The 60,948-nt window shown below is 50.2% G+C and overlaps 4 protein-coding genes across 18 annotated transcripts in view; all 4 read left to right on the top strand.

Annotated features, from left to right (window-relative positions):
- Positions 1-238: 238 nt before the first annotated feature.
- C2cd2l (C2 calcium-dependent domain containing 2-like) lies at positions 239-11,284 on the top strand. Of its 2 annotated transcripts, none has more exons than NM_027909.2 (14): positions 239-986; positions 2,843-2,938; positions 3,402-3,521; positions 3,703-3,813; positions 3,894-4,010; positions 4,104-4,215; positions 4,307-4,415; positions 5,093-5,157; positions 5,247-5,374; positions 5,467-5,641; positions 6,265-6,366; positions 6,510-6,643; positions 6,730-7,015; positions 9,254-11,284. In NM_027909.2, the coding sequence occupies exons 1-14, from the start codon at positions 633-635 to the stop codon at positions 9,463-9,465; spliced, it is 2,121 nt and encodes a 706-aa protein (NP_082185.2). In that variant the 5' UTR covers positions 239-632; the 3' UTR covers positions 9,466-11,284. The 2 variants fall into 2 exon arrangements, with proteins under 2 accessions (NP_082185.2, NP_001346188.1); NM_001359259.1 differs by having other exon boundaries at positions 6,507-6,643.
- Positions 11,285-14,804: 3,520 nt separating this feature from the next.
- On the top strand, positions 14,805-28,083 carry Hinfp (histone H4 transcription factor). Of its 10 annotated transcripts, XM_030243935.1 has the most exons (11): positions 14,858-15,386; positions 15,575-15,739; positions 17,934-18,111; positions 20,729-20,958; positions 21,197-21,308; positions 21,496-21,648; positions 22,110-22,187; positions 22,277-22,397; positions 22,484-22,622; positions 22,704-22,828; positions 23,941-28,083. In XM_030243935.1, the coding sequence occupies exons 3-11, from the start codon at positions 17,943-17,945 to the stop codon at positions 24,323-24,325; spliced, it is 1,512 nt and encodes a 503-aa protein (XP_030099795.1). In that variant the 5' UTR covers positions 14,858-15,386; positions 15,575-15,739; positions 17,934-17,942; the 3' UTR covers positions 24,326-28,083. The 10 variants fall into 10 exon arrangements, with proteins under 10 accessions (XP_011240679.1, XP_030099794.1, XP_011240681.1 ...); XM_011242377.3 differs by having other exon boundaries at positions 14,805-15,739; positions 21,170-21,308; XM_030243934.1 differs by having other exon boundaries at positions 14,805-15,739; positions 17,749-18,111; positions 21,170-21,308.
- Positions 28,084-31,864: 3,781 nt separating this feature from the next.
- Abcg4 (ATP binding cassette subfamily G member 4) lies at positions 31,865-47,333 on the top strand. 3 transcript variants are annotated; one of them, XM_011242421.3, is made up of 15 exons: positions 31,865-32,515; positions 33,056-33,305; positions 38,600-38,717; positions 38,830-38,962; positions 39,074-39,124; positions 39,294-39,439; positions 40,863-40,986; positions 41,104-41,218; positions 41,407-41,549; positions 42,391-42,489; positions 42,695-42,863; positions 42,963-43,063; positions 45,113-45,271; positions 45,387-45,505; positions 45,664-47,330. In XM_011242421.3, the coding sequence occupies exons 2-15, from the start codon at positions 33,068-33,070 to the stop codon at positions 45,887-45,889; spliced, it is 1,941 nt and encodes a 646-aa protein (XP_011240723.1). In that variant the 5' UTR covers positions 31,865-32,515; positions 33,056-33,067; the 3' UTR covers positions 45,890-47,330. The 3 variants fall into 3 exon arrangements, with proteins under 3 accessions (XP_011240723.1, NP_620405.3, XP_030099989.1); NM_138955.3 differs by having other exon boundaries at positions 32,277-32,507; positions 45,664-47,331; XM_030244129.1 differs by lacking the exon at positions 39,294-39,439 and having other exon boundaries at positions 32,431-32,515; positions 39,483-40,986; positions 45,664-47,333.
- Positions 47,334-51,921: 4,588 nt separating this feature from the next.
- Nlrx1 (NLR family member X1) overlaps positions 51,922-60,948 on the top strand; it is a 15,887-nt gene continuing 6,860 nt past the window's right edge. Inside the window, exons 1-6 of one of the 3 annotated variants that reach the window (NM_001163742.1) lie at positions 51,922-52,020; positions 54,656-54,777; positions 55,288-55,357; positions 55,730-55,818; positions 56,273-56,892; positions 57,468-58,289. In NM_001163742.1, the coding sequence (NP_001157214.1) occupies positions 54,708-54,777; positions 55,288-55,357; positions 55,730-55,818; positions 56,273-56,892; positions 57,468-58,289 (1,671 nt within the window). In that variant the 5' untranslated portion in view covers positions 51,922-52,020; positions 54,656-54,707. The other 2 variants (NM_178420.3, NM_001163743.1) reach the window with 2 other exon arrangements.

Below are 60,948 nucleotides of genomic sequence, written 5' to 3'. Positions count from 1 at the left end.
AACCAGGCGTCATCTCAGATAAGTGAAGTTCCCTTGCCTGGTACTGAAGGGGTGCACAGGGATTTCAGGACGGGGCGGAACAGCTAAAGACTCCGCCTATTCTCATCCCGGAATCCTCTACGTGTGCAACTCAACCCTCCCCCACTCCACCCTCCTCTAGCTCTGAGCGGCGGGTTAGCTCAGCCCCGCCCGGTGAGGGCGCGGCTCCTTTAAGGGCGGGTGGGGGCGGGGCGCCGGCGGTGTTGTCAGTGTCAGTTCTGCGCACGCAGCCCTCCCGGAGCCGGTGCCGGCCCGCGAGCCCCGGTATCTCTGCAGGCTGGTCCCTGCCCGGGTCCGGCGGGGCCCCACGCCGTGGGAGGAATCGGGTGATAGCTGGAACCTAGCTGGGGTCACACCGCCGGTGTTAGGGATCCAGATCTCTGGCTACGGAGACAGAGCTCGAGCGTCGCGACCCCGGAGGACCTCTTCTCCATCCGTGGCACCCACTGGTCCTGGAATCTCGGCGGCGCCGGAGAGCCCCGGAGCCCGCGCGCTCAGCCCCGGGGGAGCTCGCCCACGCCCCACGGTCCATCCGGGCCATGCTCCCCCGGGGCAGCGGCTGAACCCGAGCCGGGACCCGAGCCCGCGGGAGCATGGATCCGGACTGGGGGCAGCGGGATGTGGGCTGGGCGGCCCTGCTGGTTCTCTTCGCCGCCTCGCTGATCACGGTATTGGGCTGGATGCTGCAGTATGCCCGGGGTTTGTGGCTGTCGCGAGCCGATGGGGGCCGAGACTCCCGACCTGCCTCAGCTGCTGAGCCCGGGGGTTCACTGCGCGAGCTGGGTGTGTGGCGTTCGCTGCTGCGTTTGCGGGCGACCCGGACCAGCACCCCCGAGGAAGCCGGCGTACGGGGCCTCCTGGCTTCGCTCTTTGCCTTCAAGTCTTTCCGGGAGAACTGGCAACGGGCTTGGGTGCGAGCCTTGAATGAGCAGGCCTGCAGGGACGGGGTGAGTTGCACTGAGCCCCTGTGTCGTCCCTTCAGCTTTGCCTTCTAGGGAAGAGCTTGCTCATGTTAGGAGGGCTGGATTAGAGCTGGGGATCAACTGGAGAACCCTCCAGCTTTCTCTTTCAGATCAGAGAAGAGCGTGCAGGTTAGACTGGGGCTTGTAAAGAAGTCCAGTTATATACCAAATTTTCTATTTTTGTGAGCAAGGTACTCTGGTTCTAAACCCAGCACAAGTTACTGTTCTCATAGCAACGCTAATCCGTGTGCCTTAGGGCACTTCCGCCTAGACTGGCCTGGTTGGGCCAAGGGAGACAGGTGCACCTGCAGAAGGAATTTGCCTGGTCCTCATGCCACCACACCCAGTTAAGATTTCAGGCTCCCAAACCCTGGTGGTCAGGTAGAGCCCCCACGGTAACTGAATCATCTCTCCATATTTTAGTAATTTCACTACTACAGTCCTCCAGGCTGGCCTGCAGTGTAGTGTTAAAGGAAAGTAGTTTAGTTAAAGGGCATATTGATAACCTGCGTCCTTTCTAATGCATGAACTTGGGCTGCCCCTTCAGGGTCGCTCATAAACCAGAGCAGCCAGCCACCTCCACCCGTTGCACCCTGGGCATCTGGCCTCCCAGGAAGTGGGCAGGAATCAGAGTCATGAGACTGAGGTTGGGTGGAAGGCAGAGGTCTCCCATTTCTGGACCATTTCCCTTCCTGGCCATCAGACTATCAGCTCCTTGTGGAAACAGGTCTTTCTCTGTTTCCAGCCATAAGAGCTTGGAGGCTTTGCCCTATTAATCCAGATGCCTAGAGACTGAAGTGGCCCCCAAGAAGTTCTCCTGTTTCCTCTTGTCAGCTGGCCAGCTGAAAGCCAGATGACATCTGTCAGTTTATACATTGACCCTACCCCTCCAACCTGGCTCTTCCTGTACCTTGTCCCTGGGACAGCTGACTCAGCTGGACATTGGCCTCTCCTGCAGGGGGAGGAGAGAGGGGAACTAAGCACTCATCTCCCCAACTGGCATGACTTTTGAAGAAGAAAGCTGCCACCGCAGGGAAGTTTGCTAGGGAAAGTGAATGAGCTCTGTGCATTTTGTTTTCTCTATCTCAAGCCTGCAGGACATACCCAGCCCAGGCTGTGCCCCCTTCCTCAGGTAGTTCTTCTACCCTGCTTTCCACTGCTGTAGAAGAATTAGGGAGTGGCTCTTTCGAGAGCTAAGCTAATCGGCTTTCCGCTCCCTAATACTCCTGCTGTCCACCCTAAGGAATTATCTAGGCTTGGGACCCCTGAGCCCTCCCTCTGAGCTTGCTTCTCTTCCTAGCACTTCTGATGGGGTTTCCTGGAGACATGATAAGTTAGTCTTTATTTCTAAGAACTTAAGCAGCGTGATAGGATACCATTGACCATTCACATCCTGTTTGTTTGGGGAAAGGCTTAGCCTTATTTCTTCATCTTATTTTATAGCACATGACACAACCATTTCACTTCAGCCTTGCCCAGCAGTGACCATGTCACTCTCTTGTTGTCATTGTCACTTACCTCTATTTGTGATTACAGTGAATGATGAGGTGGAGGGGTGAAGAGGGAAACAGGGAGTACAGAGAGGTTCCAGGGATTTGAAGAATTACCCAAGGTTCAAAGGCAAGCTGGCCTCTAAGGTAGCCTCTGGAAGCTGCAGATCCCTGGAGACAGTGGGGCTGCAGGGGAAACCTTCTGCCCTAAGCTGTTGAGCCAAGAAGGGGCCAGAGGCCAGCCTGGAGCCGAGGCCTCTGCAGTGCTAGAATCAAGCCAGCAATTGGGCAGACCAGCCCTGCAGGGGACAGCTCCAGAGACTTGATCTTGTGCCCACATTACTTCCTCAGAGCTCCATCCAAATCGCCTTTGAAGAGATACCCCAACTCCCACCAAGAGCCAGCATCAGTCATGTGACCTGCGTTGACCAATCAGAGCGCACCATGGTAAGGGTCTGGTGGGCACTACAAGATGGGGCAGACCCCAAGGTTCCCTTTAGTATGAGGGGTCTTAATTTGGAGTTTCTGTGTGTCTTAAGGACCTAAGGATTTGTTTCAGGAGGTCTGAGAACCTCACTGACGTGATAGGCAAAGTAAGTGTGTGTGTATGTGGGGGTCTGTTTCTAGGGAGAGAAGAGTTTTTGTCTTTGTTTTGAGACAGGATTTTACTGTGTAGGTCTGCCTGTCCTGGAACTCACTCTGTAGACCAGGAAATCTGCCTGCCTCTGCCTCCAGAGTACTGGGATTAAAGGCGTGCGCCACCACCACCTGGCTGAGATTTTTGCTTTTGTCTAATTCATTGAGAAGCTTAGGGCCCCCAAAAGGACATCATCCCAAGGATGATAGAAGTGGGGAAGGGCAGAGCCAGGTGGGTGTCCTCCGCAGTGCCTGACACTGTTCCCTGTTTCAGGTGCTGCATTGCCAGCTCTCTGCTGAGGAGGTGCGCTTCCCCATCTCTGTGACCCAGCAGTCCCCCGCTGCCGTCTCCATGGAGACCTACCACGTCACTCTGACACTGCCACCAACACAGGTGGAGGGAAATGGGGGAAACTGAGTTGGGCAGAGGGCAGTTGAGTTGGCCCAGCATTTTCTCCCTGCTTCCTCTCTACCGTTGGATTCGGGAAGGAAGGGTCCGAGTAGTTAGCAGGGTGGGGGGATGGGGTCCTGAAGAATGGGGTAGATCACAGTAATCCTTCCGTTCTTGTCTCTAGTTGGAAGTCAGCCTGGAGGAAATCCCTGATGAGGGGCTCCTGGTGTCCTGGGCCTTCACTGACCGCCCAGAACTCAGCCTAAAGGTGCTTCCCAAGTTGCAGACTAGGGAGGTAAGAAGGGGGCAGCAGAGGAGAGACTGAACTGGCGCAATGGAGCAGGGCGGAGGCTCCACCTCTTCTCCTCTCTGCAGAGAGATGAGGAACAACCAGAGCTCTCAACAGTTGAGGAACTGATCAAGGACGCTATAGTCAGCACTCAGCCCGCCATGATGGTCAACCTCAGGGCCTGCTCTGCCCCAGGAGGCCTGGTGAGTGGACACCCAAAGGGAAGGTTTGCGTGTATCCCACCTCCAGGTTACTATATCGGGATTATTTCTCTTTTTACTCCCTTTTGCTCTTAGGTACCCAGTGAGAAGCCACCCACGATGTCCCAGGCCCAGCCATCCATCCCCAGACCTACCCGATTATTCTTACGGCAGCTTCGAGCATCTCACCTGGGAAGTGAGCTAGGAGGTGAGAATTCCGCTGCCCAGGACATAGCTTCTCTATTCCGCGGACTTGGTTTCTTCCGTCTGAGCATCCTCTAAGCTCTGCTTCCTGACAGGTACTGAGGAACTGTGCTGTGCCGCTGAGCTTGACAACCCCATGCAACAAAAGTGGACCAAACCCATGAGGGCGGGCCCCGAGGTGGAATGGACCGAGGACCTAGCTCTGTAAGTCACACTCTGCTCCTCCCCTCTGTCCCCATGGGCAGTCAGGATGAAGAAACTTTTCCAGGCTAGCCCTGGCATGAGGAAGCCAGCCTTGTTTTCAGTAGCCTGTAGTGTGGACCTCCACTGTATGCCAGGCCCTGGGGACACAGACTAGGAGTAGATACAGCCCTACCTCTGGGTGGATCACAGACCCGAAGCAGAGACACATAGGGAAGAAAGGACAAAGTTGCCAGTTGAGATTGGTGCACAGCATGCCGTGGAGGCGCTTCAGTAGGGGAGATGACGAATTCTCAAAACGGACTAAAGAACTGATGAAATGTCATGGAAGAAGTCTATTTAAACCACGCCTTCAAGCAAGGGTAGCACCGCAACAGAATGTGAAAGTCTTCTTGACAGTGGGAACTGCCTGAGAAAAAACAAAACCAAAAACTAAAACAGGACGGAAGGCAGCTCCAGCCCGAGATAGACGTCAGGTGGAAGCGGGTTGGGGATGTGCACACCTGGCTGCAGAAAGTAATTTCCACTCATGGCTGCGTCCATAGTTCCCGGAAGGTGGACATTTTGGAGCTCTGGCGCTATCTTACTAACCCACATCTCTGTCTCTAGCCTTTGACTGGCTCAGGGGCTCCGTTCACTATGCTCCTTACCTGACCTATCCATCCTCTTTCGGCCTTCAGGGATCTGGGTCCCCAGAGCCGGGAGCTGACCCTCAAAGTGCTCCGGAGCAGCAGCTGTGGAGATGGTGAGCGGGGGACAGAAGGGACACTTTGGAGTGGGTGCTGAGCAGGTCATGCTTCTGGACCCGGCTCACCGCGTCACTCTTGTCTCTAGCTGAACTCCTTGGCCAAGCCACACTGCCTGTGGGCTCACCCTCTAGACCGATGTCACGAAGACAGGTGTGCCCACTGACTCCAGGGCCCGGGAAATCCCTGAGCCCGGCAGCCACCGTGACAGCGGAGGTGAGAAGGTGGCCACTGTGGGGAAAGGGATAGGCCTAGATGGGACAGTCTCTGAGATCCTGACCCCTCGTTCTCTCCTCACACTCTGGCAGCTACATTATGAGCAGGGTTCCCCTCGGAATCTGGGCACGCCCACCTCCTCCACCCCTCGCCCCAGCATCACACCCACCAAGAAGATTGAGTTGGACCGGACCATCATGCCCGACGGCACAGTCGTCACCACTGTCACTACCGTCCAGTCCCGCCCCCGTGTAGATGGCAAACTAGGTAAAAAGGAGAGTCTCACAGTAGCACCCATTGCCTTAAGAGGGAAGGAAAGCCTAGATGCCTAGATGCCCGCACATCTTCTTCCTAATGTCCTGTTTTGATCCGTCTGCATCTTCTTCATCCTTGTTGCTCCTTTCCAGCCGTCCTCTCACCCTTCGGCCCTTTGGAATCTTCTCTCCTCCCCTCTTGCTCTACATTGTTTTCTCTCTTTCCATGGATCTCTTTCCTTCTTTGACCCTAGCCCCAATTGGCTAATTGTCCCACATCGCAGTGGTCCCTGGCCTCTTCTGGCAAACCCAGTGTCTTTTGTGGCATTTTTCTACTCCCAGTGGCCTTACATCACTGGTCCATCTCTAGGGATCCCAGGGCCATTTATCTATCTCCAGGGTCCCCCTAAACATTCTCCATCCATGCTTGGTATCTCCCTATACCCTCAAGTGGGCCCCATGGCACTTTCCCGCACTGTCATCGGTTCCTGTCGAATCTTCTCATTCAGCCTCTTCTTAATCACCCTGTGATTAATCCCCCTTAATCATCTTTGCCCTCTGAGTCAACCAAAGGCTGCATCTCCATAAAGATAGGGGTGGGGCCTCCCAGCTCACTGACCCTCCCCCACCCCGCAGACTCCCCCTCCCGCTCCCCGTCCAAGGTGGAGGTGACTGAGAAGATGACAACCGTGCTGAGTGAGAGCAGCGGCCCCAGCAATGCCTCCCACAGCAGCAGCCGTGAGTAGGGAAGGGAAATGAGCAAGCCTCGGTGGCTGTAGTCCCTGTAGTCAAGAACTACTCTGGGTGGTGCAAGAGGGGTTTGAGCCCGAGAAGGAGCCAGGTGGAAAGTGGAGCCACCGATCTTCTATATCCCCCAGCAGGGGAGAGCCACCTTTCCAATGGCTTGGATCCAGTAGCAGAGACAGCCATTCGCCAGCTGACTGAGCCCAGTGGGCGGGCAGCCAAGAAGACACCCACCAAGAGGAGCACGCTCATCATCTCTGGTGTTTCCAAGGTAACAGAGCTCTGGGGAGAGAGCTAAAATGGGGAGCAAGCCCTCATAGGTCATTCTTGCCCATTAAAACCTGTCCCTTCTGGCAGGTGCCCATCGCCCAGGACGAGTTGGCTCTCTCCTTGGGTTACGCGGCATCTCTGGAAGCCTCGATGCAAGATGATGCAGGAACCAGTGGTGGTCCTTCGTCACCTCCCTCAGACCCCTCAGCCACATCCCCAGGACCTGTTGATGCCCTCTCCAGTCCCACAAGTGTCCAGGAGGCAGATGAGACAACACGTTCAGACATCTCTGAGAGGCCGTCTGTGGATGATGTTGAGTCAGAAACAGGGTCCACTGGTGCCCTGGAGACCAGAAGCCTCAAGGATCACAAAGGTGGGGAGCAATGGACAAGTCACCCCCATGACTGCTTTGTGAGGGGGCAGGGCTGAGACAGAATCTGGCCTGGAATGCATTGTATAGCCCAGGCTAGCTTCACATTTCCAGTAATTCTTTTGCCTTGGTTTCCCAAGTGCTAAATTCTAGGAATGGGCCTCCACACGCAGCTGTTGATTGCTTTTTTGAACTGTATTGTAACCTCAGACCTACTAGACAACTTGGAGATGTGGTAGGCTTAGCTAACTTGCTTTCAAAAGTCAAGCAAACGCCAGTAGATGGGGAAATCTGGTGCCTCGGTTCCTAGCTTGGATGTGACAGGCTGGAGTGACAGCAAGAGGATTCACCATATTTCCCTTCCTTCCTGAGGGTTTGTTTTCGTTCACTGTTTTTGGTGTTTGAAGACAATATCTTATGTAGTCCAGGCTGGCTCAAACTTGCTTTACATCCAGAGTTGGCTATAAATGTCTGATTGTCAAGCCTGTGCCTCCCAGTTGTGAGGATTAGAGATACGTAACAACATGCTCCGCCGTTTAAAACATTTATTACATTTATTTGTGTGTGTGTGTGTGTGTGTGTGTGTGCGCGCGCACACATGTGTAACAGAAGACAATTTGTAGGAGTTGGTTTTTCCTTCCACCATGTGGGTCCCAGGGACTGAACTGAAGTTGTCATGTTTGGGGCAGCAAACACGTTTACCTGTTGAGACATCTTTCTAAATTGTGCATGAGTGTTTGCCTACATGGGCATCACATGGGTGCCTGTTGCCCAAGGAAGTGGAAAGAGATTGATGGAGCCCTTTTTAACTAGAATTATAGACATCTACAAACCACCGTGTGGATGCTGGGAATCAAACCCTGATCCTGTGGACGAGCAGCAAGTGCTCCTAACCACTGAGCTACCTGCCCAGCCTCCTGCTGAGATAATGCTAACTCTTGGCTTAGGTTTTGGTTTAGTTTGGGGACAGGGTTTCACACTATATCCAAAGTTGGCTTAGAACTCACTGGCCGCCTCTTCTTCTTCTTCTTCTTCTTCTTCTTCTTCTTCTTCTTCTTCTTCTTCTTCTTCTTCTTCTCCTCCTCCTCCTCCTCCTCCTCCTCCTCCTCCTCCTCCTCCTTTTTTTTCTTTTTTCCTCTTCTACTCTGTGCCCCCAGTTGCATGGATAATGAGAAATTCTACTCCATGCCAATCTTAACATTGTTCCCCTGAGCTGGGCATGGTGGTGCACACCTTTCATCCCAGCACTCAAGAAGGCAGAGACAGGTAGATCTGTGAGTTCAAAGCCAGCCTGGTGAAAGCCAGTTTCAAAAAAGAAAAGAAAAGATTATTCTTTTGAGCTGGGCAGCAATACCTGAATCCCCAGCACTTAGGAGGCTGAGGCAGGGTTTTGAGTTGAAGGCCAGTTTACAGGTCACATTTTGAGACTCTCACGGAAGGAGGGACAGGAGGAAGCATGTCATTCCCTCTCTGGCTGTGACTCAGGTTGCAAACAGCTTTCCTAACTTCAAAGGACAAAGAGTTTGCTGTCTTACATCTCACCCGTTGACCAATGACCCTGTCGGCTGGGATCTATTTATGATTTAAAAGCTGGTGCTGCAATCTCAAGACTTGAGAGACTGTGGCAAGAGGTAGGCTGTGAGTTTAAGATCAGCTTGGGTTATGTAATGAGTTCAAAGCCAGCCCAGGCTACGAATCCAGATTCTGCCTCAAACAAAACTAACAGAAAAGAATCTTGACCTGTGGCTCGCATCGCTTGAGAGAATGGAGTCTGTGAGTCCGAAGCCTGCTGCGTGAGAACCTTCTTCTCTCTGTGCCCCATAGTCACGTCTTTGAGGTTTCTAGACTCCCCACTGCTCACACCCTGGAATGTAGTGTGTTAATCCACCTTTCCTTTTATGATTTATAGGCTTTAAGGAACACCCTCTGTGCAGTCTTTGTCTTTTCAGTGAAAGGAGGCTCAGTCCGCTGAGAGTCCTCCCAGAGCGGCAGTCCCTACCCTTGTTATTCCTCCAGGGGATGTGGTCAGAGGCGCACAGATCCCTCCCCCTAGGACTGTGTTCCTTCCTCAGGATGGGTGAAGCTCGCGTGCGCTTCCACCGCCTTTCCTGAGAAAGGCAGGCATTAGGGAAGAGACAGAGTACAGTCGTCATCTTCTGTATTAACTTCCTAAGTCTTTTCTCCACCCTCATCCCAGACCTGTGCCCCTCCGTCCACCTCAGTTTCCCTTCTTCCCTACAGTGAGTTTCCTGCGCAGTGGCACAAAGCTCATCTTCCGCCGGAGGCCCCGACAGAAGGAAGCTGGTCTGAGCCAGTCACACGATGACCTGTCCAACACGACGGCCACACCTAGCGTCCGGAAGAAGGCTGGCAGCTTTTCCCGTCGCCTTATCAAGCGTTTTTCCTTCAAATCCAAACCCAAGGCCAATGGCAACCCTAGCCCCCAGCTCTGAAAGCCCCCGAGCTAGGAGAGATCAAGAGTTCTCTTAGTCTGTCCCCCACATCCCCTTCTGTACCCCTTCCTGGATCCCCACTGCTGGGGCCAGGAAAGCCCTCGGGTTATAGGGAGCCCCAGCACACTGGGCTGTGGGGTGAGCGGGAAGGGTGTCTGACATGGGAGGCATCTGGGAGGCAACAGTTGTTGCGTGAGCGTAGAGGAGAGTTTGGCAGCTGAGAGTCAGGGGCAAGCTCTGTCTTGGGCGTGTGGACACTCATCAGAAGCCTCTGCTGGTACTGCCGCCAGAGGGGAGCCCAGAGTACTCTCTCATCAGCAGGTCCTTCTCCCTTATTTATTCTCGTTTCTATTTATATGTGTGGTCTAGAACCCTTGGCAAACAGATGATAGAGGGCATCTCTCCCAGGTGACCCTTTTCTGTCCCAGGAGGGTAAGGCAATTCCCAGGACGGGTTTCTACCCCTCCCTTGGGAGTCCTCTCTTAGACCAGCACCAATGTCTGCCTTCAGAAGACATTGGCAGATCACAGGAAGCCGGGCTAGGGCCCGGGATGGGGGGCAGGCACTCCCCACCTCCCTACCTCCCACATCGCTCCTTGTCTCTCCTTCCCCTTTATTACCATTTTGTACTTGATGCCTTCTCCATGAGCAGTGGCTCAGTTGGAAGGAGGGAGCCAGGAAGCTGGGAGGAAGCCTTCCCTAGAGAGCCAGCTTTAGGAGTTTTAAAGACAGTACGATCATAGAGCAAGGTTGCACCTCTGTATGTTGGGAGATGATGATGTCCATTGCTGTGTGATGGCCTGGAATTTAATTTATTTAATTAAAATCAAATTGGAGTTTATAAACGGGAGTGGCTGGTTATCCTTTGAAAAGCAAACAGGCCTAAAGGCTGTGGTGTTGATAGAGTGGGCAGGCGGGCTCACTGACTATGACCTAGGCAGTCAGGTGGCACAGGTGCCCTTGAACACAGATACAAGTAGAGAGGTTTGAGTGATGATACTCTGAAAAGTCAAGTTGCTGCAAAGAAGCCACCCCTCCCCCACAGGCTGTTCTTTCTGGGCTGTAACACGATTTAGAGTGTGGACTCTGAGGCTGCACTGTTCTGACCTGAGACCCAGCTCCACTGACCTTTGTGACCTTTGTTACCTTTGTGACCGTGGACAAATATGGGGCCTCAGTTGTTTTGGTTTGTTTTTGATCCAGAGCCTCACCTATGTTGTCCTAGCTGGCTTAGAACTCCTTAAGTAGACCAGGTTGGCCTTGAACTCAGAGATAGCCTGGTTTCTTCCTCCTGAGTGCTAGGACACCACACCTGGTTGTGTACTCAGTTTTTTTCTTCTGTCAAATGGGGGCTAGGGACTGGGGATGTAGCTCAAAGGTAGAGTTCTGCCTTAGCATACCCAAAGCCCTGGGGTTTGTCTCTAGCAATATTTCATAGAGAGGATGAAGCCAGGTGTGGTGGCTAACACAAACCTTTAATTTCAGTACCTGGGAACTCTGTGAGTTTCAGGCTAGTCAGGACTATATAGTGAGACCCTGTCCAAAACAAACAAACAAACAAAAGCACTATTCCTAACATAGGTGAGTTTTAGATACCTACAGATATGTCTCTGTTTCCTGTCCTTTGGGATATTACACAGGATTGAACCAGGTAAGCTGCTATAGGAGGTTAGGCAAAATGCAGGACCAATAGGCAGGAAACTAAGTGTGCCACCAATATCTCTATCTGGCCCAAGCTGCTACTCTTTCTGGACTCCAGTTTCTTCACCTCTAAAATAAATGAAAGTGGCCTGGGATAATCAGGTCATTTCTGAACTCCAGCCTTGATGTATATCTTACCCGGGCTTGGCTTGTGAATAGACAGCACGGTTTTTTGGTTTGGTTTGGTTTTTTTACTGTTGTTTTTTTCTGATATAAGGTCTTTCTATGTGGCCCAGGCTGCCCTTAAACTTTCCCAGTGCTGAGATTACAGGTGTGTGACGTCACACTTGGCTATAACTTGTCTTAGTTTTTTATTTATTTATTTTTTTAATGTGTGTGATGATTGAGATAGAAATCAGGGCCTCATACATGTAAACTCTTCCACTGAGATGCATCCCAGACCCTCTTTTCCCCTTTTATAGATAGGATCTCACTAAATTACCCAGATAGGCCTTGACATTCTTTATAGCTCAGACTGACCTTGAATGTATAACCCTGCTGTGTCAACCTGTCGAGTGCTAGGATTAAAGATGAGTTCTAACATCCTGGTGGTGGTAGCTGTGGCTGTGGCACACACCTTTAATCCCAGCTCTTGGGAGGCAGGGGCATGCAGATCTCTGAGTTTGAGGACAGCCTGGGAAACACAGAGAAGACCTGTCTCAAAACAACAGCAAACAGAAGCAACAACAACAAAATATTAAAGTGTTCTATTTTGTCTGACCTAATCTATACCCTTTAATAAACATCAATGGTGCTTTGTAGGGGGCAGCTTTTTAGAAAGTAGTCCCAGAATATGTCTGGATAACCCAGCCTGAATTGTGGTTCTTAAGATGAAAGTGAACCCTAGTAGGCAACAAAACACTACCTCGAAGTCTGGACTTTAAAAACTGAGCCGGGCATGATGGTGCATGCCTTGAATCCCAGCACTCGGGAGGCAGAGGCAGGCGGATTTCTGAGTTCAAGGCCAGCCTGGTCTACAGAGTGAGTTCCAGGACAGCCAGGGCTACACAGAGAAACCCTGTCTCGAAAAAAAAAAAAAAACCTTAAATAAATAAATAAATAAATAAAAACTGGGTGCTGGTGGTGCAGGCCTTTAATCCCAGCACCCTAGAAACGAGGGGTGAGGCAGAAGAGAACATTCAGCCACAAACAACACTTGCTCCTTTTGCAGAGGACCTTGGCTCAGTTACCAGCACTTTACCTGGCAGCCATAACCATCTGTCCAACTGTAGTTCTTGGGGTTCTGGTGCCCGCTTCTGGCACCAGGCCATGCATGATGCACATACATTTAGTCAAAGTATTTATAAAGGTTTGCTTTTAATTCTTGAGATGGTTCCGAGGAAGTGGCTTAAACACTGCTTTTAAGCACCAAGTCCTCTTGACGAGGACCCTGGTTCAATTCCTGGCACCCACATGGCAGCTCACAACTATCTGTAATTCCAATTACAGGGAGGATCTGATGCCCTCTTTTGGCCTCTGCAGTCACAGCACACACATGCTGTACCCACATCCATGCAGCAAATACTTGTAGACATTAAAGAAGTAAATCGTAGCTAGTTGTAGTGGTGCATGCCTTTAATCCCAGCACTCGGAAGGCAGAGGCAGGCAGAGCTCTGTGAGTTCAAGGCCAGCCAGGCCTACACAGGATTATAGAAGTGAGGTATCATGACCACAGCTACATTCTCTTTCTCGAGACATTGCCTGTAGGATCTTTCTGCCTCCACAGCTGCAGCAGATTTGGGTTTACAGGCCTGTGAACACCTGGCTCAACTTGACCTATTTTTATGTTGTCTCTAAACTTTTATTTACATAGGACACAGACAAAATGATTTTTGAGGAAGTGTCTCTAGCCCAGGCTGTCTTGTCACCTACTATATAGTACCAGCTCCCGGAAACTGCCCTCAGGTTTTATGATCCTCCTTCCTGCCTCCCCTTCCCCTGCCCCTCCCCTGGGAGTACAAGTGTGTATGTGTCACCACACCAAGCTCATTGTGGTGGTTGGCTGTATTTTGTTTTCGGAGGGGAGGTCTCTCTCCCTGTCTAACCTTGGGTGGTCCAGGACTCACTATGTAAACCAGATTGGCCTTAAACTCAGAGGTCCACCTGCCGCTTCCTCTGGAGTGCTAGGAGTGAAATTATGTGCCGCCGCACATGGCATTTTTTTTTTTTTCGAGACAGGGTTTCTCTGTGTAGCCCTGGCTGTCCTGGAACTCACTTTATAGACCAGGCTGGCCTCGAACTCAGAAATCCGACTGCCTCTGCCCCTCGAGTGCTGGGATTAAAGGCATGCACTACCACGCCTGGCTTGAGCATGGCAATTTTAAATTCTGAATTTCCTTCACTGGATTGTGTGACTGTGACTGGTTTATAAAAACGAAGAAATAGGCGCAACTGGTCTTTCTCACTGGGTAGTGTAGACTGCACAGTAGTAAGCACAAATACAATATATCATAATAAGAAGAGTCAATTCTCAGGCAAAGGACCGTCTCCATTGAAAACACAAGAATGGCTAGTTACGTAATGGGAAGTGGGAAGGGGAGACTTTCAGGGGAAAACAAGTGGACACATGGGAAGTAAAAGGAGGCACAGTGTGGTGGGGAAACTGAAATTTGTGTCTGAGGTGCAGGAAATGAGGTCCAAGACGCAAGATAGGATTTGAGGTAGGCAGCACCCAGATGCTGGCGTTTGGAAATTCTCCATTTGGTTTGGGGCCATTGTACTGAAGGCAACAGAACGCCTTTGAATATTTTACACAGAATTCTGACTTGATCGAGTCTGGTTTTGTTAAAGATCACTTTGCTGGGCTCTGTGAAGGATGTCTTGTAGAGAAATTAAGCACTGGGGCATGTTAAATGAGTGTGGAGTTCTGGAATGGGTGTCATTCGTCGAACAGAATGGAAGTGAAGATAGAGGAATATGGATGATCACGTGTTAAAGAAAGTAGACTTCGGCCGGGCGTGGTGGTGCACGCCTTTAATCCCAGCACTTGGGAGGCAGAGGCAGGCAGATTTCTGAGTTCCAGGACAGCCAGGGCTACACAGAGAAACCCTGTCTCGAAAAAACCAAAAAAAAAAAAAAAAAAAGAAAAAAGAAAAAAAAAAAAAGTAGACTCCGGGGCTGGTGTGTGTGTGTCTGTTGGTAGAGCATTTGTCTAGCAAGCAGAAACCCTTGAATGAATCCCCCAGTATCCCTTAAACTTGGTGAGGTGGCGCACTTAGGCAGGTGGGTCTCTGTGAGTCCAAGGTCAACCTGGGGTACGGTACATAAAACAGAGAAGACTTAAGAAAATCAAAGATGAAGGTGGTGCCCCAGTGTAGGCGAACTACCTAGACAACTAACCGAACTACAAACACCGTGAGGAAGATGACAGACAAGGCCGGCCAAACTAGGCGCATGCCCAGTGGGTGGTCGGCGCGAGTTTGCGCAGTAGTGGGAATTCAAGCCTCAAAGCTTCCCGCCTGCGCACAGTCGGGAGCAGGCCCAACCCACTTTTGAAGGTGACGCGAACTTCAGCCACATCCGGTCGTCCCTCACTCTCCCCCTTGGGACTCGGAGCCCTCTCCGGGACGATTCCCGCCTCTTCCGTGTTTTGGTGCGCACGGGCTCTGACAGACGCAGCGGCCATTGGCTGTCGGTCGACTCGAGAGCGGCGATTGGCTGTCGCTGGTCGTCGCTCAAACGCCTCGGGGTAGATGGTGTGAGGTGGGTGGGGCGCTGGGCAAACCAGCGGCGCTGGCAGGTGAGTGGAGGCTTGCGGCTCCCGTACCTTGGCGGCTAAAGCGGCTCTCTCCGGAGCCTGCGGAAGGCCGGGCTTCCTGGAGCCGCTCGGTGTGGCGTCCGTGCCGGCCCTTAGCCTCCGCGCCCTCGGGCTAGGGGGTCTCTGCGGCTGGACTCCCTCGGCACCACGCTTGACGCCGGGGATCCCGGGAAGCTCTCCCGGATGGGCTACTTCCTCTGAGTTCTAGCTACCTATCCTCCGGCCTCAGCGCCCAGGCGAGGCTGCCCACCGGCCTTTTCGTGTCCCGATCTCCCTGGTCCTGCGCCTTGGATTGGTTGCGGGGTTCAGCCGTCAGATCCTGGTCTGTGAGTCCTTGTTTAGGACCTGGGCCTTTCTTCTGGATTGTGGCTCAGAGTTCATTGGTGCCTGGCGATAGAGTATATACTCTCCTGATAATTGTTGATGGGATGGTTTTGTACTTTGACTAGTGATGAAATGTCAGGTAAGGATCCTGGGGGGGTTGGATGCTTCTCCATCCCCTAATTAACACTCAGAAACAAGGCTAGATGTAGCAAACCCTTAGTGAGCCTCAGTAGTGCATTAGGCCCATATGGCTTAAGTAATTTAAGATCACAAAACTAAGGAGTTTCGTTTTATTTTCCTTCTCCATCCTTCTGACTTCCTCTTCAGACAGATACACCCTTAGACATAATGTGATGTCCGTGGTGGCTTTCTTTTTTGTGAGACCATCTTAACTTTGTGGCTCTGGCTGTCCTGAAATTCTCAAGAGATCCTGTCTCAAAGACTGGCAACGCCACCCTGTTCCCCACCACTTGATTAGTGGTGTGAGCATATGTGAGTGAATGGTGGTGGTGGGGTTCCTGGGGTCATATTCAGGTTGTCAGGCTAGTGTGACAAGAGCTGCTTTCCCCCACTGAGCCATCTCACTTCTGCAGAATTGTCCCTTTAATGTCCCTCCTAGAAATTTTGCATCAACCTTTCACTTTGTTCTCGTTCTTTTAAACTACATACTTATTATATACTTTTGTTTTGTTTTGTTTTTAGAGACAGGGTTTGTCTGTGTAGCCCTGGCTGTCCTGGAACTCACTTTGTAGACCAGGCTAGCCTTAAACTCAGAAATCCGCCTGCCTCTGCCTCCCGAGTGCTGGGATTAAAGGCGTGCACCACCACGCCCAGCTTATTATATTCTTAAAAATGTTTAGTAAAGTATAGACACTGGAGTGTAAACAGGGCTCCTTCAGTCAAATGGAATCTACATTTTAACGTTAAAGGAGTAGTGGGATCTAGTATTGTGTGGGCAAAGCAAAGACAAATTATGGTATTGAATGCCTGACGGAAAATTTAACGTAATCCAGTAAGGAGTAGAATGCTTCAGGGTCATGTAGGCTATATGAAATAAGAATATGAACTTTGGGCTCAGCTTCAGCTTATCTATAAATGAGGTTTAAATGATGCCTGCCTCATAGTGTTACTAATAACATGATGCAAATAAAATGCTTAATATGAGGCTAGAGGTGGCTCAGTAAAGTACTTGCTTCACAAACCTCGGGAGGCCCTTGGTTTGATCTGCAGAGCCCACATTAAAAAAGCAAAGAGTCCAATGGCTGGGAGTGGTGGCACAGGCATTTAATCCTAGCATTTGAAAAGCAGAGATGGATGGGTCAAGGCCAGCGTGGTCTACATAGCTTGCTTCAAGGCAGCCAGAGAGACCCCATCTTGTAAAAAGGCCCATGAATGTTTGTGATCCTGTTGGGAAGTAGAGACAGGAGTCTCCTCGGAGCTCACTGGTCAGCCTACTCAGTGAGCTCCAGGGCAAGGAGAGACTCTATCAAAAGCAAACAAAGCCCTCAGATGGTTGATTCTTGAGGAACCATGGGTCCCTTCCAGTTGACTTCCAAACACACACACACACACACACACACACACACACACACACACACACACACAGAGTGTTTACCATGGCTGAGTGTGGTGGCTCAAACTTGTAATTTCAGCTACTTGGGAGTCTGAGGCAGGAGGATTGCAGCACAGTAGACAGACCTCAGAGTAAGTTTAAGGCCCACCTGGGTCAATTAGGGAAACCCTGTCCCAAATACTATTTATAAGGTCCTAGATTCCGTCCTCAGTACCAAAAATAACCAAAACAAGAACAAAATAGTATTTTTGTGAGGGCTTTTTAAAAAACTTGATCATTTTTTTTTCTTTCCCATGCAATGGTGTTTTTCACGAACAAAAGTCTGTGTGAGAATATTGGATCCTCTGGAGTTGGAATTACAGACAGTTGTAAGCTACTATATGGGAGCTGGGAACTGAACCCACATTCTCTGGAAGAGCAGCCAGAGCTCTTAACCACTGAGTCATATCTCCAGCCCCTTGAGATTTATTTTTACTTTAATGTGTATGGGTGTTTTACCTGTATGGAGGTCACATAACATGCCTGCAGTGCTCTCAGGGCAGAAAAATGTGTTTCATCTCCTGGAGCTGGTGTTATAGATGGTTGTAGCAGCCATATGGTTGTTGGCAGTCTAACCTAGATCCCTTAGAAGAGTTGTCTGGGCTCCTAACCAGAGCCTTCTCTCCATCTCCATTCAACAAAATAGTGCTATATATACAGTAAGTGTGATATTCCAAACAAAAAGTTTTGTTATCCCCAATTTGGCCAAGACCTCACATGCGGTAGGCGGTAGGCAGTGGGATCTGGGATTTAACTTTGGTGCCTTTCTTTGAAACTGAGCATTGTTCTGTCTCCCATGGGAATATGCTCAGAAGCTATATGAGAAAATGTCTGTTAACATCCTTAGCTTAGTGCTTGGCCCACGCTCAGTATTATTCTCTCTTTCCAGGAAGCCAGACAGCCTGTAGAGCTTGAGAAACTGCTGGTCCATCCCTACTGAAAAACAAAACAAACCCAAAAACTCGAGATACCGAAAAATACCTGCTGGCTCTCAGTGGGCTGCTCGCCTGCGTCTGCCTCCAGCAGCCCTGGAATACAGTCTTACAACTCTGGATTTCTTCCTCTTCCTCTAAGGTAAAGGCCATGTCGCCTCCTGGAAAAGTTCCCCGGAAGGAGAACCTGGGGCTCCAGTGTGAGTGGGGGTCCTGCTCCTTTGTGTGCTCGGCCATGGAGGAGTTCTTCGACCATGTCACTCAGCACCTGCAGCAGCACATGCATGGCTCTAAGGAAGAAGAGGAAGAGGACCCACTTGGTAAGGGGCAGGAAGGAGCTTAAGGGAGGTGTGACTCCGACCGACCGCTAGAGAAAGGACAGTTGAGGGAACAGTCGTGAGTCATCCCCGTCCCCAACCCCCATTTTTCTTTTTCAAGACAGGGTTTCTCTGTGTAGCCTTGGTTGTCCTGGAACTCATTTTGTAGACCAGGCTGGCCTCAAACTCTGAGGTGCACTTGCCTCTGTCTCCTGAGCTCAGGGATTAAAGGAGTGCATACCATACCTGGCTTTTTTTTTTTTTTTTTAAGTTTATTTTATTTATTTTTTACTTCATGTGCATTGGCGTTTGCCTGCGTTTGTGTCTGTATGAGGGTGTGGGATCCCCCGGAGCTGGGGTTACAGAGAGTAGTGAGCTGCCATATGAGTGCTAGGAATGGAACCTAGGTCCTCTGGAAGAGCAGCCATCTTAACCTCTAAGCCATCTCTCTAGCCCTCTGAGGCTTATTTTCTTAATTATACTTTCTTCGTTCATAAAAATATTAGGAAGTCATCTCTAGAGAAGTCAGTCAGCAAGGGTGTAAAGAATGATTACGAGCAGAAGGAGCGTGTGACTTTTGTGTGTATATGTGTCTGCACATGCATGCCATGGATGGAGTGTGGACATCACAGGACCCCTGATGGGAGTAGGCTCCGAGTCATCGGGCTTGATACAAGCTCCTTTACCTGCTAAATCGTCTTGCTGGACCTCTTCCCTTAAACATTCTTTATGGAAGTGGGAACACATATTTATATATGTATGTGTGTGGTGTGTGAGCTTGCCATGGAATATGTTTGGGGTCAGAGGACAACTGTGGAGCCCACCCTTTTCTGCCACTGTGTGGGTTCTGGGGTTTACTAGGCTTGGGAATAAGTACCTTTCCCTGCTGAGCTGTCTCTCTCCCACCCACCCACCCTTTTTTATTTTTTATTTTATTTTATTTTATTGAGACAGGACTTACTTTGAATCCTTTAGTGGCTTAGATTTCATTCTGTAGAGCATGCTTGCCTTGAATTCACAGAGATCTGAGTGAATTACAGGTGTCCGCCGGCCTGTGCCTCCCAGGTACTGGGACTAAAGGTTCATGTCACCATGCCCAGCCTCCCTTTTCCCTTTTTATTAACTTACTTACATTTTTTGTTTAGATTTATTTATTTTGTTTTATTTATCTTATCTTCATGTGTGTGCACCATGAGTGCCCAGTGTCTACAGAGGCCAGGAAAGGATGTTGGAGTCCCTTGAACTGGATGGTTGTAAACCATCATGTGGGAACCCAACCCAGGTCGTCTGCAAGAGCAACAAGTAGTCTTAACTGCTGAGCAATCTCCTGTCCCTTTTTACTTCTGAGACAGATCTTATTAATCCAGGTTAGCCTCATACCCCCTGAAGTTCTCCTGCTGTGGCCTCACAAATGCTGGAATTACTACCATGAGCCACCATACAGAGTTTGGAGCACATTTATATCATAACTACTCACCATAGCTGAGAAGAAAGCTGAACAGTTGTATTCAGGACACTCAGAAATGCGCCTCTTTCTGTTTACTCGTTTTCCCGTTCTTTGATAGTCTCCTGATTGACCTTAAACTTATTATGTAGCTAAGGTTGAACTTCAAGTCTGAGTCTGCTGAGGATGCTGGGATTATAGTTACACGCCACACCTGTTTGCAAAATCAAATAATACACAAAAATGAAATGAAAGGATTTTTTTCCCTGAATTTTCAGTCTTTTAAAATAAGCAATCCTGGGGGGAGGGGCAGAAAAAAAGAGCAAAACAGAAAGAAGCAATCGTGTTAAAAGTTGACGCTGTGGTGCTTAGAGGTGCAGGAGAGATAGGAAGTGGGATGATGGGCCTGTCTTTTACATTGACTCTTAACAGAGGGACTCTTAAACTTCAGTCAGCATCAAGTTACTTCTGTTTAACAGTTTATAGCAGGGTCTTACTCTGTAGTTCAGGTTGGCCTCAAAATCATGGCCATTTAGCTGGGCAGTGGTGGCGCACGCCTTTAATCTCAGCACTTGGGAGGCAGAGGCAGGCGGATTTCTAAGTTTGAGACCAGCCTGGTCTACAGAGTGAGTTCCAGGACAGCCAGGGCTACACAGAAAAGTCCTGTCTCATAAAAACCAAAAAAAAAAAAAAAAAAAAAAAAAAAAAGGGCAGTTTGCCAGCCTAATACTCTTGAGTCTTGGTATTATAGATAAAAGCCAGCATAGCTAGCTCTGGGTAATGTTTGCCTGGTACCACATACCTTACCCCAGATCCCTTGCCACTAGCTGCAGTTATGTAGATGTGCTTACTTAACCTCTGACTGAAGGTCCTGTGAAGACAGTGGTGGCGCACGCCTTTAATCCCAGCACTTGGGAGGCAGAGGCAGGTGGATCTCTAAGTTCAAGACCAACCTGGTCTATAGAGTGAGTTCCAGGACAGCCAGGGCTACACAGAGAAACCCTGTCTTGAAAAAAAACAAAACAAACCAAAACAAACAAAAGTTACTAGATAAGATTACATGGTGGATGAGCTCCTGGTGGGTTCATCCCTGGTCAGAGTCCTGCTTAATGTTTGAAATGGAAAGTAAACTGAGCTTGGAAAGTATCAGACTATTCCTTCTAACCCTTTCTGCAGAGGAAGAATTCTCCTGCTTGTGGCAGGAATGTGGCTTTTGCTCTCTGGACAGTTCTGCCGACCTCATCCGCCATGTCTACTTCCACTGCTACCACACCAAGCTAAAACAGTGGGGGCTGCAAGCCTTACAAAGCCAGGCTGACCTCAGCCCCTGCATCCTGGACTTTCAGAGCCGGAACGTCATCCCTGACACCCCTGACCATTTCCTGTGCCTGTGGGAACATTGCGAGGTCAGCAGATAGTGCCAGACATGGGGTGGAAGGAAGCTGGGAACCTTGACTCTTTCTGGGGTGCCTTATATTTCTGAGACTCGTGCTAGTATATCTCATCTATTCTTGTGTAAGTCCTTTGTCTTAAAACTTGGTTGTTCCCACAAGTTAATTTGGGGGAGAGCAAGAGGCCCCTTTGGACATGGGTGAGAGTCCCTGTAACCATTCTCAGTCCTCACCCCAAGTTGCCCCGGCACAGAGTGTCTTCGACAATCCTGAGTGGTTCTATCGGCATGTGGATGCGCACAGCCTGTGCTGTGAATACCAAGCTGTCAGCAAGGACAACCATGTGGTGCAGTGTGGCTGGAAAGGTAGGGTCACGCCTCTGCTCTGGCCTCTGCTTAAAAAACCCCTGGAGGTGTAAAGGTCTAGAGGAGCCAGGGATGGGACTAGTTCCTGCAAGACTAGCAGACTACTGGCTGGAGAAACTTGGGGGTACCAAAGCCAAGTTGGGGAAGGGTATTTAAGGATGGAAGATGATCAGATCTTCCTTCCCAGGCTGTACCTGTACCTTCAAGGACCGGTGTAAGCTTCGAGAACACCTCCGCAGCCACACCCAGGAGAAGGTGGTGGCCTGTCCCACCTGTGGGGGCATGTTTGCCAACAACACCAAGTTCTTAGATCACATCCGTCGCCAGACCTCATTGGATCGTAAGAAGTTGGAGCAGAGAGGGGGAGTGTGGGCTATCTATCCTACTTGAAGTGAGGACAAGGGTATTTTCCCAGGGGAGGTGGCTCTGCTGAGATCTGTGCCCTGCACTCTTCCTTCCCCTTTGGGATCAGGCACTTCCTAGCTTTCACTTAGACAATGATCAGCACTTACTGTTTTAGCATCAGTTATCTCAGGAATCCTCACAACAGCCCCATGAGGTAGGCTTCTTATTCCCCTTTTTACAGATGAGGAAACTGAGGCTCAGAGAGCTTAAATCACTTACCTGAGATCACACAGCTAGTAAGTGGTGAAGCTGGGGTTTTAACTCAGGTGGACTCCAGATCCCGTCTGTAGCTTCCCTTGGCTCCTCGGGTGGCTCCCTTGTATTTGGGGTGGCTCCCCTCTCCTCTGCCCTTCACTGTTATCTTCAGTCCCCTTTGTTCTGTCCACTCCACCCCAGAGCAGCGATTCCAGTGTTCCCACTGTTCCAAGAGATTTGCCACAGAGAGGCTCTTGCGTGACCACATGCGGAACCATGGTGAGTGGCCTATGCCCAAGCCTTCCTGCCTTCTTAAGGTTCCGTGAGTCCATAACTCATGGCCTTTTGGCCTCTTCTCTGCTCCTCAGTGAATCACTATAAATGCCCTTTGTGTGACATGACCTGCCCACTGCCTTCTTCCCTCCGGAATCACATGCGCTTTCGACACAGTGAGGACCGACCCTATAAATGTGACTGTTGTGACTACAGGTAAGGGGACCCTGGGGTACAAAAATACAAGGCTCAAGTTTCAGGGTTCCCTATGTCCCCCAACCCCTCCTGATTTCTCTTTGCAGCTGTAAGAATTTGATTGACCTCCGGAAGCACCTAGACACCCACAGCAAGGAGTCAGCCTACAGGTGTGACTTTGAGAACTGCAATTTCAGTGCGAGGTCACTCAGCTCTGTCAAGTCCCATCACCGCAAAGTGCATGAAGTGAGTGAGTGGCTGGCTGGTGGGGAAGGGCCGGCAGGAGTATGGGTGAGGAGCTGACCTCATGTCCTCCCTTCTCGTCAGGGAGACTCAGAGCCAAGGTACAAATGTCATGTCTGTGACAAATGCTTCACACGTGGCAACAACCTCACTGTGCACCTTCGCAAGAAGCACCAGTTCAAGTGGCCCTCAGGACACCCTCGCTTTCGGTAGGAGTCTTTCCCCACAGATCTCTACTCCTTGTTTTGTTTATTGTTGTGTATATGGGGGGTGCAGCTTGATTACCTGTGTGGTTAAGATACTGAACTTAGATCATCAGGCATGTGTGGCAAGCATTTTAGACCCCTGGCCTTGAATTCACAGAGATCCACCTGCCTCTCTGCCTCTGATGAGATGAAAGGCGTGCACTACCATGCAGGGCTGAGACTTCTAATGTAAAGTGTAGCTTCAGACTCAGCAAGTGATGCTAGAGTTCCTGAGCTGGAGCCAGAGTTAAAGGCCAAGCCAGGGTCCTGACCTCAGCTCTGCGGCCTTCTCCTAAACGTTTGATGCTGTCTTGTTACAGAGCTGATCAGTCTCTGTACTGTGTGGGGCTTCAGCATTACTTTTTCAATTTTGAGTCCTTTCTTCTGAACCTTTTTTAAAAAAAGATTTATTTATTTATTTTTCTGTATATGAGTACACTGTAGCTATACAGATGGTTCTGAGCCATCATGTGGTTGCTGGGAATTGAACTCAGGACCTCTGCTTGCTCCAGCCCTGCTCGCTCCGGCCCAAAGATTCATTTATTGTTATACATTAGTACACTGTAGCTGTCTTCAGACACACCAGAAGAGGACAGCAGATCTCATTACGGATGGTTGTGAACCACCATGTGGTTGCTGGGATTTGAACTCAGGACCTCTGGAAGAGCAGTCAATGGGGCTGGTGAGATGGCTCAGTGGGTAAGAGCACCCGACTGCTCTTCCGAAGGTCCAGAGTTCAAATCCCAGCAACCACATGGTGGCTCACAACCATCCGTAACAAGATCTGACTCCCTCTTCTGGAGTGTGTGAAGACAGCTACAGTGTATTTACATAAAATAATAAAATAAATCTTAAAAAAAAAAAAAAAAGAGCAGTCAAGTGCTCTTAACCACTGAGCCATCTCTCCAGCCTGCCTCTGAACCTTGATGCTACAGATTCCATTAAAAGCCTTTTCTTAATCTTTAGTTCTATCACATAGAATCCTAAGATTTCTTCCAGATGGCATATTTGTATCTTCACCCTCTGATTCTAGGCAATTTTTCCATCCTCTGCTGATGTACTGCCTTCTCCTCCAGGTACAAGGAACATGAAGATGGCTACATGCGACTGCAGCTAGTTCGGTATGAGAGTGTGGAGCTGACACAGCAGTTGCTGCAGCAGTTACAAGAAGGATCAGATCCGGGATTGGCACTGAATGAGAGCAGCCTGCAGGGCATTGTTCTGGAAACAGTGCTAGGGGGGCCAGGACCTGAGGAAGAGACAGAAGAGGAAGGTAGGGTTGTTGAGGGAACAGCTCTCTCAGCTTCTCAGGACAACCCCAGCTCAGCCATTCATATGGTCAGTCAGACAGACACCCAAGGCCAGCGAGACATTGTCTACTGTGTACTGTCTGAAGGCCCAGGAGAGCCCCCGCCAGTCTCCGAAACCCTCAAGAGAGATGGAAAAGCTCGAGGAACCTGAGGAGCCGGGGTCCAGGTGGGCTGAGGCTGCAGAGTCTGGCCGGTCCTGCTCCACATCTTGAAGTTTGAGCTGGGCAGGAAGCGGTGCCCCAGGGGTCAGCCTTTGTTCTTGGATGCCTTTAGAAGTGGTGCTGAGAACAGTGTGTTCCCCTCTGACTCAGAAGGCATCATTCTATAGACTCTGGGGAGTTGGATTCATTGAGGAAATCCTACATGTATGTTCTTATTAGAGGAGCTGTTACCAGGTTTAAGTGTACTCCCTTGGCATGCTAGACAGTAAGTATTTAGTCTACATCCATTCCAATTTCCAGGGATCCATCGATCCATTGACCCAGGGATGAGGGACTGTTCTTTCCAAGGGCTGTTTCCTCACTGTTAGTTACGCATTGAGAACCAGGTGCCATTTCTCTCAAGGTTTCCTTTTACATTCCAGGGACACTTGTTATCTTCAGGGACACGATTATAGATACTGTGTATGTGTGGCAGTTGTCTTTTGGGGAATAAAAGAAACACTTGGGCTGTTACTTATTTCTTAAGTTTGATGGCAGTTAGCCAAGTAACAGATACAGCTGCTTAGAAGTAGAGCTGAATAATTAGACTTCTCCCTTTAGTGCTCAGGACGGTTCCTTTAACTGTGGTGTACCCATTTAGAGGAGGAGTCCACTTCCTCCAGAGCATCTTCCACTTCTGTGGAAGGAAGCTCCATGGACTTCACCATGAATGAGTGCTAGCAGTGTTACAAGGTTAATACAAATGGCTCCTGGACAGTACCCTCCGTTCTAATTAGAACCCTGTGCCTCTGTGGTAGGTTGGGGTGTGGGACTGCAAAGGAAACAGAAATGGAGGTAGGTCAGGAAGTGACCCTAGAGAATGCCAAATACTCAAGGGCCAGGAATCAAGCTAGAAAATCTATACAGTTTCCTACAGAGTGGATCTATTTTGATAAGCTTATGTCACATATATGATCATGTGTGTGTGTGTGTGTGTTTTGCCTTTATGTATGTAAGTATATCATAGTCAAGCAGTGTCCATGCAGGTAAAAAGGGTGACCAATCCTCTGGAACTGAAGTTAAAGACAGGTGGGTGCTGGAAACTGAATGTGGTTCTCTGCAAGAGCAACAAGTGCTCTCGCCTGCTTAGCCATCTCTCCAGCCTCTTTTGTTGTATTCTTGAAGTTGAAATTCCTCAAAAGAATTAACTCTTTTTTTTTCTTTATTTTTAAAGATTTTATTTATTTTGTTTATGAGTATACTGTCACTGTTCTCAGACACAAAGAGGACATCAGATTCCCATTGCTGTGGTTGTGAGCCACCATGTGGTTGCTGGGAATTGAACTGAGGACCTCTGGAAGAACAGTTAGTGCTCTTAACCACTGAGCCATCTCTCCAGCCCCCACCCCACCCTTTTTTTTCCCCAATTGAAAAACATTAGACATAGTGGCACTTACCTTTAATCCTGACACTTAAGGAGACAGAGGCGGGCATTGGAGGTTAAGGCCAGTCTGGTCTACAGAGTGAGTTCTAGAATAGCCAGGGCTACATGGAGAAATCCTGTCTCAAAAAAACTTAAAAAAAAAAAGTGTAGTATATGTGTGAGTGTCTGTCCCTGGGTACATGGTATGTGCACTCTCACCTGTTTTCTCGACTAACCAGTGAGCTCTGGGGATTTGCCTTTCTCTGCCCCTGATACCATGCTGGGTAGAGCTTTTACCTAAGTGTTGGGTGTCTGGGCTCAGATCCTTGTGTTTGTAGAGCAAGCACTTACTGACCGAGCCATCCCCATGCATATTGCCCTTTTGTTGGCTCTCTTAGTCCGTGTAAAGGGAGTATTCTTGGGGACCTTAGATCCTTAGATAGCTGCATAGAAGGATTTCTGAACTTTAGCATCTTCAGGACGAAGCCTTCCTAAACTGTCCAGGAACTGTGTCTGCTTCACCACCACCAGCACCACCTGTGTGAGGCAGGATCTCCCTGAGCTCGTTTGACTTGGGTCTTCTGTCTTGTGCTTTGTAAACAAGGCCCTGGCTTTCCTTCCCAGCTTTGCTAAAAAGAAAACGAAAAGGAGCTAGATGGTGGTGGTGCACCCTTTTAATCCCAGCACTTAAAAGACATCCATGTAGATCTCTATGAGTTCAAGGATAGCCTGGTCTATTGAGAGAGTTCCAGGATAGCCAGGGCTACACAGAAATCCTGTCTTGGGGTGAGAGTAGGGGATGATGAGGACTGTTTTTTTTTCTTTTAAATTTTGCTTTGAGAGGCAGGCTTCAGATCTTTTGGTTCTCTTCTCTAACCCGCTTCCTGGCTGCTGGGATTACAAGTATGTACCACCATACTCAGCTCCTGATTTCTTACTGCAAAAACTGCCTATTACAGAAGTGTAGTGGTACACACCTAATACCAGCATTCAGGAGAGTCCAGCAGATCCCTTGAATTGGAGGCAAGTCTGGTCTATGTTCCAGGACATTCAGGGCTATGCAGAGAGAGCCTGTCTCAGAAATAGATGGCCTTTGTAAAGAAAAAACAAAAGGCTATATCAATTTCTATTGAGTCTTTGCTATAGCTTAGGCAGATTACGTGTAGAAGTTCGGGAAGACTGCAGGAAGAGGCTTCCTCCTAAGCAGTAACACAAAGAAGGCAGCCCTAGAAGGATTGCAGTGTTTGAAGGGTTTGGTGCGATGGGGATACCAGGGAACCCAGGAGTTGGGAACTAGTGTGGCTGCTTCTCAGAAGAGCACTCAAATATGAAATGAATGAATAAACTGCTCAGGACTGGAATAAATGAAGAGCATGGTCCTTTCATGTAGTGTAGCAGGAAGGGGTAAAGAAATCGTTTCTAGACCATGCTGGGAATTGAACTCAGGTCCTCTGGAGGCAAAACGGATGAGCCAAAGGGTGTTACAAGACTTCAAGTTCTACTGAGGGAAGGTAGATAAAGAAAGAGACTTTGGTTAAGACCAGCCCTATAGTATTTACCTAACAAAGGCATAAGTTCAGTTTCCAGTTGTGACAGTTAATTTGCCAACTTGACGTAATCTAGAGTCACCTGCAAAGAGAGTCTCATTGAGGGACTGTCTAGATCTCGCTGACCCATTGTGAGCATGTCTGTGTGGGATTATCTTGATTGTGTTGAGGTAAGAAGATCCACCCACTGTGGGTGGCACTATTTTCTGGGCAGGCAGATCCTTAGTGTAGAGACAGCTGAACACTGGCAGGCATGTGTGTATTTGTTCTCTGCTCTTGACTGTGATATGTGTCAAGTTCCTGACACCTTGACTCCCCAGTAGTCTGTAACTTTGGAATTACGAGCATAATAACCCTTTGTCCCTTAAAGTGCTTTTAGCAGGATATTTGTCACAGCAACAGAAAATGAAACTAATACACAGTAACATGTGTGGACTGGAGAGGTGACACAGTGGTTAAGAGCACTTGCTGTTCTTCCAGAGGATTCAGGTTCAGGTATGAGTACCCACAGGTAGCTCAAGGCCATCTATAACTCCCAGTTCCAGGAGATCTGATGCCCTCTGCTGGCCTCTGTGAGCATGAAACGTGCATGTGGTACACAGACATACATGCAGGCAAAACACTCATCCACATAAGTAATCCTAAAAGACAAAAAGGCTTTGGTAGAGAACTTGGCATTCACTTCCTATCAAAGGAACTATCATGTAACAGGAGAGAAAGACGCGGCTCTAGGGGCCATGAATGTAGCTCAATGGTAGAACACTTGTTTAAATGCTTGATTAAATTATTTTATGTCAGACTTGAGTGTGGTGGTGCCTTTAATCCCAGTAGAGCTCTGACTGGTCTACACAGTAAATTCCAGGACAGTCAGGGCTACACAGAGATACCCAGTCTCAAACAACTAACATTATTTTATATTCTATGTTAGTCTCTTTCGCTATAACAAAAACAAAGAAACCTATGAGGTATACAAGGCAAAAAGAATTTATTTTGGCTTTTTTTTTTTTAAAGAGGTTTCAGGCCATGCCTATAGTTGTTTCTGGGCCTACAATGAGAAATCGTGGGGGGAGAATGTGGGGGACGGGAACTGCTCAGCTGTGGTGGCTAGGGAATAGGAGGACAGGGACAAGATACTCTTTAAAAGCAAGACTCTCGCCAGGGCAGTGGTGGTGCATACCTTTAATCCCAGCACTCGGGAGGTAGAGGCAGGTGGATTTCTGAGTTCGAGGCCAACCTGGTCTACAGAGTGAGTTCCAGGACAGCCAAGGGTACACAGAGAAATCCTGTCTCAAAAAAACAAAAGCAAGAAAGACTCTCTGAAGATCATCATGCCAGAGTTCAGAACGGTTACCACTTACTTGCCTGTGTTTGGGAGCCAAGAAAGAGAGGATGAACTTTGCTGCTGTACTGTAGAAGCGAGGAAGCTCTCTCCTTTTTGAGCACCCCCTTTCCATCCCGAGCAGCACCTCCCAAATGTCCAGCAGAGACTCTTCTTCTTGACAGACTTACAGGTTTAGAGTTGAGCCAGTTGGTGGGCAAGAGAGATCACACTGGACAAAGACTCGGGGTGCTGGGAACAACTGGACCAGTTCCCAAATCTCCAGTCTAAATCCTTTTTGGATCCCACAGGACCCCACCACACTCCTTTCCCCCCCATAAAGCTTATCAACTACTCACACAAATCCTTGTCCAGAGCAGCCTGTTGCTTAGATTATCGCCTAGCACTAAGCTGAGATGAGAATTATCAACCGTTGCATGTCTGGCCATAGGAAATCTTCCGTGGAAATAAACTGCTTGGATGGAGGTAGTGGGAAGGGCTAGGTAGGAATGGGAGGATTCTCTCGGGGAACAAAAAAGATAAATCTTAGGGAATAGGCAGATATGTATTTGGAGAAGCGGGGGAGATCTGGACATTAAGAAAAGTCTGTCACAAGATGACTTAGAAGATGAGGTCTATACTAAGCAAAGACCCACTCTAGATACTAAGTCAGAAACCTTAGGAGTGGAACCCAGCACATAAGTCTTTAGCCTTTCAGAGGATTTGGGGTGAACACTAAAGTGTGACAACCACTGTTGGTAAGGTACAAGGTCTATCTAGGATAAGTGTGGCTTCTCCTTTGCCAAGAAGTGGGGTATCGTTCTGGAGAAAGAAAATGATCCTGAATCATGGGCAGCATTTCCCCCTCCCCGTGCTGGCACCCCTACCCCCAGGGCTGCATGGTCTCTGAGAATCACAAGGCTACCCTTGACCTCAAGGTCCTCCTCATTCAGTGCCAGGACTATGACATGTGCCTCCATGCCCGACCAGTTATGCTGTGCGTTTGCCATCTCCATGTTCCTGATGAGGCGAAGAGATGAGGAACCTGCTCAAGAGAAGACTCCGTGGGGTTGAGGTGGTGGGGGTGGGGAGAGGTCAGCAGGCACAGTGTGCAATAGTAAAAGCTTTCGTGTGCGGTGCTGAGGGTTGAACCACTGAGTTGTACCCTCAGCCCTGGGAAAACCATTTCTGATGTGTTATAACGGTGGGCTAACTGTGGGTGCCAGTGATTGGATACTTCAAAAAAGCTAGTAGGTTGGATATATCCAACAGAAAGAAGTGATAAATATGTGAGAAGATAATATATACTATTACTCAAGTGTGAGGGTTTCAATAAGAATTATGCCCCCCTCATATATTTGAATGCTTAGTCACCAGGAAGTGGCACTGTTTAAGAAGGATTAGGAGGTGTGGCCTTGTTGAAAGAGGAATGTCACTGGGGATGGTCTTGGAGGTTTCAAAAAGCTCATAGGAGACCCAGAGTGATGTGATGGTGGAGATCTCTCTCTCTCTTGCTCTCTCGCTCTCTCGCTCTCTCGCTCTCTCTCTCTGGTTGTGGATCAGGATGTATCTCTCAGCACTTCTCCAGCACCACACCTGCCTGCTTCCTTCCCCCCTCCCAACACCCGTGCCCTCTGCTGTGATGATAATGGACTAAGCCTCTGAAACTGTAAGGAAGTCCCTAATTAAATGCTTTCTTTTATAAGAGTTGCCTTGGTCATGGTGTCTGTTCACAGCAATGGAAGAGTGACTAAGACATCTGGTAAGATGAGTACACATCGGAATACTGGGCTGTTGAGCTGTGCAAGCCTGGTAGCCTGCATATCTGATCTGATCCTTGAAACTCAAAACGGAGAAATAAAATTTAAATATGCCAAATGTTATGTCTTCATTAAGTTTGGGATATGTGGGATCCTGAAGTCCATTTGTAAATAGGGTTCTGAGATGACAGGTTAGCAAAATGGGTAAAACCAGAGACTTTGGGTTTCGAACCTATCCTTTGGATTTGCTATGCCTGACCCTTTGGCATAATGCTTAATCTTCTTATTTCTCAGTTTCTTTTCTCCAAAGGAAAGTTAAAAAAAACCCTGCGTCATAGGCAGATCTCTAGAAGTGTGAGGCCATCCTGGTCTACTTACCAAATTCCAGGCCAGCCAAAACTACATAGTAAGATACTGTCTCAACAAAATAAAGCAAAAACCCTGCTTCATGGAGTACTAAGATTATCTGAGAAGAGTGTACAGTTTATAGTAGTTTTTCAGTAAGTACTTATGTTAGACAGGCCTGGTGACATGTTTATAGTCACTGCACCCAAGAGAGGGGGAAGACTGGGCAGTCAAAGCCAGCCTCAGCAACAGCCTGAGTTAGTGAGACCCTAACGCACGCGCGCGCGCTTACATACAAAGCAATCATTGGGGTATTGTCTATCATGAGGTATTGGAGATTAACTTGAAGAATAGAGGGTCCATCTGGAAAATTCGAAGATTGGTCCTGAGGAATGACCATAGGTGAGACAGGGATGAAGGGAAATTGGGAAAGATTGGATCCCAAACCCCCATGAACCTCATAGTCTCAGGGTGGGTGTGGACATGTCCTGCAGGGTCGCTAGTTTCCTGGGCTGCAGAGAGGTTTGGGCGAGGGTTGGGGGCTGGTGTTGGATTATTAGCATCTTCCGCTGCAGTAGCAGTGGAAGCAGTACCCAGAACCTAAGCCTACCTACCTCCTATCTGTCTCTGCATGTGACAGGCGGGAACTAAAAAGCTCAGGTCACGTGACTTACTGACCCCTTAAAGAAATAGAGGATAGGGCAGGCAGGAGCCAAGAGTAATTGAGAAAGGGCCAAAGCAAGTAGGCGGGGTGCGGGGGCGGGGGCGGTGTAAGCGCTCTGAGGACCCAGCCACGCTTGTAGGTGAGAGAGAATGTCCATGTCTATGAAAAGCCGTCCAAGACAGAATCTGAAGAGCTTTGTGTATGTATGGACTGCAGCCTCTTAGATCAGCCTATACTGGCTTGGAGACCTGAATCTGGCTGGTCGAATAGAATAAAGACTTTGATGGCCAAAGCAGGCTGTGACTGGGTCAAGGTTAACCTTGGAGCTGCCTGCAGGCTTTGTCATAACTACTATCCCCTGTCTCTTCATAACTAGTGTCCTCTTGAGCCCTTAGAGAGGGGGGATGTGAAGAGGCGTGAGAGGCTGTCTCAAAGTCTCAAGAATTATACATTCAAGTCCTTTGTACTTTAGGGTTGGGTGGGGCTGCGCTCCAAAGCTGAACTGCAAGAGATAAGCAATGAGGGGTTTGTGTATGCAGATAGACCGACAGCTTCCCAACCCCCCTGGGCACCTACCGCTCAAGGACCTGCCTCTCTGAGTAACATCAAGTCTCCCTCCCTTGGTGACCTCCGGGTTGACCTCAGTCCTAGGTCCAAAAAAGGGCCCCATTCGGGCCCCAACTCTGCAGGCATAGCTTTCACCACCTCCATCCTTGCTACTCGCGGAGTGAGGGGCAGTACGGGCCCTTTAAGAGCAGCAGGACCAGCGAGCAGAAGCTTGGAAGAGAACACTGCCGCCCGACTAGGTCCAGAGGACAGGCGCTGGGGACCAGACTACGAGAACCCGGCGGGTTCATCCAAGTGGGATCGCGGCGGGACCTCAACCATCTCTCCGCAACTGTGTCATCCTTTCTGACCCGAGCCCTGCCTTCCTCTACTGCCCGCCCTGGCCTAGCCCCGCCCCGGCCCGGGCCACCGGGACAGGGAGCCGGGGCGCGGGTGCCGCAGCCAGAGGCAGGTGAAGAGAGCCGGAGTGTCCACCTCCCGCGCCGCAACGCTGAGCATCCGGGTCGAACATCCCGGTTGAGCATCTCTGCTGAGCATCCTTGCGTCGCAGCGGCCGGAGACGCGTCAAGGTGACCAGGCGAGCAGGGGACAAGAGGGTCGGCTTGGAGGGTCTGGGGTCTGTCGCTGTTTGGGGGAACAGTCCGGAGGAGCGGGATGGGGAGGCCGGCCGAGGAGCGGTGCCAGTCCGTGCAGAGAGGGGCTCGGAGCCGAGGCCAGAGCCTCCCCCGGCCCACCCTGTGCCTCCTAGCTTCCCCGACCTCCGAGCGGGTGGTTACCCTCGCCCGGCCCCCAGGGACTGCTTGTCTGTGGGGTAAGGAGATTAAGGCCGCGGCGGGGAGGGAGGAGCGGGCACAGCTTCGATGGGCCAGGCGAGCAAGGCCAGGCTGAGACTGCCAAGGAACGAGGCGAGGTCGCAACTGAGTGTCACTGCACCACCGGGTGTGTGCTGCCCGAGTGCATAAGACCCGGCGGGAAAAGGGGTGCGGACAGTTGGGGGATCTGCCCGGAGAAGGAGGCTGGGGTGGGAGGAGTGGAGGCGGGGCAGCATCGGAAAGCTATGGCGCCTTGAGCAAGGGCTGGAGGGTCTGCCCGGAGCTAAGCAGGCCCTCTCCTGCAGGCCGGCTGCGTGATGGCGGAGAAGGCATTGGAGGCCGTGGGCTGTGGACTGGGCCCTGGGGCTGTGGCCATGGCTGTGACACTGGAGGACGGGGCAGAGCCCCCTGTGCTGACCACGCACCTAAAGAAGGTGGAGAACCATATCACAGAAGCACAGCGCTTCTCTCACCTGCCCAAGCGCTCTGCTGTGGACATCGAGTTCGTGGAACTGTCCTATTCCGTGCGGGAGGGGCCCTGCTGGCGCAAACGGGGTAGGTGGCAGCCCCATGGGACTCTCCCTGAGTTGCCTTTCCAGGAGCATAAGTCCTGGGGATACCCTACTCTGCGAGCTTTGTGGGCCCTAACCCTCACTGCACAACTGCAGTTGAGGTACAAGATCCCTGCTCCCCACATCTGCCAGCACTATGGGAGTTCAAACAGCTATTGAAGCTTTTTCTTCTAAATAGACCCTATGACCTCTCAATCTCTCAGTCTCTCTCAGTCTTCTCTCTCTCAGTCTCTTCTCTCTCTTAGTCTTCTCTTTCTCAGTCTTCTCTCTCTCTCAGTCCTCTCTCTCTCTCAGTCCTCTCTCTCTCTCTCTCTCTCTCTCTCTCTCTCTCTCTCTCTCTCTCTCTCTCTCTCTCCCTGCCTGTGAAGGTCGGTTTGGGGAAGGGGACCACTCTATCTGTGGAGGCTGTTTTCAAGGTCCAACAGTATCCTTACACCTATTTTTAAAGATGTTCTCATTCCAGCCATCTTACTCCATTCTCGAATTGCCACAGTCCCTGGAATCGGGAGGGGTGGGGATCAGACAGAAGGGATGTCATGTTCGTGTTACCAATGAGGAAACTGGGACTTGGGGAAGTTGAATAACCTGACCAATGTCCCCCTGCTAGTAAGAGGCAGAGCAGAGCCCAAAGCCTAGAAACACTGGAGTTCCCCCATCCTCCTCTCTCCTCCCCATCAGGACAGGTTTCCTAGAGCCCCCCACAAGTGCCTAATCCAATAGCTGGGCTGGGAGCCTAGAGGTTGGGCTGGGTTTGCTTCCCAGAGCTGGGTGTGGGCTAGGGGTGGGGCTGAGACGATGTCCTCTCTGGCTTAAGAAATAGCTTTGGGGTGCTTCAGAACAGGGCTCAGCATCAGCTGTCTCTACATGTTTGCTCATTTCCATAGGCGACCAAAGGGCACTGTGTGTGTGTGTGTGTGTGTGTGTGTGTGTGTATGAGAGAGAGAGAGAGAGAGAGAGAGAGAGAGAGAGAGAGAGAGAGAGAGAGAGAGAGAGAGAGAGAGAGAGAGAGCTAGTGGACTAGGCATCTGGGCTCCTAAACCTGAGCTGTCTCTTTCAGAGCAGCTCTGGACTGAATGATGAGGTTCTTGTTATTTCCTTGGCCTTCGGAACTTTGTGCTAAGAAGAATGTGGCTAGATTAGGCATTAGGCACATCTCCTTATCAGGGTGGTGGGTGCTCTGGTGAGGGACTCCTCCCTTTAACCTTGCCAGCCTCATCTACCCTCTTATTCACTTTGCCATCTTCTAGCCCTGGCCTTTTTCTGCCCTCTGTTCTCTGCCCTCTGCCCTCTACCCTCTGCCCTCTGTCCTCTGCTTTCTGCCCTCCTTTGCCTGGCTTTTCTGTTCTTTGGCTCCATCTCCCCTCTGGAGAGGACACAACAAAATCAAGGGTGGCAGAGAGGGAAAGTGTAAGGGAGCTAGGGAAACCTCCGCCTTCCTTGGGTGAGGATCTGTCAGCAGTCCCCTTGAACTGTATATGACGTTTATTTTTCCAAACACACTCAATTAATTATTACTGATCCCACTTAATAACATAATAACCCTATTAAGTCTTTGGGAGGGAATAATACTGTCTTTTTTTTTTTTTAAAGATTTATTTATTTATTATATGTAAGTACATTGTAGCTGTCTTCAGACACTCAGAAGAGGGGGTCAGATCTTGTTACGGATGGTTGTGAGCCACCATGTGGTTGCTGGGATTTGAACTCTGGACCTTCGGAAGAGCAGTCGGGTGCTCTAACCCACTGAGCCATCTCACCAGCCCAATACTGTCTTTTTTAATGGTGTTGGGGATGGAAGCCAGGACCCTGTCTGTGCTAAACAAGCACTCTACCACTGAGCTATGTCCAGCCAATTATTTATTATTCTTTTATCGATGAGGAATCACAGACCCTAATGATTTAGTGACTTGCCAGTCATAATGGCACACACCTCTAATCTCAGCACTGTGAAGGCTGAGGCGGGGTGGTCATGAGTTCAAGGTCAGCCTAGGGTACATAGGACCTCATCCCCCAAAACCTAAATAAATAAATTAAATTAAAAGATTTAGTGAAAGGTGGGCGTGGTGGCACACGCCTTTAATCCCAGCACTCGGGAGGCAGAGGCAGGCGGATTTCTGAGTTCGAGGCCAGCCTGGTCTATAAAGTGAGTGCCAGGACAGCCAGGGCTACACAGAGAAACCCTGTCTCGAAAAACCAAAAAAAGAAAAAAAAAAAAAAGATTTAGTGATCTGACAAAATTACAGAGCTCTCAAATGAAGCAAGACTAGAGCACTGGTGTCTTTCCAGAGGGAGGTCTGCAGGTCCCTCACGGGCTGCATAGTCGCAATTCAGGGGGAGTTAAGAGACAAGTGTTTTCAGCCCAAGGGAAGCTGTGTGGCCTTTGGTAGGCTCAGTGCCTACCATTCTCTTGGCCTGACTTTCCTCCCTGGTTTCTTGGGGACTCAGCTGAGTTGGTACCTTTGAGAAAGGCAAGCGGGTGTAAGGTGATATCTGTGGCCAGCCTTGGGTTTGACTGGCATCATCGGGCTCTGGCATCAGATGAAGTGAGGGGAAGGTTCATGCTGGCAGTTTCCTTCCTCGCACAAGAAGTCAATTCGGTGAGTGCTCCGCAGGTGGAGCACCTTTCGGGTTGACCATGAGGAGCTTAGGCAGGGGGCTGATGCCCAAGGCTTTCCTCTCTCAGTGTGGCCTCCAGTGAGTTGATGGCTGGGGGCTCCAGTTTTCTCTGCTCTGCTGGAGAAACAGCTGAGGGTGAACAGCCTCTCAGTGGGCAGTTGGTGTGGGCCGGTCCGATGGTGGGCATGGCCCTGGGTGGCACGAGCGGCAGGTTATGTAAAGCAAACTTCCATTGTCTTTGTTGAGGGGTACACTTTGGAGTAGGTGAGGGATGAGGGCCAGAGTCCTCTCCACAGAAGGTCTGTGAGTTCAGCAGGCCAGGCCCTGGTCCTTGGCTTCATCCCATCTCCACTTCCCAGGTCATCACTTGGCTCTGTTCAGCCTCTGCCCTCTGTCTCCTGGGTGATGCTTATAGCAGTGCTTTCTCGCCTAAAGCCTGGAGGCTTCTGTTGTTCCTCCTGAGCTCCAATGCCACCTCTTCCAGGAAGTCACTCCTGATTTCTACCTTACTGTCTACCCTCAGAGGGTGAATTGTTGCAATTCCATCTCCACTGTTTGCTTTTCCCTCTGGCCCTAGTTTTTTTGTTTCATTCTCATTTTCTTGACCATTTCTCTTACCTAGTCTGTGGCTTTCTGGAATGCAGAAATCGTGTCCTTCCTTAGTTTATTTTTTGCCTAGCGTCTGGTACAGAGCTTAATACATAGTAGTTCTGGATAAGCATTTGTCAAGTAGAATTAAAATATAATATGCCTTGTGAAATGCACTGTGTGTGCCAAACACTGAGCCATACACTTTCCATGTGTTAGCTCATTGACTACAGCAATCCTGAGAGGCAGACACCATCATCCTTATTTTACAGAGCTCAGAGAGGTTAAGCAACCTGCCTCAGGTCACACAGCAGGTAATGGGATCCGGAGTCTGAACCAGTTCCACCTGACTCCCTGCTAGTGTGCTTTACCCACTAGCTGTTTCCCGCTGGACAGGTGAAATTTTATTGGCCATGTTTGGGGCTGGAGAGATAAGCTTGTGGAGCAGCAGAGACATAAAGAAGAAATTCTCCCCCTCCCCCAGTGGGGAGCATGTTTACCCCGCATCAATTGCATGTCAGGCAGACAAGGAGGATGAGGAAGGCACAGACCTTTTCCCCAAGATGTTCCCTGACTAAGAGTCTGGGGGAGGGGCGTGAGCCCAGGCACATGGAGTGACAAATGTGCTGGCATCTGAAAAGTGCTGCGGGAACATAGGACAGGCGGCCAGCTTGGACTGCTCAGCGAGTGTCCCCAGAGTGTGTCACAGCAATCACTATGATAAGGAGAGAGAGAGAGCCTTGGTCTTCTGGGACCTCAAGGCCCTCCTGCAGCCTTCAGGAAAGACATCAGCTTTCCCACAGCCCTCAACCCTCCCCCCCCCCCCCCCGCAGCTGGACTCTGACACTAGTGGCGGTCATTTCTAGTGGGGATGGGAGAAGAGGGTGGGAGCTACTGCATAAGAACTGCTTGCCCAATGGGCAGTGGTGGCGCACGCCTTTAGTCCCAGCACTTGGGAGGCAGAGGCAGGCAGATTTCTGAGTTCAAGGCCAGCCTGGTCTACAGAGTGAGTTCCAGGACAGCCAGGGCTACACAGAGAAACCCTGTCTCAAAAAACAAAAACAAAACAAAAAACAAACAAACAAAAAAGAACTGCTTGCCCACTGTAACTTAACTCTACTCAGCCGTGGCTAGTTCACTTATGACTAAGCCTCTTCTAAGATTCTCTCTCTCTCTCTCTCTCTCTCTCTCTCTCTCTCTCTCTCTCTCTCTCCCCACCGTGTGTGTGTGTGTGTATGTGTGTGTGCTCATGTATGCATGTGGGAATCAGAAGTTAATCTCAGATATCATTCTCCAAAAGCCATCCGTCCATCCCTCCATCCATCCTTGCATCTGTCCATCCGTCCATCCATCCCTCCCTCCCTCCATCCATCCATCCCTCCATCCATCCATCTCTCCCTCCGTCCATCCATCCCTCCGTCCATCCCCCCGTCCACCTTGCTCTTTGAGTTAGAGTCTCTGACTGGCCAGTGAGGTCCTAAGATCATCCTACCTTGGCCTTTTCAGCATCACCAACCTCAGCCTTGTTACTGTTGTCAAAGATTCATTTTTATTTAAAAATGTGTGTGTGGTGAGGGATGCTAATCAGTAAGTGGCTCTTGCAGACACCAGAAGAATGCCCTCATGTCCCCCGGAATTAGAGGTACCATAGTTGTGAGTCTCTGAGAGTGGGTGCCAGGACCAAAGCTTGGACTTGGGTAGAGACAGCTCTTAACTGCTAAGCCATCTCTCTTGCCCTTTTGTTTTGTTTTGTTTTGTTTTGTTTTGTTTTGTTTTGTTTTGTTTTGTTTTGTTTTTGTTTCAGACTCTGTAGCCCCGACTGGCTTGGAACTCAGAGCAATCTCCTCCTTGTCTTAGCTTCCCAAATTGGGACTACAGCAGGGATCACAGTACACAGGTTAAGCTAGGCAGTTTAAGTGCATTCGGAGATGGAGCTACAGTTTTTCTTTGTGCTTGTGTGGCAAGCGTTTTATTGACCGAGCGGAGCCATCTTTCCAGGATCCATCCTTAAGAATTACAAGGATGTCTCTGATCTGTTAGCCCTCACCAGTGACTCTCCTGTCCTTGATGTAGGTTACAAGACCCTCCTCAAGTGCCTGTCTGGTAAGTTCTGTCGCCGAGAGCTGATTGGCATCATGGGCCCCTCTGGGGCTGGCAAGTCCACATTCATGAACATCTTGGCAGGGTACAGGTGAGCTTGAAGAGTAGGGGTGGGGCAGGACTCAGGAGAGGGGCCTCTCAGGAGAGGGCAGAAGGTGTTCTAACGTGGCTTTGGTGCTCACTGCCAACCAATCTCCCTGCAGGGAGTCGGGGATGAAGGGGCAGATCCTGGTTAACGGGAGGCCGCGCGAGCTGAGGACCTTCCGCAAGATGTCCTGCTACATCATGCAGGATGACATGCTACTGCCTCACCTCACAGTCCTGGAGGCCATGATGGTGAGGAGAGGGTGCCCTTCTCCTCCACCAAGCTCCCCTACCATCCCCAGCTGAAGGGGCTGGGCAGGGCCTGACACACATGCCTGCTGTACTGGTTTGTCACTTGTTTAGGTCTCTGCCAACCTGAAGCTGAGTGAGAAGCAAGAGGTGAAGAAGGAACTGGTGAGTGGGTCAGGGGGTCAGGGTTCAGGGTTCAGAGGGCGGGCCCTTCCGAGGCCCCAGGTTGGGTGGGGAACATGGGCTTCAGGGGCAATGCTTTATGAAATCGGGGTGGTGCTTAGGCGAGGCCTGTGTATGGAGGCTGACTGGGACTGGGTGGGGGTGCCTGCAGGTGACAGAGATCCTGACAGCCCTGGGACTGATGTCCTGCTCTCACACGAGGACAGCTCTGCTCTCTGGAGGGCAGAGGAAGCGCCTGGCCATTGCTCTGGAACTGGTCAACAACCCGCCTGTCATGTTCTTTGATGAGCCTACCAGGTAGCTCCCTGCTTCTCCAGACCTGGGTTTTCCCCTTCCTCAGCCCTGAACCAGGCCTGGGTGTGGAGTCTGGTGAATGGCTCCATGGCTGGAGGCCAGCTCCCCTGCTTGCAGCCTTCTGGGGACTCCATCCTTGCTAATCTAATCAGAGCTAAGTATCTTTCATCCAGGTGTCGATCTGGATGCCCCACCCCACCTTCCTGATTGACATCTCCTTCTCCTCTCCCCAGCACCCAGCCCTTAGTCATCACATCCTTCTTTTGGTAGCTCTCAGTGTTTGCCTGGTCCCTAATGCTTGAGATCTGGGCATCATCAGGATTCATATCCCTGCTGTCAGTCCCCCAAGCACCTTTCTCCAACCTGTAGCCAGAATGGGCTTTCTAAATGACAAGTCTGGCAAGCGCCACTCTTCCTGCTTCAGTCCATGCAATGAGTCCCATTTGCCCTCAAGATAGTCAATGGTTTCTTCTCTGGTCTTTCATATTTTATGTTTTAATAATGCTAAGCTGCTATTCCCATTGAAGTCTGTGTTTTAAGCCCCTCAGCTTGACCCTTGCTATGTCTTCTGTGTGGAATACCCTTCATCACAACACCTTCCATTGTCCCCACACCAGCTAACTCTTGCTCTTTCTAGACTCAGGACCCTTCCCTGGCTGTCTGCACCCCTTGCTATAGCATAGCATGGCATGACTGACCCCTGGCCAGTTTTTCAGTTTGTGTTGCTATTCCACATTTTACTTCTCCCTCAAGTCAACCACAGGCTTGTCTGTCTGTCTCTAGACCAGTCTAGCATGAGCCCTTGCCACCCCAGCCCCTGGTACACAACAGGTGCTTGGCATATGGTTTTTAAACTGAGCAGTGCTCTGGGCTTGCACACATCTGAACCACAGGAGGTGTGCAGGATTTGGGGGGTTGTCTGTTTACTTTCTGTGACTGTAACAAAGGTCATGGCCAAAAGCAATGTGGGGAGAGAGGAAAGGGTTTATTTGACTTACACGTTCAGTTCACAGTCTGTAGTTAAGGGAAATAAAGGCAGGAACTCAAACAGGAGCAGAGCCAGGGGCCATGGAGGAATGCCATTTACCCGCTTGCTCTCTGAGGCTCATTCAGTTTGCTTTTTATACAACTCAGGACCACCTAACAGGGAGTGGCACCGCCCACAGTGGGCTCTGCCCTCCCTTATCAATCATTAATCAGGAAATGACCTCACAGGCTACTCTGATGGAAGCATCTTCTCAATTAATGTCCCCTCTTCCCAGATGACTCAAGTTTGTGTCAAGTTGACAAAGACTAACCAGTTCAGGGGTGGCCAGAGGGGTGCCTTCCCACTAGTTCCATCCCTTTCACAGAAGCCGCCCCGCCTTACTCACCCCTTCTTAGCCATATCCACCTCACTGGTCCCTGGTGACCTCTCTCTGGACAGCGGTCTAGACAGCGCTTCTTGTTTCCAAGTGGTGTCCCTCATGAAGTCCCTGGCCCATGGGGGCCGCACCGTCATCTGCACCATCCACCAGCCCAGTGCCAAGCTCTTTGAGATGTTTGACAAGGTCAGTATCGTATCCCTGGGTCACCGAGAAGGCTGGCTTGTGATAGGGAGACACATGTGTCAGTGGGTCCCCCAGTCCGCTGGTCATGTTTTCCTCATGTATGCCTTTCTGCCTCAGCTCTACATCCTGAGCCAGGGGCAATGCATCTTCAAGGGCGTGGTTACCAACCTGATTCCCTATCTGAAGGGGCTTGGCTTGCACTGTCCCACCTACCACAACCCCGCTGACTTCAGTAAGTGAGGGCTCCTGGGAGGATTCGGGTGACAGAAGAGGGCCAAACATTGGGTTTGGTTTGTTGAGGCCTCTTGGGGACAGAGAGCTCATTGTCACCTGCCTATCCCATCTATCAAAGAAGGACTGCCCCGCCCTTGGGAATTGGGGGTGAAGCCTAGCTGAGCACTCTGCTCTGTGTCCCCCTAGTCATTGAGGTGGCCTCTGGAGAGTATGGAGACCTGAACCCCATGCTGTTCAGGGCTGTGCAGAATGGCCTTTGCACCATGGCCGAGAAGAAGAGCAGCCCTGGGAAGAATGAGCTCCCTGCCCACTGCCCCACTTGCCCTCCGGTGAGTGGGGTGGAGAGGGCAGAGTTGGGGAGGGGAGATGGGACCATAGACAAAGCCACTGCCAAAAAAACTGTCCCCAGAGACATTGCTGCCATGCTACACATTACATTGTGTAATGAGAAGTCTGATGCTTGGGACAGAACTTCTGTTAACAGCCGTGTGAGCTCCAGGGCTTTGAACTTCTCGTCCACCTGTTTCTCCAGCGCTGCTGTGAGCATCTTCGGTGCACTGCCCTCAGAGCCTGCTCAGGGCCCATCTGGAAAGTGGGGCCAGTGCAGTTGCTAACATCGGGGCCAGGGTGGTCTGATGTCATCTCTAACCCAGAGGTGACCACACTAGCTTCACAAAACAGGTGGTGGGAAGACTAAGCTACCAAATTCCAGTTAGCAGGCCATAGTGGCAGCCAGGGTCTACTTAGTGTCAGATCCCTTCTTAGATGGGATGCCATCACTCCTGAAAGCCAGGGGCTTAGCTGTTGTCATTATCAGTCACTGTCATCTTTGCTAATCAATGGGTAATCCAGTGTGGCCCATTCAAACAATTATAGCCTTAGAGTTAGTGGTAATGAAGTGAAGAAGGTGCCAGTCAGATGAGCCAGAAGGGGTCCTTGACTCCTTCCTGTCTCCTGTCGCCCAAGTGTCTTTATGTGCTCTCTCTGCACCCTCAAGTTCCCTGAGGTTCTCACCCCTAAATTCAGAGCAGCTCAGGGGCAAAGGCTCCTCCTTCTGCAGGCCTGGCACTGTCCTGGGAAGAGCTTGGGACTCTCCCATCTACTGAGCTGGATGGGCAGTGCGTGGGTGGGTTAGGGCACACTCATCTAGCCCCCTTTCTTCTCCCCTAGGAGCTGGATCCTATTGAAAGCCACACATTTGCCACCAGCACCCTAACCCAGTTCTGCATCCTCTTCAGGAGGACTTTCTTGTCCATCCTCAGGGACACGGTGAGATGTCAAGCTGAGGGGTAGGAGGTGTAGGCTGGACCTCTTGGGCTGTAGCACTACTCTCCCATGTAATGGCTCTGTATGCCTGCAGGACATGCTTCAGCTGACTTCCTATACTAGCACGGCCTTCCCTGTGACCTCTACTCCACCTCCCACTCCCTTGGCCTGAAACACACATTTCTTCTTTTAATGGCCCGGGCCATAGGTCCTGACCCACTTGCGGTTCATGTCACATGTGTTGATCGGCGTCCTCATTGGCCTCCTCTACCTGCACATTGGCGATGATGCCAGCAAAGTCTTCAACAACACCGGCTTCCTCTTCTTTTCCATGCTCTTCCTCATGTTTGCAGCCCTCATGCCGACCGTGCTCACCTGTGAGCTGATCTGCCCGGCGGGTGGATCGGGTGGGGGTGCAGGGCAGAAGGCAGGGGCCAAGGCTTAGCCCGTGGAGCCTGACCTCCCTGTGTGCTCAGTTCCCTTAGAGATGGCGGTCTTCATGAGGGAGCACTTGAACTACTGGTATACTCTCAAAGCCTATTACTTGGCCAAGACCATGGCTGATGTGCCCTTCCAGGTGAGTCTTGTGGAACATGTGGGCTAATGGGAACGCTCACAAGACATGGGGAATTGTAACCAAAGCCAGGGGTAGTGGCGTGTCTCATCCCAACACATGGGGTGGAGGTAGGGTTGCAGGTGTGTGTGTGCTGAGACAGGAGGACTGCCATGAATTCAAGTCCAGCCAGAGCTACAGTGTGACTAGCTATCTCAAAATAAATAAATGAAGAGGTGGCCAGAATAACAGAATGACAAATGTCTCTGAGTCCTAGGCAGCAGAGAGTGCATAGGGTCTAGAGCTTTACTTATTTGTAACCAGTTTGTCTTTGCTTCCATGACCCCACCTGGAAAATGGAATGGCAACAGCGTCCTTCTTCAGAATTAAATGTGACTGCCTATAAAGTTGAATTTCTAATTTTAATTTCTGACTTTCTTTGAGACAGGGTCTCTCTGCATAGCCCTGGCTGGCCTCACTATGTAGACCAGACTGGCCTCGAACTCATTGCTTGCCTCTGCTTCCTGAGTACTGGGAGTTAGTGTGCAATGCCATACCTGGCAATTTTTAAATATGTATTTATTTATCTTGTGTGTGTGTGTGTGTACACATCTGTGCCAGAGTCTATGTAAGGAGGTCAGAGGGGAGCATGCGGAATTCAGTCCTCCCCCGGCATGTGGATTCTCAGGATTGAACACTGGCAGACTTGGCGAGCAAGCGCCTTTACCTGCTGAGCCAACTTGCTGGCTGCCTATAATGTTTTTAGAAGAGATCGTGTCCTAGAGATACCAGCTGGCAGTTGTTCAGCACATTACCACCTCGCTTGAAGCTTCAGGGCCACCAATAAGCCTTTGTGCAAATCACAGAAAAGTGTTCCTTTATCTAGGTGTGGCCAGGCACACCAATAATCCCAGCCCTTGGAAGGTGAAGCAGGATGGTTAGGGATTCAAGGTCACCCATGGCTACCTACAGAGTTTGAGACCAGAATGGGCTATGAGAGACACCTGGCTCAAACAAACACACAAACAGCAAAAGGGGAGGCGGATGCTGCTCTGTGCTGTGTACAGAGCTTAGAGAGAGAGATACAAGCGACACCTTGGCCTCTGGATGTCTCTGTCTGGGAGTTGTGAGCCTACACATTGTGTTCTGTATCACTGTAGCTAGAGACTCTCTCCCTCTCTCTCTCTCTCTCTCTCTCATTTCTCTTATTTATTTAGATTATTTCTGAAACAGGGCCTCAATATGTAAGTCAGGACTGTACTGGAACTGACTAGATCAGGCTGACTTTTAACTTTGCAGCAATCCCCCTGGCTCAACCTTTCAAGGGCTAAGACAGTATCACTTGACAGAAATGATAACTTCTATTTAAGGTGTAAAATTGATATTAAGGGTTAGCAAGCAAAATGAAGCAAATTAATAAACCTTTCATTTTATTTTTGTATAAGACCATCTAAGATATGCTTATTTAGCAAAAAATACAGATCTACTGTAGCCTTAGTAATTAGAGTCTCCATGGCCTGCTTTAGACCTGTAGATTTACCCAGCCCACGTGTCTGCTTCTTTGTGTCCAAGAGGGGGCAGCCTCAAGGGGAAACAGAGCTCTCTCCTAGGGAGAGTTAATTCTTTAATAACATAAGGAGCCTTTGCTCATCTATAAAAGATTAAAAGTGCTTGCTGCTCTTCCAAAGGACTAGACTTTAGTATACACACACACACACACACACACACACACACACACACACACACCTCACACAGAGACACACTAAAAACACACACCGATGGAATAGATAGATAGATAGGTAGAACACTACCCTGAAATGATGAGAAGGACTGTGTATACTCAGAGATGGGAGGAGTCACCACGCCTGAACCTGTCAGAGCACCAGAACAAAGCTATGCAAGATGTAATCAGGGAGGAAGGAGACACGTGTCAGTCTACAAGGCGGCATGAACAAGAGCGGAGACTGTAGAGGGCTGAGGAGCCCTGGGAACACTCATTTCCCAGGAAAGTACGACCTCGGTCACCTGCCCTTGACTTGAAGGTCCCTAACCAGCTCTGTGGCTGCTCCCCAGGTGGTATGCCCAGTGGTGTACTGCAGCATCGTGTACTGGATGACAGGCCAGCCAGCCGAGACCAGCCGCTTCCTGCTCTTCTCAGCCTTGGCCATAGCCACCGCCTTAGTTGCCCAGTCTTTGGGACTCTTGATTGGCGCTGCCTCTACCTCCTTGCAGGTGGGAAAGTTGGCACCCAGGAGGGGGTCTTATGGGAGGCATCAAGAACTGCCACGGGGTGGGTGGAACCGTGGTCCCCCCTGTAACAGCCAAGCTCTGTTCCCCTCTCCTTCAGGTGGCCACTTTTGTGGGCCCAGTGACTGCCATCCCTGTCCTCTTGTTCTCCGGCTTCTTCGTCAGTTTCAAGACCATCCCCACTTACTTGCAATGGAGCTCCTACCTCTCCTATGTTAGGTGGGTGTGGTTCCCTCCCCACAGGCTGTCCTCCCAGCTCTCAAGGGGCTGTGCCATGTCTGATGTCTGCCCCTTGTAACCTGGCTGGGCTCTGGTGATTTGTGGAGGGACAGGGATCCCGTGCCCCCTGGTTCACTCTGATGTTCCTGTTTATCTAGGTATGGCTTTGAGGGTCTGATCCTGACCATCTATGGTATGGAGCGAGGACACCTGACCTGCTTAGATGAACAGTGCCCATTCCGGGACCCACAAATCATTTTGCGTGAGCTGGATGTAGAGGAGGCCAAACTCTACATGGACTTCCTGGTCCTGGGCATTTTCTTCCTTGCCCTGCGGCTGCTGGCATACCTTGTGCTCCGGTACCGGGTCAAGTCTGAGAGATAGAGCCTGGCTCCTACCTCTTCTGGGCAGGAAGGCCCCAGTTCCAGCCCTTTGGGGCTGTTTTAAACTTGTACTTGGGCATTGGTTGCTGGTGCAGCTGCCCTCCTCTCCCTCGGCTGCTACTCAGGCTGGCTGGCTGTGGGCTGTGTCTCCCAGTCTCAGCCCCGGAGGTAGGGCTCCAGCCCTCCCGTCAAGGCCAGGAGTCTTCCCAAGTTGATGCAGTTGGTAGCTTCTTCCCTACTGTCTCCAACACCTGCATGCAAAGACTGCTGGGAGGTTGCTGCCCTCCTCTGCGGAAAGCACCCTCCTCTGTTGTTTGCCTGGGAGCTCCACGTTCTCTAGGCCTTGACTTACAAGTGATCAGATTGACTCCCCTCTGGGGTCCCCGCCACACTCTGCTATCAGGTTGGAGTCCCAGGGCTGGGCCCTGGTGGGGTCTCCAGGGAGTCCCATCATGGACATTGAATGGAGCAAGGAGGGACTCTGGAAGCTTCCTCCTCTTTCTCTTTCCCTCCCAACACCCACTTTGGCTAATTTGGACTATCTGTTGGGACAGAAGCCGGGCTTTCTGTCTGGGCCACCACTCCCAATCCTGGAGATTGGAGAGAGCATAGGATGTCCCGGCCCCTTCCCTAAGCCTTCGGTCTGGATAGACCTCAACATCACCTCTGCAATAATGTCTGTGTCACTCTCCCATCGGCCACAGGACCTGGAGAATGCACTTTATTCTGGGGGGTGAGGCGGGGAAGCCCCCATCCTCCTTCCTTGCTGCTCCTGGGGCTCAGTTCCACAGGCTCCTTTCCTCTCCAGAATCACATCACAGGCACACAAAGGCCGCCAGGCAATCTCAGCCCTACACAGGCACCATCCCTTGTGGCTCAGAGGAAGAGTGGCCGTGGCAGGGAGCAGTCCCAACGTCCTCCTGCAGAATCCCACTTTGGAGGCTAAGAATGAGACTGGTGTGACCCAGTATGACTCCAGGCTCGGCAGGTGTCTATCTCCCAGTCTTCCCTCCCTCTTGAGCCCGGGGTGGCGCTGGCCTTCTGGAGGTCAGAACCCAACAAGCACAAGAATGGGCATAGCTGGCCTCGGCCACTGCTCCCCCATGGCCCTCCTTTTGTGCCCCAAGCTGACACTCACTCACCTGCCCCTCCTCCAGCTGCCTGCTGCTCACTCAAACTTCTGTTCACATGTATTCATCTTCCGGTCAGCAGCTGGTTCCTGGACATCAGAGCGGCGGGGCCTGGACATCAGGTGGCAGACACACCTGTCTATCTTCTTGGTGGGTCCAGGATCATCCTATATCTGGTTTCTCCTCCTCCAGGACTCTTTCCCCAGTCCCTGTGCTCACTCCTCTGTATCTGCCCCAGGTTCTTCTCATTACACAGAGACCAGTTGTATTTGTGGGATTTCACCCATTATTAATAAAACCTATATTTATACAGTATGCAGGGTGTGAATGTCGATCTGCCATCTGCTATCATAAGCTACAGGAGGAGGTCTTCAAAGCACTTGGCAAGATGCCTGCCAGCCTTGGGAATCTTGTGGCAGGGATGTTAGGTCTTAGGCATATATCAAATTCATGAATGTGTATCCTATGAAATATTTGTGTCATACTTCCTGCCTGACCAAAACTTCACTGTCAACCCACACTGTCCTTTGTCGTCATCCCCACTTTTCAGATGAGAGAATGGTGACGTTGGCCCTTAAATAGTGGAAATGGAGCCTTGAATGCTGGGCATGTAGCTCAGGTGGCCAAGTGCTTGCTTAGCATGCACGAAGACCAGTCTCAGTCTCCAGTGCTGTAAAGTCCAGATGGAGGGGCATGCATGCACGTGTTATCCCAGAACTAGGGAGGTGGGCACAGGAGGATGGGAAGCTCAAAGTCACCTTTAGTTACTTAGGGATCGAGGCAAGCCTGGGTAACATGAGAGAGACCCTTCCTAAAGGTGGGCAGGGTGAGAAGTACAATATGGAGCCAAGTCTTCTGCTACCAGACTCCCTTCTCTCAGCACTGGTCAGGGCGCTTGGTCATGGCTGGGTCCGCAAGCTGTGTGTGGACACTTATGTTGGATGCATAGGTATATTCCCATAGTGGTCCATGACTCTGTCCGGGGCTCATGGAGCCGAGGTAGTGCCTAGGGGGAAGGGAGAGTGCCAGCCAGTGGTTTTCAAAAAGAGCAATGGGAAACAGAAAAGCCTCCAGAGCAATGGTTCTTAGCTTTCCCAATGCTGCGGCTCTTTAATACAGTTCCTCAAGTTGTGGTGACCCCCAACCATAAAATTATCTCACTGCTACCTCATAACTGTAATTTTGCTGCTGTTGTGAATCGTAATGTAAATATCTGATATGCAGGATATCTGATACTTGACTCCCATGGGGTCTGACCCATAGGTTGAGAAGAATTGCCCTAGAGCCTTATCTGCCTCCAGGATGGGAGTGGCAGGCACCTTACTGGGCTTACTCTAATTTTCTCTCTCTCTCTCTCTTTTTAAAGATTTATTTATTTATTTCATGTGTGTGAGTACACTGTCACTGTCTTCAGACACACCAGAAGAGGGCATTGGATCCCCATTACAGATGGTTGTGAGCCACCATGTGGTTGCTGGAAATTAAACTCAGGACCTCTGGAAGAGCAGTCAGTGCTCTTAACTGCTGAGCCACCTCTCCAGACCCCTAATTTTCTCTTTTCCTTTCCATTTTTTTTTCTACTTGGCCACCTATACCAGGGCTGAGAGATCAGTAATCAGCACAACACATTAGAGGCTTGGAGTGGGCAAGGGTTCTGAGGGGTTGAGAAGGGGCTTGAGCCCTGGTGGCAGATGGCCCAACAAGCTCTGTATTGTCTCATCTTTTCTCTCCTGGGTTGGGAAATTGAAAGAACCTACTGAAACCAGCCCCGTCAGCTGTCTGGGATGCCACAGTTGTACCGCAGGTAGAGGAAGTGTTCTGGTCTGGACTAGGATCTAGACTGGTTGGGTACTCAACTGTAGACAGACTAACTTCATTTCTTTTCTTTTCTTTTTTTTTTTTTCGAGACAGGGTTTCTCTGTATGGCCCTAGCTGTCCTGGACCTCACTTTGTAGACCAGGCTGGCCTCGAACTCAGAAATCCACCCGCCTCTGCCTCCCGAGTGCTGGGATTAAAGGCGTGTGCCACCACGCCCGGCCTAGCTTCATTTCTTACAAAGACTTGGAGCGAGGGGGAGAAGTTGGGAATCTGAATCCTAGGTTGTTTGAGGGGGCATTTAGGGGCCTTCTTCCTTGAGTGATGCTGATAAGGGGCTCGTCAAAAGTTAAAGATCTCTCTTGAATGTTAAGATTAAGGGTCAATACACACAGATGCTCTTATTTTTTCTAATACTCGTTTTTATTATTTATTCATCTGGGTGGAGCTTATTTCTTTCTTTCTATACAGGTTCTCATATGGTGCAGGCTGGCCTTGAACTTACTATGTCACCGCAGAGCTGTTCTAGCATTTGGTCCTCCTGTGCCTACCTACTAAACACCACACTTTCAAGCAGGTACATCTGGTTTATGCACCGAATTGCAAATTAAACTCAGGGCTGCGTGTACAGAAGGCAAGCACTATAACAACTGGGCTACATCTCCAGGCTCCTTCCTGACCACGTAGCCCAGGTTTTCCTTGAATTCAAAGCAATTCGGTAAGTGCTGGGATTACAGGAATGAGCATTTGGCTGCAGGTTGAACCTATGACCCTGCACATGCCCAGGCCTTTTAAAGCTGTTTTATACTTTTAGACAAGTTGGCTGTCATTGCCTGGGTTGTCTTTGAACTCCTTCTGCAACCTAGGTAGGCCTTGAATTTATAACTATCTGTCCTCAACCTCCTAAATAGCTGGAATTACAGTCTCTGACCTCCAAGTCCTTTGGTTGGTTCTCTTTTAAAACATAAACCTGTCTTCAACCCACACCAAACACAAGTCTACGCTGAGCTACACTCTAAGCCCCCAATGAAGTAGGTCTGAAATAATCAAACACCTTTGATTTGAAGTTCCACAGAGACTAGAGAGGGCCCCTTTGAAGCCAGGAATCAACTTCAGGCACAGAGGATACTTGGACAACAGTTCAGAGATTCACAGAGAGAGCTTTTGATCCCCACAGCAGCCCCAAGATGGGGCTAAGAGCAGTGGTACCACCATCTCCATTTACAGCAAAGGAACCTGAGGTAGGCAGAGGGCGACAGGCGAGCTCTCCAGACACTGCTCTTGCAACCTGCACATCCAGCTATGTCTGGAAATGGATGTTCTCTCTCTCTCTCTCTCTCTCTCTCTCTCTCTCTCTCTCTCTCTCTCTCTCTCTCTCATGCCCACCTGCTAGGCCCCAGAGACTGTATTCACAGCATGCTGCCTCTGTGTCAGGGCTCTCGCAAAGTGCTGGCGGGCAGAGTTGATCGAGATGGATCTCTGTGCCATGGCTCTCAGAGCACCTAGTGGCTCACACTGAGGCCAGACAACAGAGAACATGCCCACAGCATGACTCACAGTCCTTCTGTCTGCAGAGGCCAGTCAAATTATATGTTAATATAATAACCCACACAGTTGTCATATTCATAGAGGGAAGGGAATGGTTTTGCTGTGAGCAATAAACAATAATTGTAGCCAGGTCCAGGTGACAGTTGACTTCCCACGGCAAGGTAAGTGGAGAGAAACTACTGGACCCTAAATGTCACCCCTGAGACTATATCCATGGAGATGCTCATATTATTCAATCTCTGGAAGAACTTTATTTATTTATCCATCCATCCATCCACCCTTCCATCTATCCATCCTTCTCTTCTCTTCTCTTCTCTTCTCTTCTCTTCTCTTTTCTTTTCTTTTCTTTTCTTTTCTTTTCTTTTCTTTTCTTTTCTTTTCTTTTCTTTTCTTTTCAGGACAGGGTTTCTCTGTGTATTCCTGGCTATCCTGAAACTCGCTCTGTAGACCAGGATGGCCTTGAACTCAGAGATCCACCTGCCTCTGCCTTCTTGTACTGAAATTAAAGGCATGTGCTACCTCTACCCAGACTCTTTTATTTTTAATATTTAAAAAAATATGTGCAAAAAAATGTTCAGCCGGGCGGTGGTGGTGCACGCCTTTAATCCCAGCACTTGGAAGGCAGAGGCAGGTGGATTTCTGAGTTCAAGGCCAGCCTGGTCTACAAAGTGAGTTTCAGGACAGCCAGGGATATACAGAGAAATCCTGTCTCGAAAAACCAATAAATAAATAAACAAATAAACAAACAAATAAATATGTGTATGGGTATTTTGCATGCATGTGTATTTGTGTACCATATACATGCAGTGCCTGAAGAGGCCAGAAGAGGGCATCAGATCCACTGAGAATGGAGTTACAGATGGTTGTGAGCTGCTGTGTAGATGCTGGGAATGGAACCCAGGCCCTCTGGAAGAGCAGCCAGTGCTCCTAACGGCCGAGCCATTCTCCAATCTTAGAAGAACATCTCTTAAAATGCAAATATGCCCTTTTCCATGCTGCCCAGTGACTTTTTTCATTCTGACTTTTTAACAGCCAGTTCAAATGTCAGAGTCTCTGCTAGAGGCAGGTAGTAATTTTCCTAATAGTTTGCCTCGACTTCTGAAGAAATTCATTGTCAAGTATGGTGGGTCCCTGCATGACTTGCTCTGCTTGGCAGCCCAGGGTGAATGTTCAGTACTGGCCTAACACCACACATGGAATAAATGGACAATCGCCTAGATAAAATTATCACCATTGGCCTTCTGTTCCTATGGAGGGTAGACCACAAAAGCCTCTTCCCAGCCGGCCCTGAGGAGCCTCTCTCTCTGAGTTCTCTACTTCATGTCTGTTCTTTGCACATTGCACACCAGTGTTTGCATGTGGAGGCGTTCCTTGTTTGAAGGTCACTGTCAGCTTGGTTACGAGAACCTTGGGTGTTCCTTGAATGGAAGGGATGAGGGTTGGGGTTTTTAGAACACGGAAGTCCCAAGGCTAAAACCATGACGGGATGTCAGACAGGAAGAACAGGTTGGAGAAGGAAGTTATCTGTCGGTACCCATTCTTCCTTCCTGGCCAAAGTGGTCAGAGGCCCCCCTCTAGAGTCTTGGGACTGAATAACACAGAAGGGGAGGATCCAAGAAGGGCTGTCTTCTGCCTGGAGGTAAGCTACGTTTGTGAGCAGGAAGGGAAGTCATTATGCTCTGGGGATGAGTACCTAAGTGTAAGGAAGGCCTAGACCGGAGCTTTTCTTCTGAATCATCTACTTCCAACAGGGACGACCTGCGCCCGAGTCATTTTCTCTTCCACGCTTCCGTGTCTTCATCTGTAAAATGGGCTTCATCAAGTCCAGACTTGGAGGTGGATGAGGTCATCGGCTGGGCCTGACGCTTGGGAACCTGCAGGGGGCAGTACGGGAACCTGGGCCCTGGGAAGACCGGGTGGGGCCGGAGTCTCCGCCCCGCGCCAGCACCCCATTCCCCCTTCTGCGGGTCTTTGCTCAGTGCCCTCCAGTGTCCAGACCGGGCGGGGTGCCAGAGTGGGCCGGGCTGCGCGCTGGCTGGCGGGCGGAGGCGGCCTAGACGCGCCGTGCCGAGCGAGCCGGGGAAGCTCGGAGCCAGCGGGAGACGCAGGCCTCCTTCCCTCCGGGCCACGGCGACGGGCACCAGGGCCTAGGCAACCTGGGTAAAGGCCTAACTGGGTCGATCGCTCCTCCGGCCCCCGGCTGGACGGCTGCGCTGGGCCCCGGAAGCAAGAGCCGGGCAGCTGGGTCGCGGGAGCGGGCAAGTGGCACTGGGGATTCTGCCGGAGCTTGGGCGCTGAATACAGGCCTACTGGCAGCTTCACTTTGCCCCCCCGCCCCCAAGCCAAGTGGAAGTGGGAAAGCTATTTGGGACCCAGTTTGGTGGAAAAGCTCCGCAACTTCTGTTGCATTCCTTCTTTTGATTAGTGCCATGACAACTGCTCGATTAGAGAATTATCCTAGACCCTGCACGTCTTATCTTGACTCAGTGGACCTGGGGCTGATTGATGTCAATCCTGGGATTTGTCAGGTTTTCAGGACCTTTCTCTAATCCCCAGGTCTCCTGTTTCCAGCCCACTCAAGACCTCAGCCAGCTCCTGCTCTGGCTAGTTGTGCTCAGTGCAGCCTCTTCCTAAGTTTGCTTCCCTTCTGCCCTAGCGGCAGTGAGGGAGGCCACGCCAGCCTAGCCACATATGCATGTCAAGGAGCTGTGGGATGGGGTGGGCCAGAATAGACTCCTTGGGAAAGAGTACCTTGAGCAGTATCTTCAAAGAGTGTCTGGGATTCTGATAAAGTAAATGCTAACCAAAGTATAGGGACTGAGTTAGGAAGGTGAGAGCAAGAATCCAATAGTAGTCTTGGAGGATGAGGTGTGGGCTGGGGGCAAACCTGGAAAAATAGCTTGTGTGGGCCTGGGTTTCATAGCTGTCAAGTAGCTTAGGAGTTTAGGGAGCTGATTTCTGCAGGGGATGAGGGAGTGGAATAGGCCAACAGTGGAGGCACAGAGGACTTGAGGAAGTAGGGTTTTGTAAGGTCTGGAAGGATCTCTCTGAAATGATGAAATGAAGAGGCTGGCAAAAACCAGTAGGGAGAGATCTGTAAGACTGCCACCGCTGCCTGTGGGGGAAGGCTTCGAATAAAGAGCAAGGGAATAGTGTGTGAATCCAGGGCTTGGGGGAGCTCTGCCACAAAGTAAACAGAGGAGGGGGGCTGACGAGGCCAGGTTGGCATGGCTGAAGTGTGAGGCAGAGGCGGCACATCCTTGTGTCAAGCAGGAAGTTCATTCACACATCCATTTATTATTTATGCCAGCCTTACAGGCAGCTTACATAAAAGTCAGAGAGATGATAAAGTGATACAGCCATTAAAACTCAGCCGTGGCACAAAAGCAGACGGAAATGAATAAGGATGAGTGGGGGAAAAAAGCCAGGCTCAGAAAAGGCCTGCGAGTGAGCACAGGGCTCCTATCTGAGCTTGCTAGCAGTCAAGCAAAAATAAAACCTAAAAGCAGATGATTGGGCTGGATCTCGGGGCAGAGGCAGCTGTGAAACTCCAGTGCCAGGCAGGAGCTGGTAGGAGATGAAACAGAATCACTCAGGTTAGGATTATCTTTGCTGAGGAGAGCTAGAAGCCAGGGCAGGGTTTCAAAGGCTTCTTTTATACATATGAGGAAGGGCTGAGCCTCTCTTGGGAGATGGCCCCTTCTTAGATACTAGGGGTAAGGGTTCGAGAGAAAGCAAGAGAGGGAGGGAGAGGTGTGTGTGTGTGTGTGTGTGTGTGTGTGAGAGAGAGAGAGGTATGTATGTGTTTGTATGTGTGTATATTTGTGTGTGTGCGTGTGCCATGTGTATGTGTGTGTGTGTCTGTCAGTGCATGTGCCTGTCTCTGTGTATTTGTGTGCATGTGCCATGTGTATGTGTGTGTCTGTCAGTGCATGTGCCTGTCTCTGTGTATATGTGTGCATGTGCCATGTGTATGTGTGTGTGTGTATGCACATGTAAGGGAGGTTTGATGGCCGTACATTCACAGTACTGGGTTGTTTTTTTTAAATTTACTTTATTGGTGTTTTGTTTGTTCTTACGTTTTTCTTTTATGTGTTTATTTATTTGTTTATGGTGGGTGCAGGTTTGGCTGTGTGCAAAGGTCAAAGGACAACTTTGGGGAACAGTTCTACCCTGTAGGTTCCTGGGATTGAATGTGGGTCCTCAGGCTTGGTAGCAGGAGTATTTACCCCTTGAACCATTTGCCAATCCCACTCACACTTTTCTTTTTGCAGGGCAACAGGAAAGAAAGTGGCTCTAAGTGTTCCAGGCTCCAGTTTTCCTAGGATGAGGTGGGGCTGCCATTTGCCCAGGACCTCTTGGGGCTCTGGCCTGGGAAGAACACCCCAGCTACCAGGTAAGCAGGAAATGAAGGTTTCTGCTTTGACACCCCCCCGCCCCTTCTGCTTCTGGGTCCGGATGCTTCCAAAACAGCAGGGATCCAGACACCATTTCCAGCTGTGTGGTAATATAGCTGGGGTCCTCTGGCATGTCACCTCTTCCACCCCCCCCCCATCTTAGACAAGGGGAGCAGAGCTGGCCCTCTTTTAGCTGTTTCAATCTCATTTTTTTTTTTTTTATCCAAGACATTAGCTGCATGTTGGCTCTGCACCAGACCGTGGGTTAGGTTCTTGGTATATAATTGTGACAGAACCAGATGTGAGTCCTACTCTCATGGAGGGGGGAAATGGATGATAATCAAATAATCATATGGCTAAAGAGAAGATTATGTAATAATTGCTATTTAGGAATAGCACATGCTACCATAAGAGCAAATAAGAGGGGGGAGTTGATGTCAATGTCGGGGTGTGCACCGGAGGGGTGTGTGTGGATGGGCCTGCAGATGCTGCCTCTCTTCTCTCTGCAGATGAGCATATCTCCTTCTTGATCCAGTGGAGCTGGCCCTTTAAAGGGGTGCATCCCCTGAGGCCCCCTAGGTGAGACCTGGGAGTGTCAAGCCTCAGGACACAGCTAGACATAGCTCAGGAGATGGGAGTGGTCAGGGTCTCCTGGGAGAGAGGGTTGGGTTTCTTGGGGTGGGAAGGGTACAGGGCAACTCCCAAGGATCTAGAGGAAGTTAGCTTAGAGCGTGTAGGTACATAATAATGGGGAATGGGATCGATCTGGCAGAGGTCAGTCTGAGTCTCAAGCAGGCAGCAGCAATTAGGGTTGGAGGGGCCAGGTCTCAGTCCTTGGGAAGAGCAAGAGTCCAGGCTTCATCTTAGAAAGTGCAGACTGGACTGGACTGAGCCCATGCCAGGGTTCACCCCAGTTCTAAACCTCAGACCATCCCTTGTCTTTGCTCTCAGGGCCTTTATCCGTTACCATGGAAACTCGGCAGACAGTGCTCCCCCACCAGGGAGGCATGGGCAGCTGTTCAGGAGCATCTCTGCCACAGGTAAAGGAGTGGTGTGGAAGGAAGAAGTGCCTAGGAGGATGAGGACGGGCACAGAGGATCTACCACCATCATCTACTCCCAATCCCCCTCCCTCCTGTCATCTGAGCATCCATCACACTGTGCACAAGGACCATATACAAAGCACTGTCAGAGACATTCTCTCCCTACCTTGAGACAACTTTGGGTCCAGTAGCCAGGTGTCAGGAAGCCAGTCAGCCCAGGCTCAGCATAATTTGTTCAAAGACTCCATATTTTCTGTCATAGGGCTCTAAACCTTCTGAGTAACCTACTGGCTAATGGAGTTAGTTCTATGTGTTTACACCACAACGGGTCCTTGCATCTCAGAGTTCTCTGTGTTGACTCCCTACCCTGACCTATAGCCACCCCGGCTAGCCCGAAGAGCCGGCACCTCTAGTCCTTTACCTTGAACAATGTCCTTTGCTTTCTCATCCAGAAGCTATCCAAAGGCATCGCCGGAACCTCACCGAGTGGTTTAGCCGACTGCCCAGAGAGGAGCGCCAGTTTGGACCAACCTTTGCTCTAGACACAGTTCATGTTGACCCCGTGATCCGAGAGAGCACCCCAGATGAGCTGCTTCGCCCGTCCACGGAGCTGGCCACGGGGCATCAGCAAACCCAGGCAGGGCTCCCCCCACTGGCCCTGTCTCAGCTTTTTGACCCGGATTCTTGTGGGCGCCGCGTGCAGACCGTGGTGTTGTATGGGACCGTGGGTACTGGCAAGAGCACGTTGGTACGGAAGATGGTCTTAGACTGGTGTTACGGGAGACTGCCTGCCTTTGAGCTTCTCATCCCCTTCTCCTGTGAGGACTTGTCATCCCTGGGCTCCACCCCAGCTTCCCTGTGCCAACTTGTGACCCAGCGTTACACACCCCTGAAAGAGGTGTTGCCCCTGATGACTGCTGCGGGATCCCGCCTGCTCTTTGTGCTCCATGGCTTGGAGCGCCTCAACCTTGACTTCCGGCTGGCAGGCACAGGGCTTTGCAGTGACCCGGAGGAACCCGGGCCACCAGCTGCCATCATAGTCAACCTGCTGCGCAAATACATGCTTCCCGAGGTGGGTCGCCCCTTGCCATGTCCTGTCACTGCTGTTCCTTAACCTGTCCAATGGGGAATTTTACATTCTTGCCCTACATGGTCGTTGTGTAGGACAACAGTGCCTGGGTTTGTTCACCTTGGCCCTTTTCTCCTCTCCAAACTTGTGTGTTTTTCTATCCTTATTCTACACAGGTTAAGTGACATACCACATATAAAGTGCTTAGCTCAGTGCCCTGGGCCATAGTAGATAATCAGTCGTTGATATAAGTTTTTTGGACAGGTCGCGCGTAGTGGTGCACGCCTTTAATCCCAGCACTTGGGAGGCAGAGGCAGGAGAATTTCTGAGTTCCAGGCCAGCCTGGTCTACAGAGTGAGTTCCAGGACAGCCAGGGCTACATCACAGAGATCTACCTGACTCTGCTTCTCAAGTGCAGGGATTAAAGGTGTATGCCACCATGCCCAGCATTGTTAGTAATAATGTCCATAACTATGGTCCTCTTCATCCTTGGACCCTTCATCTTTAGGGGCTTGAGACAGTCAGGTTTCTTGAGACATAGGTATTTCTTTCTTAACCTTTAACCATATCCTTCCCAGGCCAGCATTCTGGTAACCACCCGGCCTTCCACCATTAGCCGAATCCCTAGCAAGTATGTGGGCCGCTATGGTGAGATCTGTGGCTTCTCTGATACCAACCTGCAGAAGCTCTACTTCCAGCTCCGCCTTAACCAGCCTGACTGTGGGTACGGTGCTGGGGGTGCCAGTGTCTCAGTCACACCAGCTCAGCGCGACAACCTGATTCAAATGCTCTCCCGGAACCTGGAGGGGCACCACCAGATTGCCGCAGCCTGCTTTCTGCCTTCCTATTGCTGGCTTGTCTGTGCTACTTTGCACTTCCTGCATGCTCCCACACCTGCTGGTCAGACCCTCACAAGCATCTATACCAGCTTTCTACGCCTGAACTTCAGTGGGGAAACACTGGACAGCACCCACACGTCCAATCTATCCCTGATGTCCTATGCAGCCCGGACTATGGGCAAGCTGGCCTACGAGGGCGTGTCATCCCGAAAGACCTACTTCTCTGAAGAGGATGTCCGTGGCTGCCTGGAAGCTGGCATCAAGACAGAGGAAGAGTTTCAACTGCTTCAGATCTTCCGCAGGGACGCCCTGAGGTTTTTCCTGGCCCCGTGTGTGGAACCAGGGCACCTGGGTACCTTCGTGTTCACCGTGCCCGCCATGCAGGAGTATCTGGCTGCCCTCTACATCGTGCTTGGTTTGCGCAAGACAGCCCTGCAGCGGGTGGGCAAAGAAGTGGTTGAATTTGTGGGCCGTGTTGGGGAAGATGTCAGCCTGGTATTGGGCATTGTGGCCAAGCTGTTGCCCCTGCGGATTCTGCCTCTGCTCTTCAACTTGCTCAAGGTAATGATTCCTGCCCTCAACACCTCCCCTGCCCCATACACACACATCAGAAGGCACACACATCTCAAACACACACATACCTAATACTACTCAACACTACCCAACACACACACACCCAATACCACTGAGCACACACACACACACACACACACACACACACACACACGCCCCTTGCTATTCCTCCCAAGATCCCATGCGTCTGTATGCACTCCTTGTTCTTCTCCCAGTGGGTGGAGGCTGCCTCTTGCATAGATGGAAATCTTCTGGGAATTTGGCTTTTAGTGGGACTGAGGCCTAAGGAATGAGGAGAAAGAAGCCACAAGAAGGCTTGGGGGCTAAGAAGGGAATTGGGGTAACAGGGACTTTTGAAACAATCTCACAAAGATTCCTAACAAGGATCTTTTTTTCTTTTCATTTTTCCCAACTTTTGCTACTGGGAGGCACAGGAGGTCAATACAGTCTCGTTCGCAGGCCCAGAACCCCCCCACACCCCTTTTTGTGGTGTTGGAGATCGAGCCCAGGGCTTTACACAGGATAAGCAACTGTGCTACCACTGAGCTACACGCCCAGAAACTCACTTGTGCCTGCTCCTTCAGAGGCGGTCCGGGCCCAGGAGCAATGACTCAGCCTAACTCAATCACCGGAGTCAGGGTTATAAAGCAGATACCATTTATTCATCTGTACCGGGAGGATGAATGACATAGGTAATTGATTTAGGATGGTCCATCCTGGGTGCAGGTCCACTTCAGAAACCAACCGGCAGGCCTGAGGGCGATGCTGTGAGCTGGGCGGATACGGGATGGTCCTGAGGGATGGGGGCTGCCGGTCTCTGCTGACGTCTGCCAGACACTTTAGATGCTTCTGCTTCGTCCGTCCGTCCATCCATCCGCTGTTTGCAAATTAGCCCTGGTAGTCTGGAGATCCCTTTTTACCTTAAAGAAATGGGGCTGGAGAGATGGTTCAATGGCTGAAATGCTTGAGGCACAAGCACGAGGATTTCAGTTGGGATCTCCAGAACCCAGGAAAACTCATAGTTTCCCCCTGGAAGGCTGGAACACAGGATCCTAGAACAGCTGGATAGCGAGCTCTTTATCCCATTCAGGGACCCTGGCCCCAAAGAATATGATAAAAGAGTGACTGAGGACGATTCCTGCGATCAATCTCTGGCACACATGTGCACATGCATCCCCCCACCCCCTGCAAACATGCATACACATATAGAGAGTAGAGAAAAGTTGGGTACATGAACTTGTCTGATATCACACTGATAGCGAGAGCAGCTAGCTAGGATTTGAGCTCAGGGTTTGTGATTCTGTCAAGCTGTTTCCTTCCTTGGTTAACCTTGGTGTCAGGAACTGGTCTTGAGAAGGCAGAACACTGGTTAGTGCTACAGAACTAAAGCTGAACTTTCTTTACCCTTTCCAGGGCAACAAAGCATAAAGATTAAGAACAGAAATGTGAGGCTGGGCGGTGGTGGCACACGCCTTTAGTCCCAGCACTTGGGAGGCAGAGACAGACAGATTTCTGAGTTCGAGGCCAGCCTGGTCTACAAAGTGAGTTCCAGGACAGCCAGGGCTACACAGAGAAACCCTGTCTCGATAAACCAAAAAGAAAAAGGAAAAAAAAAAAAAAAAGAAAAAAGAACAGAAATGTAGTGACCTAGAGACCTGAGTTCAAGTTCCAGGCTCTGCCACCCACTAGCTCTATTGCCTTAATTAAGTTACTTAATCCTTGCCCTAGATGTCTATTAAATGGGGCAATAACAGAATTTATTCATTGACATCATTTAAAGCTCAAATGGGTCCCTGGGGTCTGGCACATTGTAAGTGTCGTTTAATTGTTTGTAAAACATAAAAAGGGGGACTGCCAAAGTGTCTCAGTGAGTTAAGAGACTGCCTTTCCATCCTGGTGGCCTGGGTCTGACCCTCAGAATCTACAGACAAGTGGAAGGAGGGAACCAAGTGAAATGAATGGCTCACACCTTTAATCCCAACCCTCAAGAGGCAGAGGCAGGCTGATCTCTGTGAGTTCCGGGCTAGTCTGGTCTACTTTACATAGTGAGTTACTGGCCAGCCTGGGCTACACAGCGAGACTTTTCTCCCCAAAATAAGTTTTTGTTTTTGTTTTTTGTTTTTTTTAAAAGTAAGGAGCCAACTTCTCAGAGTTGTCCTTTAACTTCTATATATGTGTGTGTATTCATGTGTGTGTTCATGTGTGCATATGCACACACACACACACACACACACACACACACACACACACACTCATACATGCAAGTAACAATTACAAAAAAATAAATAAACTTATGTGGCCTGACCTCTCATACTGTCACCTCAGACAGAAAGGCCATGGCCATTGCTGAGGCCTGGCAGCCTTTGAGAGTGGGGTCAGTGAAGAGTCTGGTTCCTGTGGAATTGAGGACTCTCCAGTTATCCTGAAATTGTTCCTCAGGCCTTCTTAGAGGGGTTGGTCTCACCTGTTCTGCGTGAACCTAACTTTTCCCTTCCTATTCTTCTCCTTCTTCCTCCTCCTCTTCCTTTTTTTTTTTTTCGAGACAGGGTTTCTCTGTATAGCCCTGGCTGTCCTGGAACTCACTTTGTAGACCAGGCTGGCCTCAAACCCCAAAATCTACCTGCCTCTGCCTCCCAAGTGCTGGGAC

Source organism: Mus musculus, chromosome 9, assembly GCF_000001635.26.
Source record: "Mus musculus strain C57BL/6J chromosome 9, GRCm38.p6 C57BL/6J".
NCBI classification, from domain to species: Eukaryota; Metazoa; Chordata; class Mammalia; order Rodentia; family Muridae; genus Mus; species Mus musculus.
Note: the sequence above shows the minus strand (reverse complement) of the source record. Positions and strands in the feature narration are given on the sequence as shown.

Coding starts and splice junctions, on each gene's coding strand:
- Hinfp (XM_011242376.3), top strand. Junction 18,112..20,728: donor AGAGGAAGAGGACCCACTTG/GTAAGGGGCAGG, acceptor CCCTTTCTGCAG/AGGAAGAATTCTCCTGCTTG. Junction 22,188..22,276: donor TGACCACATGCGGAACCATG/GTGAGTGGCCTA, acceptor TCTGCTCCTCAG/TGAATCACTATAAATGCCCT.
- C2cd2l (NM_001359259.1), top strand. CDS start 633: ATGGATCCGGACTGGGGGCAGCGGGATGTGGGCTGGGCGGCCCTGCTG. Junction 5,158..5,246: donor GAGCAGCAGCTGTGGAGATG/GTGAGCGGGGGA, acceptor TCTTGTCTCTAG/CTGAACTCCTTGGCCAAGCC. Junction 5,375..5,466: donor CAGCCACCGTGACAGCGGAG/GTGAGAAGGTGG, acceptor ACACTCTGGCAG/CTACATTATGAGCAGGGTTC.
- Abcg4 (NM_138955.3), top strand. CDS start 33,068: ATGGCGGAGAAGGCATTGGAGGCCGTGGGCTGTGGACTGGGCCCTGGG. Junction 43,064..45,112: donor TGGCTGATGTGCCCTTCCAG/GTGAGTCTTGTG, acceptor GCTGCTCCCCAG/GTGGTATGCCCAGTGGTGTA. Junction 45,272..45,386: donor CTGCCTCTACCTCCTTGCAG/GTGGGAAAGTTG, acceptor CCTCTCCTTCAG/GTGGCCACTTTTGTGGGCCC.